This window comes from Molossus molossus, unplaced genomic scaffold (genome assembly GCF_014108415.1).
Source record: "Molossus molossus isolate mMolMol1 unplaced genomic scaffold, mMolMol1.p scaffold_m16_p_2, whole genome shotgun sequence".
Taxonomy (NCBI): Eukaryota; Metazoa; Chordata; class Mammalia; order Chiroptera; family Molossidae; genus Molossus; species Molossus molossus.
The window spans coordinates 1,767,102-1,828,585 of NW_023425355.1; the positions used below are offsets into that span (position 1 = coordinate 1,767,102).

Sequence of the window (61,484 nt, forward strand, 5' to 3'; positions counted from 1 at the left end):
GGAAGTAAACAGTCAGATAGAAACCATCCACCTGACGGTTCCGAACCCTTACATGCTTCTGAGCCTGATCCCTCCTAACTGTGTTTACTATACTGTCTTGGACCTCAAGGACACCTTCTTTTCAATTCCCTTATTGCCTCTCAGCCAACCCATCTTCGCCTTCGAATGGGTTGATCCAGAAGGGGGATTCTCAGGAAAACTGACCTGTACCCGACTGCCTCAAGGATTCAAGAACTCTTCCCACTATCTTCGATGAGGCCTTAAGCAAGGACCTCCAACTGATCAGGGAAAGGTACTCCTCTTAGACACCTCCCAAATACAGTTCCTGAAGACATCTGCCCTCAACCTGGCCACCCTGCTGCCTGACGATAACCCTCAGGCTCCCGTTCATTCTAGCTCATTCTTGAAACTCCAACTAACCTGAGGTCTGACCTAAATGACAACCCTCTCCCAACTCCAGACCATGCTCTCTATACAAATGGAAGCAGATCCATCCAGGAAGGAGTCCGATATGCGGGAGCAGAGGTAGTCACACAGGACAAGGTCATCTGGGCCCTCTCGCAACAACAGAGCTTACTTTATACTGATGGGAACAGCTCCAGCCAGAAAGAAGTTCGATATGCCGGAGCGGCGGTAGTCACACAAGATAAGGTCATCTGGGACCTCTGCAAACACCACAGCATGCTCTATACAGATAGGAGCAGCTCAATCCGGGAAGGTGTCCAATATGCGGGAGCAGCGGTAGTCACACAAGAGAAGGTCATCTGGGCCTTCTCCCAACTCCAGAGCATGCTCTCTACACAGGAGGAGCTCCATCAGGAAAGGAGTCCGATACGCAGGAGCTGCGGTAGTCACGCAGGACAAGGATATATGGACCCTCTCCCAACTTTAGAACATGCTCTATACAGATGGGAGCAGCTCCATTCGAGAAGGCGTCCGATATGTGGGAGCGGCGGTAGTCACACAAGAGAAGGTCATCTGGGCCTTCTTCCAACTCCAGAGCATGCTCTCTACACAGATGGGAGCAGCTCCATCCAGTATGAGTCTAACATGCGGGAGCGGCAGTAGTCACGCAGGACAGGGACATCTGGGCCCTCTCCCAACGTTAGTGCATGCTCTATACAGATGAAAGCAGCTCCATCAGGGAAGGGGTCTGATATGCAGGAGTGGCGGTAATCGCACAACAGAAGGTCATCAGGGCCCTCTCCCAACTCCAGAGGATGCTCTATACAGATGGGAGAAGCTGCATCCGGGAAGGGGTCCAATATGCATAAGGGGCGGTAGACACACAGGATAAGGTCATCTGGGCCCCGTCCCAACTCCAGAGCAACGTCTCTGTACAGATGGGAGCACCTTCATCAGGGAAGGGGTCTGATATGTGGGGGTGGTGGTAATAACGCAGGACAAGGTGATCTGGGGCCTCTCCCAACTCCAGACGATGCTCTATACAGATGGGAGCAGCTCCATCCGGGAAAAGGTCCGATATGCGGGAACGGTGGTAGTCACACAGGACAAGGTCATCCGGAAAGGGGTCAGATATGCGGGAGTGGCGGAAGTCACGCAGGACAAGGTCATCTGGGCCCTCTCCCAACTTTAGAGCATGCTCTATACAGATGAAAGCAGCTCTATCCGGGAAGGGGTCTGATATGCGGGAGAGGCGATAGTCACACATGAGAAGGTCATTGGGCTCTCTGCCAACTCCAGAGCATGCTCTATACAGATGGGAGCTGTTTCATGCTGGAAGAGGTCCGATATGCAGGAGGGGCGGTAGTCACACAGAATAAGGTAATCTGGGCCCTCTCACAACTCCAGTGCATTCTCTCTACACAGATGGGAGCAGCTCCATCCAGGTAGGAGTCCGATTGTGGGACCAGCGGTAGTCAGGCAGGAAAAGGACATCTGGACCCTCTCCCAACTCCAGAGGATGCTCTATACAGATGGGAGCAGCTCCAGTCTGGAAGGGGTCCGATATGCGAAAACGGCGGTAGTCATACAGGACAACGTCATCTGGGCCCTCTCCCAACCCCAGAGCATGCTCTCTACACAGATGGGAGCAGCTCCATCGGGGAAGGGGTCCGATATTCGGGAGTGGTGGTAGTCACGCAGGACAAGGTCATCTGGGCCCTCTCCCAACTCCAGAGCATGTTCACTGTTCAGGGGGGAGCAGCTTCATCGGGAAAGGGGTCCGATATGCGGGAGCGGCAGTAGTCATACAGGACAACGTCATCTAGGTTCTCTCCCAACTCCAGAGCATGCTCACTTTACAGATGGAAGCAGCTTCATCGGGGAAGGGGTCCGACATGCAGGAGCGGCGGTGGTCACGCAGGACAAGGACATCTGGGCCCTCTCCCAACTTTAGAGCATGCTCACTTTACAGATGGAGCAGGTGTATCCAAGAAGGGGTCCGATATGCGGGAGTGGCGGTAGTCACCCAGTACAAGGTCATCTGGGCCCTCTCCCAACTCCAGAGCATACTCTCTACAGATGGGATCAGTTCCAACCAATAAGGGGTCCGACATGTGGGAGCGGCGGTAGTCACACAGGACAAGGTCATCTGGGATCTCTCCCAACTCCAGACCATGCTCTGTGTACAGATGGGAGCAGTTCCATCCGGTAAGGGGTCCGATATGCGAGAGCAGGGGTAATCACACAAGATAAGGTCATCTGGGATCTCTCCCAACTCCAGAGCATGCTCTCTACACAGATGGGAGAAGCTCCATCCGGGTAGGAGTCCGATATGCGGGAGCAGCGGTAGTCACGCAGGACAAGGACATCTGGGCTCTCTCCCAACTTTAGAGCATGCTCTATAAAGATGGGAGCAGGTCCATCTGGGAAGGGGTCTGATATGCATGAGTGTGGGTAGTCACACAAGAGAAGGTCATCTGGGCCCTCTCCCAACTCCAGAGTCTGCTCTCTACGCAGATGGGAGCAGCTCCATGCAGGAAGGAGTCCCATATGAGGGAGCTGCAGTAGTCACACAGGACAAGGTCATCTGGGGCCTCTCCCAACTCCAGAGCATGCTGTATACACATGGGAGCAGCTCCATCCGGGAAGGGGTCCGATATGCGGGAGTGGCAGAAGTTACGCAAGACAAGGTCATCTGGGCCTTCTCCCAACTCCAGAGGATGCTCTATACAGATGGGAGCAGCTCCATCAAGGAAGAGGCCCGATATGTGGCAGCAGCAGTAGTCACACAAGATAAGGTCATCTGGGCCCTCTCCCAACTCCACAGCATACTCTATACAGATGGGAGCAGCTGCATCCGGGAAGGGGTCTGACATTCGGCAGCGGCGATAATAACACAGGACAAGGTCATCTGAGCCCTCTCCCAACTCCAGAGCATGTTCTCTATACAGATGGGAGCAGCTCCATCCGGGAAGGGGTCCGATATGCGAAAATGGCGGTAGTCATACAGGACAACGTCATCTGGGCCCTCTCCCAACCCCAGAGCATGCTCTCTACACAGATGGGAGCAGCTCCATCGGGGAAGGGGTCCGATATTCGGGAGTGGTGGTAGTCACGCAGGACAAGGTCATCTGGGCCCTCTCCCAACTCCAGAGCATGCTCACTGTACAGGGGGTAGCAGCTTCATCGGGAAAGGGGTCCGATATGCGGGAGTAGCGGTAGTCACGCAGGACATGGACATCTGGGCCCTCTCCCAACTTTAGAGAATGCTCTATAAACATGGGAGCAGGTCCATCCGGGAAGGGGTCTGATATGCGTGAGTGCGGGTAGTCACACAAGAGAAGGTCATCTGGGCCCTTTCCCAACTCCAGAGGATGCTCTATGCAGAGGGGAGCAGCTTCATCCAAGAAGGGGTCCGATATGCGGGAGGGGCGGTAGGTACACCGGACAAGGTCATCTGGGCCATCACCCAATTCCAGAGCATGCTCTCTTTACAGGTGGGAGCATCTTCATCCGGGAAGGGGTCCGATATGCAGGAGTGACGGTAGTCACGCAGGACAAGGACATCTGGGCCCTCTCCCAACTCCAGAGGATGCTCTATACACATGGGTCAGCTCCAAGCGGGAAGCAGTATAGTATGCGGGAGCAGCGGAAGTCATACAAGAGAAGGTCATCTGGGCCCTCTCCCAACTCCAGAGCATGCTCTCTGCACAGATGGGAGCAGCTTAATTCGGGAAGGTGTCCGATTTGTGGGAGCGGCGGTAGTCGCATAAGACAAGGTCATCTCGGCCATCTCACAACTTCAGGGGTCTGATATGTGGGAGCGGCGGTAGTCACACAACACAAGGTCATCTGAGCCCTCTCCCAACTCCAAAGCATGCTCCATACAGATGGGAGCGGCTTCATCCGGGAAGGGGTCCGATATGCGGAAGCGGGACAGTCACGCAGGCCAAGGTCATGTGGGCCCTCTCCCAACTCCAGAGCATGCTCTATACAGATCGGAGCAGCTTTATCCTGGAAGGTGTCCAATATGCTGGAACGGCGGTAGTCACAGAAGACAAGGTCATCTGGGCCCTCTCCCAACTCCAGAGCATGCTCCATACGGATGTGAAAGGCTCCATCCAAGAAGGGGTCCGATATGCAGGAGCGGCGGTAGTTACAGAGGACAAGGTCAATTGGGCCCACTCCCAAATCCAGAGCATGCTCTCTACACAGATGGGAGCAGCTCCATCAGGGAAGTGGTCCGATATGTGGGAACTGCGGTAGTCACACAAGATAAGGTCATCTGGGCCCTCTCCCAACTCAGAGCATGCTCACTTTACAGATGGGAGCAGCTCCATCCGGGAAGGAGTCCGATATGCGGGAGCGGCGGTAGTCACACAGGACAAGGTTATCTGTGCCCTTTCCCAACTTGAGAGTGTGCTCTATACAGATGGAAGCAGCTCCATCCGGGAAGGGGTCCGATTCGCCGGAGCAGCGGTTGTCACTCAAGACAAGGTCATCTGGGCCCAGGCACTAGGGCACAGGACTTCAGCTCAGAGGGCTGAACTAATTCCTTTCACTCAGGCTTTATGATGGGCGAAAGCTAAGTCAGTAAACATCTGCACTGACAGCCGCTATGCCTTCGCCACAGCCCATGTCCACGGGGCCCTCTACCAAGAAAGGGGACTCCTAACCTCAGGAGGGAAACAAATTAAAAATAAAGAAGAAATTCTTGCCCTCCTAGAGGCCATTTGGCTACCAACAAAAGTGGCCATTATCCACTGCTGGGGCCCCCAGAACTCCAACACCCCTGACGCTAAAGGGAATGCTTTCGCCGATCAGACAGCCAAGGAGGCTGCCCTAAGACCAGTGGGGCCACTAGAGATCCTTCCTGTCCTTCTGGGGTAAGCCTCGCCAAGGAGCCCTCCTATACCCAAGAGGAGGAAGAACTCGGACAGAGGCTCACCTGCAACCAGACGCTGCGCAGCTGGAGGCTTCTCCCCATGAGAGGATCCTCTTGCCTGCGGCCCTAGGCCGAGAGCTGATCTCTCAGCTCCATCAGGGCACCCACCTTGGCTAAACTCTCTAGTCTCATAGCCCGGGACTTTTATGTTCCAAACCTCAACAGATGGATAGAATCTGAAATTAGGAGATGCCCTGCCTGTGCCCAAGTCAACTCTCACCCTCGGGAAACAACAGACCTCGGGGACCGAGAACGAGGCACAGCTCCTGGTGACCACTGAGAAGTTGACTTTACTGAGGTCACCCCTGGTCAATACAGCTATAAATATCTGCTTGTTTTCATAGATACCTACGCCGGCTGGACTGAGGCTTTTCCTACCAAGACTGAAACTGCAACCACGGTAGCCTGGTTACTGCTCTCTGAGATAGTCCCCCGATTTGGCCTCCCTCTAGCTCTGGGGTCCGACAATGGCCCGGCATTCATTGCTCAAACCACAAAATTGTTAGCTAAAGCTTTAGGGAGCACTTGGAAATTGCATTGTGTCTACAGGACTCAGACTTCAGGACAGGTAGAGAGAATGAATAGGACATTAAAGGAAACTTTAACTAAGCTCCACCTTGAGACGGGTGACAACTGGGTAAGGCTCCTTCCTTTTGCCCTCCTTCATGTGTGTTGTACCCCTTATCTTAAGGGTTTCATCCCATTTGAAATCATGTTTGGGCGACCTCCCCCTATTCTACCCAAAATCGGGGATGAGGTCTTAGCCAACCTGGGTAACCATAACCTCCTCAGCTCTTTGCAGGCAATCCAGAGGCTGAGAGAACAGACCCGACAGCTAATCAAGGACACCAGACCCCAACCGGGGACACCCCAGATACCACCACACGACTTCAGCCCTGGTGACTGGGTCTGGGTCAAGAAACATCAGCCTCCTTCCCTCAAGCCTCGCTGGACTGGCCCTTTTCCTGTTATCCTGACTACGCCCACCGCTCTGAAGGTAGCAGGACAGAAATTTTGGATTCACCACACTCAGGTAAAGAAAGCACACCCTGAGCAAATACCTGAGTAATGGGCCTCAGAGTGGACCAAGGATCCTGAAGATAAAGCTCTCCAGGGTTTCCTCCTAATCTCTTTCCTGACCCTGATCACGGGTAAGGCACCTACCCAATTTAGAGGGACTCTTATCCACACCACAGATGGAACTCTCATTGCTACTAATATAACTTATGCTGCACCCTCATTCACCTTTGATTTTTGCTCCCTCTTCGGGCCTAAGCCCCCAGGAGGTTGCTCAATATACGGGTGTTATGGATGCGGGAAGCCATCCTATGAGAAAGGCCTCCGGCACACCCAGCGCTATATATGCCCAGACCGAGGAAACCCTCACTGCGGTTCCCTTTCTGATGACTACTGTGCCCACTGGGGGTGCGAAACCTCAGCTCTCTGGGACGGACATCCTGGGGCTGACCCACACATCTCCTTCCACAGGCTTACCACTCCCGGCCCCCAGGCCTGTAACAGGACCACCGTCGGCTCCTGTAACCTGGCTCACAGGAAGAACATGGGGACTCCGGCTCTATGTCACTGGGCCAGACCCAGGGACCGCCTTTACTATCCAAAAATCTGCATTTAGAACACTCAGCTTATCTATGGGTCCGAACGTAATTCTCAACCATCTGTTACTTAAGCCCACTCTTTCCCCTAGTGGCACCCCAGATGGGATGTCTCCCACTTCCTCCCCAGAGGGCATCACTTACCCCCGGGCTAGACGCACCCAAAAGCCCAGGATTGAAAATCCCCTCCTGACCACCCTTGATGCAGTTTCCTCCTTTGCCAACGCAACTAACCCCAATCAAACTCAGCAGGACTGCTGGTTCTGCTTAAACCCTTCACCACCCTATTACGTAGGCATCGGTACTAATAGGGCTTTAGGAAACTCTCAACAGGACATCAGGAACCAATGCTTGCAAGGCGCACTCCAAGACGGCCACTGCCATCCCGGTCCGAACCCCCGCCTAACTCTCGGGGATCTACAAGGACAGGGGAAATGCTTCATCATCGGCAATTACGACCTGAGCTCCTCCCCTTAGAGAGATGCATGCGGGGATTTTACCACCCTTGCCCCATTAGACTCCTCTTCACTAAAGACTTGGGTTCTTGCCGCACCCTCTGGGAGTTGGTTTGCTTGTGCCTCAGGACTCACTACCTGCATTTTCCCCGAAGACTCCAAAGACTTATGTATTCTCACTTATATTATTCCACAGGTTTATTTCTTCTCAGGAGAAGCTGGGAGAGAACATCTCGAATCTACTAATCTTGGGCATCACCTTCTCAAGAGAGCCCGGATCCTAGTTCCTCTTTTAGTCGGACTAGGCATTGCAGGATCGACAGCAGTAGGAACAGTGGCCCTTTTACAGGGCCATTTAAGCCTAACCATTTAAGCCTGACCTGTCGGCTCAGGTCACCCGAGATCTTCAGGACCTCGAAGACCAGATATCTCACATAGCGAAAGCCCTTGACTCCCTTGCTGGGGTGGTCCTTCAGAACCGGCGAGGACTTGACCTACTATTTCTTAAACAAGGAGGTCTTTGTACAGCTTTGGGAGAAGCCTATTACTTTTATTCTAACCAATCTGGTATTATTAGAGAAAGCATAAAATTAGTTAGACGGCGACTAGATGAACGAGAACAGGCTCTATCCACCTCTAAGAACTGGTATGAGAACCTCTTCAATTGGTCCCCATGGTTCACTACTCTTATCACTGGCTTTACGGGCCCCTTAATCCTCCTCCTATTAATATTAACTTGCGGCCCAATCCCGATTAATTGCTTAATGCAATTTTTTAGAGAAAAAGTACAGGCTGTTAAGCTCATGGTCCTTAGCACTCCCTATCAGAGGCTAGCCACAATGGAAGAAATTGAAGAAACTTTAGAACCAAAGATTTGATTTAACCCTAAGACCAGTGGGGAATGTAAAGGACAAACACATGACCTTACCCCCTGGATTTTAAGGAAATGGCAAGAACTATCTGCTAATAGATAACCGCTGCATTGTATAGATAACCATTGCTTTGTGTACACAGAAACTAATTGTTCCCTCAGGCATAACAGCCAACTGCAAATATCTGCTTCTGTACATGCTTGCTTGCTCGCATACCCTTAACCCAAATTCCTTAACAGGGCTAAGACAACTATATAAGCAAACCACACCCTGAGCTCGGGGCTGCTCTCTTCTCTGTGTAGGATGGGACAGTTGCCGCTCGGCTAATAAAGTTCTCTTAATTTGAACTCAGTTCGAAGTCTGAGTCTGGTCTGTCTCGGTCTACAACACCACATCAAAACTACAACTAAACTACAGAACAGCTATCATTTCGAACCACCTGAAATCAAGGTGAATGGAAGCCCTACAACTACGAAATTAGAGAAGAAGCCACATGGAGACTGGTAGAAGGGGCGGAGGTGGATGGGCTGGTCCCACACCTACGTGTGGCATATAAAATCAGAAAAATCAGAAGGACACCTCAGCTGGGAATGTCATCCCTGAGGAGTGAGGGGTCCTCATCCCACACCAGGCTCCCAGCTCAGGACTCCAGCACCAGGAAGAGAAGTCTCCATAACTTCTGGCTGTAAAAACCGGTGGGAACTGAAACTCAGGGAGGCTGAGGCTGCAGGAGTCCCAGGCAGTTCCTCCTAAAGGGCCCAAGCATCGACTTACTCAGACAGGCGCCATATCTGGGACTCCAGCAACCTGACTCACACTGTTTGCCCCACCCTGGTGATTCCCAGAAGCCCCGCCCCACCCAACTTTTGGGCCCACCCAAGCTGTTTCCAGTGTCTTTACCATAGGATTTGACCTGTCTTGGATCCTGCTTCAGAGTTTCCTAAAATCTCTCAAACAAGCAGCATCTGGTCTGAGCAAGCCCCATACCTCTTGTTAAGTGGCCCCAGGCCTGGCACTAGAAGTAGCCAGCCTTGGTTCACAACTTGGCTTTTCCTGGGCACCTCCAAGCCCAGCACAAGAAGCAGTCATCTGCAGATCACTTTGTAGCTTATGCCGAGTGGCCCCAGATAGAACACAGGCAGTGGCTGACCTTGCCCCAGACCCAGCACACCCAGTGGACAGCTTGAGACCACATGGAAGCACCACCACCCAACCACCTCCTCAAGTGACTGACTCAATGAACAAACTCAGTGGGTACCAGAGCCCTGCTGAAGTAAGTCTTGATCTGTGTGATGGGCCCCGCTCAGCTGATCCTTCAAAGTAGTCAGAGGCCAGTGGGCAGTGGCACAGCCAGTCCGTGCAGCTGATCAGCCTGAGTAAATCCCTCCCATTGACATGCCAACAGCAATCAAGACTCAATTACAACAAAAGGGTGTACAGTCCACACAAGGGGTACACCTCGAGGGCCCAGCTGGGGTGATCAGGAAGGCTGTGCCTCTGGATCCTACAGGACACCTACAACAACAGATCACCCTACAAAGCCTAGGAGACATAGCAACTCTACCTAATACATAGAAACAATCACAGGGAAGCAGCCAAAATGAGGAGACAAAGAAACATGTCCCAAATGAAAGAAAATAACAAAACTCCAGGAAAAGAATGAAATAAAATGGAGATAAGCAATCAGATGCAGAGTTCAAAACACAGGTTATAAGGTTGCTCAAGGAACTTGTTGAGACATTCAAGGAACTTAAGGAGACCTCCAAGGAACTTAGTGAGAATGTCAACAACATCAAAAAGGACCCGTCAGAAATGAAGGATGCATTAATTGAAATAAAGAATAATTTACACGGAGTCAATAGTAGAATAGCTAAAGCCAAGAAGCAAACCATCAATTTGGAATATAAGGAAGCAAAAAACACTCAATCTAATCATCAAAAAGAAAAAAGAATCCAAAAAAATTAGGATAGTTTAAGGAGCCTCTGGGACAACTTCAAGCATGCCAACATTTGCATCATAGGGGTGCCAGAAGGAGAAGAGAGAGAACAACAAATTGAAAACCTATTTGAAACAATAATGACAGAAAACTTCCCTAACTTGGTGAAGGAAACAGACATACAAGTCTAGGAAGCACAGAGATTCCCAAACAAGATGAACCCAAAGAGGCCCACACCAAAACACATCATCATCAAAATGCAAAACGTTAAAGACAAAGATAGAATCTTAAAAGCAGCAAGAGAAAAATAGTCTGTTACCTACAAAGGAGCTCCCATAAGATTGTCAGCTGATTTCTCAAAAGAAACTTTGCATGCCAGAAAGGAGTGGCAAGAGATATTCAAGGTAATGAAAAGCAACAACCTACAACCAAGATTACTCTATCCTGCTAAGCTATCATTTAGACTCAATGGACATATCAAGAGCTTCCCAGACAATAAAAAGCTAAAGGAGTTCATCACCACCAAATCACTATTATATGAAATGTTGAAGGGTCTTCTTGAAGGAGAAGAACAAAAATATGAACAATAAAATGGCAATTAATACATATCTATCAACAACTAAATCTACAAACAAAATGAGCAAGCAGAACAAAAACAGACTCCTAGATACAGAGAACTTTTTGTTGCTTGCCAGATGGGCGGGGGCTGAAAGGATGGGTGAAAAAGATGAAGGAATTAAGAAGTACAAATTGGTTGTTAGACTGATAAACCTCAAAGGGAAGGGAGGAGGGAGGGCGGGATGAGAAAAATGAAAGAACTTCTATGCATATATGCATAACCAATGGACACCAACAATAGTATGGGGAAGGCAGGAGGGGGGCAGAATTGGGGAAGAGGGGGTCAATGGGGAAAAAAAGGAGGGACATCTGTAATACAATCAACAATAAAGATAAGTTAAAAAAGAAAAAAATATCCTTGGGGGAAAAAAAAAATATATATATATATGTATATATATATATATATATTCTTGGGGGACAATTAACAAAAAATAAATAAATAAATAAATAAATAAATAAATAAATAAATAAATAAATAAAAACATATCCTCAGTTGATGATTTAAAAATAAATAAATAAATAAAATGGTGATGAACATGTAATAATCAATAATCACTTTAAATATAAATGGATTAAATGTGCCCATCAAAAGACATGGGATAGCTGAATGGATAAGAAAACAAGACCCATATGTATGCTGTCTACAAGAGACCCACCTCAGAACAAAAGATGCAAACAGACTGAAAGTAAAGGGATGAAAAAAGATATTACATGCAAGTGGAAATGAAAACAAAAGGCTGAGGTAGCAATACTTAGACAAAATAGACTTTAAAACAAAGGCTATAATAGCAACAAAGAAGGACACTACATAATGAAAAAAGGAGCAATCCAACAAGAGGACATAACCATTATAAACATCTGTGTACCCAACATAGGAGCCCCTAAATATGTAAAGAAAATCTTAATAGACATACAGGAAGAAATTGGCCATAATACAATCATAGCAGGGGATTTAAACCCCATTAACTTCACTGTATAGATCTTTCAGACAGAAAATCAACAAGGAAACAGCAACCTTAAATGACACACTAGGCCAGATGGATGTAATTGATATTTTCAGAGCACTTCACCCCAAAGCAGCAGAAATACATTTTTTCAAGTTCACATGTAACATTTTCTAGGATAAACATTGCGTTAGGACACAGAACAAGTCTCAATAAATTTAAGAAGTTTGAAATCATATCAAGCATCTTCCCTGACCACAGTGGTATGAAACTAAATGAATTACAAAGAAAATGGGAAAACATACAAATACATGGAGGCTAAATGACACGTCACAAAACAATGACTGGGTTAACAATAAGATCAAGGGAGAAATCAAAAGTTACCTTGGGTCAAAAAAAAAAAAAAATGAAGACACAACAATCCCAAATCTATGGAATAGTGTAAGGAGCAATTCTAAGAGAGAAATTCATAATAATACAGGCCTACCTCAAGAAGCAAGAAGCATATTACATGATACTGTATGTAGAGAACCCTAAAGATTCCACAAAAAACTGCTAGAACTGATAACTGAATTCAGTAAAGTAGCAGGATACAAAATAAATATCCAGAAAGCAGTTGTATTTCTATGTACCAATAATGAACTCTAAGAAAGAAAAACAATCCTATTTAAACCTGCATCAAATATATATATATATATATGAATAAATTTAACCAAGGATGTAAAATATTTGTACTTGAAAAATATAAGACACTGAAGAAACAAACTGAAGAAAATACAAAGAAGCATATACCGTGTTCATGGATAAGAAGAATTAACATCATTCAAATGTCCATACTATCCATAGCAACCTACAGATTCAAGGCAATTCCTATCAAGATATCAATGGAGTATTTCACAGATCTAGAACAAATACTCCAAAAATTTATATGGAACCACAAAAGACCCCAAACAGTCACAACAATCTTGAGGAAGAAGAACAACATGGAAGGAATAACACTACCTGATATCAAACTATACTACAATGGCATAGTAATCAATACAACAGACATATAGATCAATGGAATAGACTAGATTGCTCAGAAATAAACCCATGCCTTTTATGGCCAGTTAATATTTGACAAAGGAGGCAAGAACATACGATGGGGTGAAGATAGTCTCTTCAATAAATGGTATTGGGAAAATTGGACAGATATACGCAAAAAAGTGAAACTAGACCACTTTCTTACACCAGATACAAGAATAACCTCAAAATCGATTAAAGACTTAATGTAAGATTGGAAACACTAATTCGAAAGAATATGTGTATTCCTGTGTTCATTGCAGCATTATTTACAATAGCCAACAGATGGAAGCAACACAACTGCCCATCAATGAAAGAATGAATGAATGAAGAAAATGTAGTTTATACATACAGTGGAACATTATTCAGCCTTATAAAAGAAGAAAATCTTGTTAAATGTACACCATGGATAAATTTGGGGGACATTATGCTAAGTTAAATAAGTCATTCACAAAAAGACCAATGCTGTATGATTTCACTTATACAAGGTATCTGCAGTAGTCAAGTTCATAGAAACAGAAAGTGGAATGGTGGCTATCAGAAGATGGGAGAAAAAGGAAAGGGAATTTGTTGTTTAATGGCTATCAAGTTCCAGATTTGCAAGATGAAAGTTTCTGGGGATCTGTTTCACAACAGCGTGAATTTGCCATCTGTTGCACTTAATTGAATTTTGCACTTATAAATTATTAGGATGGCAAATTTTGTTTCATGCTATGTATTTTTTACCATGATTAAAAAATAACCTAAAAAGAAAAATCACTGACTGCAGTATAGTGCCTGACTTGAATTGGGGCACAGACTAGAGACAGGGAATCCAGTGACAGAGCTGTGACAATTGTCCAGAGGAGAGATGCTAAGGGCTTGAAACAGGACAAACTGAATGGAATTGAGAAAAGGTGGGGTTTTCAAGAGATGGTTAGGAAGTAGCACTGCCAGTTATTTTACAGAAGGCAGGAAAAGCCAGAGTGGCTGAGGTTTTGAACCTGGGTGACTGACATAATTATACCATTAACAAAAATAGGTAATTCAGGGAAAGGAAGTGATTTGAGGGGGAATACATTTTGTTTTGAACACACTGAATTTGAGGAGTGCATGGGATAGCAAAGCACAGATGTCCGATAGGCAATTAGAAGCACAAGTGTGGAACTCAGCAAACTTTCCTCCAAAGAGATGGGAGCTGGAGGTGTCAATTCGTAGTTTTCACGTTGAAAGCAGGGGTCAACTGCAGCCCACAGACCAACTCAAACCCACAAGGCTTTTGTATAGCTTGTGAGTTTTTCCATTTTTAATGTTTATATAAGTACCCACATAATTGCCTTGATTTTGCCTCTTGGCCCACAAAGCCAAAAATATTTATTCTCTAACCTTTAAGAAAAAGTGTGCCAACTCTTGCCCAGCAGGTATGGCTCGATGGTTGAGTGTCAACCCATACACTAAGAGGTCACCGGTTCGATTCCCAGTCAGGGCACATGCCCAGGTTGTGGGCTGATCCCCAGTGTGGGGCATATGGGAGGTGGCCAGTTGATGCTGTCTCTCATCGATGTTTCTATCTCTCTCTCCCTCTCCCTTCCTCTCTCTCTAAAATCAATAAGGAAAAAGAAAAAGTGTGCCAACTCTCGATTGAAACCATGGGAGTAGAGGTGCTCAACAAGTGAGTGGTGTCAACAGAAGAGCATCATGGGTAAGGAAGAGAATAGATAGAGGAAAACCCATAATGAAGCAACAGTAGAGATCAAGGAAGGAGAGTGCTTCAAAAAAGATAACTAGGACGAAGAGCCAAGTGCTATATGGAGGATGACAACTGCCATCTAAGTTTGGCAGCCAGGACACCTTCAGGGGTTGTTAGGTTGACAACCAAACAGAATGGTGAAAGCAGGAATTTTTGTAAGGAATGAATAAGTGAGTAGGAGATGAGCAGGTGAGGAACATGTGTAGAATATTCTTTGAAGAAGCTTAATGTTGGCATGCATTGGCTTAGGGTGGTATCTGAGTGGAAGGCCAAGAAAGTGGTGTTAGAATGGGGGAGGTCTGAGTTTGTTATACACTGAGGAGGAGATGTAGAGAGACCGACTGAAGAGGCAAACGACAGAGGAGAAAGGCCTCGGGGGCGGGGGGGCTCTATGCAGGGGACAATTCTTCCTCAGTCAGAGCAAGAAGTTGGCAGGGAGAGACCAACAGACCTTCCAGTGAAGAAGGTACTCCCGTAGCATAGGAGAAAACGACTTTTTCTGCTGCAGACTGGGACATTTGGAAGCTAAAAGAGTAAGCAGAGAGTTATCCTGGCCTGGAGGTCATCCAGAGAAAGGGAGTGTGGAAACGCAGGGTGCTGGTGAGAACATGGGTCCTAGCTTGTCAGAGAGGTGCCAGAAACCATCATCATTCAGAATGAGGAGGGCTCAAGGGGCTAGAAACCAAGCTGAAGACAAGTGACTGGTAGAAGGAAGAAAGCTGAAAGAACCAGAGGTTATACTCAGAAAACGGGATTTCCAAGTTTAAAGTCTTGAAAATGAAACTTTGGCTGTGTGAAGATGACATCCTAGGTGTGATCAAACGTGTGGGAGGCTGAAGAGGTGCAGAGATGGAGATTACTGAAATCGAAAGGAACAGTTGCGTGGCCTTGTTTCTCCATCGCTGATCTAGGAACTAGGAGATGAAGAAACAGGCACTGGGAGGTTATGTGGCCAGTCCAAGGTCATACAGCTAGGAAATGGCAGGCTTGACATTTGAGCCCAGATCTGTGACTCTGACGTCCAGTTGACTGCATTATGGAAGAGACCTGGTGCTCTTCTGTCACTGGGCATGGAAAGAGGAGGACAACGTCCTGCAGGTGAAGGCAGAATTAAACCCAAAGTGAGTTTGAACAGTGGGAAAGTAATAAAGAGGGTTTCACCTGTAGGACCAATTTCCTAAATTAGGGGCTTAATTTTTTTATGTCTCTTGTTCTAGGCCACTTTTAACTGCAGTGCTTCTATGGACGTTATTATCAGTGTGTAGCACATGGCAGTGTGTAGAGCACTTTCACTTCCCTCTTTACCTTCATGACAGTCTCTGAGGGTAGCGATTATTATTATGCTCATTTTACTGAGAAGAAACAGAAGCTTGAAGACTGTGATTTGTCCATGATTGCACAGGAAGTCACAGATATAGGCGTGTAGTCCCATATTGTGTTCTTTTGTTGAACCACCTAAGTGAAAGTAGGATTTACTGCTCCCCACCATCCCTCGTTGTTGAAGAAAACTCCAGCTCCAGCACCTTCAGGCCGAGGTGACTGAGACCAGGAGGAGGTGGTCTCAAAGAATGAGGAGTCCTGTGTGCCTGAAACCATATCCTTGGAGAGAACCACTGACAATTGTACAGTATGGCAGAAATAATGAGATAACAGGCATAACCTGCACCTTCAAAGAACTCATCAGTGGAGGAGAAAGAATTCTTTTTCAAATTACACTCCAGTATACTCATTTCCATTCCATTCTGGCGCACACTGATCTGAGAGAGCCGAAGGAGAGGCAGTGTAGGGGCAACTTTTGAAAGGAACAGCTTACTGATGGATAAGGGCCACTGAGATAGGGCCGAGTGGAGGGCAGCGACAGGCACACAGGCACAGAGAAGAGCCTGAGCCATACGGAGAATGAACTTTTCAGCATGCTTGGGAAGTGGGGTGATTGGTAAGAAGCAGTCAACGGCCCTGGCCGGTTTTGCTCAGTGGTTAGAGCGTCTGCCCGTGGTCCAGAGAGACCCAGGTTTGGTTCCCGCTAAGGGCATGTACCTCGGTTGCAGTTTGTCCCCCACCCTGGTTGAGTCGGCGGGTGGCAGCCACTCGATGTGTCCCTTTCATGTCGATGTTTCTCTCTCTCTCTCTCTCAAAAAAAAAAAAAAAAAAAAAAAGAAGCAGTCAACGGTGTGTTGTGTGGCCAGCTCAGAGCATCAAACTATATACAGGGGTGGGCAAAAGTAGGTCTACAGTTGCATCATGACATTCCTTTGAGTTAATAAAGTTATTGTAATAATCATAACCTACATGTGTCTTTTTGAATACCAACAACTGTAAACCTACTCTTGCCCACCCCTGTACAGAGGCCAGTAGAGAAGAGCTTTATAGTTCTGAACAGGGAGGTAATCCATTCAGGTATTCTGAGCAGTCTTTCTATAGAGTGGCAAGACTGGACACAGGAAAATCAGTTAGGAGGCTGTCACAGTGGGCCAGGTAACAGATGCCAGCTTGAACTGGGAGGAAATGCTAAAGAGAAGGAAAGCTGTGTGAAAACACCCTGGTATGTATGTGTTTGAACACTTGTGCTGTTGGGGTTGCTGAAGCATAGGTCTGCTTTTTTAGTAGACACTGCCCAACTGCTCTCCCAAAAGGCTGGCCCATTTATGTATGCAATGTTCTTTAGAGTACCCCAACTATTTTTCATTCTGTCTCCCTATAATGGCCTTTCATAGTAACTGCTCCATAGAGGAGACTGTATTCTTTGGTTGTGGACAAAGAAGGGCAAAAGCTTCATTTTCGGCATACGATTTTCCATGCAACCACGTGGCTCCCTTCTGCCTCCTCTCCCACTGTGCCCAAGCTCCTCGCCAGATTGAAAGTTGTGGATCTTTTTTGTTAGCAGTCACAGACAATAATCTAGGTATGCAAGAAATATTGAGTCTGTACTGTTTTTCAAAATCAACACAATTTCAGTTCTGTACCCCATCTTGGCAGATTTGGGAAATTCTGCCTGAGTCATTCTTGCACTTCTTGCCTCCCTGAGATCAAGACTAGGTCTTGGGACCTGGCAGGTTTGGCTCAGTGGTTAGAACGTCAGCGAGCAGACCAGTGATTTGTGGGTTTGATTCCAGTCAAGGGCATGTACCTCGGTTGCGGTTCATCCCCGGCCCTGATCGGGGTTGTGCAGGAGTCAACCAGTCAGTGTGTCCCTCTCATGTCGATTTTCTCTTTCTCTCCCTCTCTCTCCCTCCCTCCCACTTTATCTGAAAATAAATAGAAAAATATGCTCAGGTGAGGATTAAAAATAGCCCTGGCCAGTTTGGCTCAGCAGTTAGAGCGTCGGCCTGCGGTCTGGAGAGACCAGGGTTCGGTTCCTGCTAAGGGCGCATACCTCAGTTGCAGTTTGTCCCCGGCCCTGATTGGGTCGTGTGGGTGGCAGCCACTCGATGTGTCCCTTTCATGTCGATGTTTCTCTCTCTCTCTCTCTCCCACTCTATCTGAACAAAATATCGAAAAAATTCCTCGGGTGAGGACAAAAAAAAAAAGGATTAAAAATAAATAAACTGGTTTCTTTAGGAAAAAAACTAGGTCTTGGAAACTTCAACAGTCCCAAACACCTAGGCATCGACTGTCTGGAGTATGTAAGTTGCCACTCAGCCATTCATCGTCCCCTGTCCATTGCTGCTTCTGTGGAAAGCTGAGGAAATCTGTCGGACCGCTGGGAGTGCTGGTGTTTCTGGATGAACCTGGGAGGGGCGGGCACTCCACTTTGGAGAATTACCAGCTCCTCAGACCACTACTAGGAACCAGGGTCAAGAAACTCATTGTCCTCTCTCTGTTCCCTTTACCAGGATGGTGGAGGGTGAGATTAAAACAGATGGCCCACCTCTGGCCCTGGCCACACGAGCTCTTAGAAACCAGTGTCCTTTCCTTGCTCTCCAATCCATCCAAAAGCCATGTCTTGAGTAGAGAGAAGTTCTGACAGCTGCAGGACCTACCAACAGGTCCTCCTTGCAGGCACATGGCAGGGCTGCACTTCCTGTCACCACTGAAGTTTGGAGTGGCCATGTGTCTTGCCTTGGCCAATGAAGCATTAGGAGATGGTGTCCAATTCATCTTGTTCTCCTCCCACCGCTGCAGTGACCATGAGAGCGTGAACCAAGAGAGGGCCACCAGCAACCTGGGTTCTTGAGTGACTACAGTGAGCCAAGCTCTCACTAACTGCTATTGAACATCTAATGTCAGTGGAAAATAAAGTTCTGTTTGGTTAGCCCTCTAGACTGGGGAGTTTTTTATGCTCACAGCGTAGCTTTATTTGCCTACACTGAGAGACTTGGGTGTTATCCGAGCTGTCTCCTAGCCAGTCTGAGCTCTTCACTTCAGCACAACCTTGTGCCACATGACTCTGGCCCCAGCCTCATGCCCTTGGCTTCATTTGACTCCAACTGAACTTTGATTTCCCCTGGTCTACTCTGGGACACTATATCCATGAGGATACCTTGGGCTTTGAATAATACAAGTAAGTGATAAGGATTCTTACTCTCTCGCTTCATAGATCCAGAGTGGTCCCAGGGTTTATTCAGGAGCACAGAGACTGCAGGATTTTTCTGTCTTTCAAGTTTGCTAAGCGTGTTCACGCTTAGTCTCAGGTTTGTCACATCATAGCTGTAAGATGACTGCTTCATACAGCCCTGTTCAAAGACAAGAAGCTGGGGGTGGAGGGGGACACTTCTCATCAAGTTCTCTTAAAGCAGGAAACCCTTTCCCTGAAACCATCCAGCCAATTTCCCCCTTTGTGCATCATGGTCCAGAACTCAGCCACCGTGCATGGCTACTCCTACCTGCAAAGGAGGCTGGGAAAATGAGGGCCTAGTATTTCCAAGCTCTGTTATGGGACAAAGGCTCTCCCAGTGAGAAAGAAGGGGGGGGGGAGCATGGATGTCAGGCAGACAAGCAACAGGCTTCCAGAACCACCATCTGCCCAAGTTCCTGCACACGAGCATCTTCAACTGGGCATCTTACTCCCTCCCACACCAAAGTGACCCCTTGATCCACTCTGAGTTGTGGCTTTGCTTCTGCTCTTCCCCACACTGCTGGTGAGACCTGGGTTATGTCGCACCTGAAACACACAAATGAGTGTGCCTGGTAGCTGAGACACCACTTGAAGGTTTAATGGCAGTCCTTAGAGAATTTTGATTCCTCTAACTTTTGTGATTGTTGGAGGGGCTGGCATTTCTTGGAGGCAGGCAAGAAAGATAGGGTTACTTTTAGGAGGTTTCCCATGCGCTTAGATGCAAAAGTGCTTTCAAAGGTGCCATGCAATGCTTTGGTGAGATACTTGCTTCTTACCTGTCTGGTAGTAGTAGTGTGGATGGAAGAAGTGAGGGCCATACCTCTTGTAAGAAACTTGCTTCTCAGACTCAGCCTGGATAGAAAATTCAAGGCAGGAACTTACTTCCCTCTTTCTCCCTCCAGCTCCTCCTGAGGGCCATAGTAGTAATGTTCAAGAAGAAACATGTCCTATTGGAGACCAGGGTGTCAAGAAGCCTTAGGAAGCAGGACACAGGTGAGGAGAGGAGAGAGACCCCAACATCTTCCTTTTGGTCAGAAACAGGCATAAATGTCACCCAATCAGAGGAGCTCAGCCATCTGACTCCGGGGGTTTGTGCAAGGTAAAGAGAAAGCTTTTTCTATGGCCATCTTAACTAGTGGGCCCAGTCCAAGCTCCCGAGGGTGTGAATGGCCAGCACGCAGCACAGCTAGGGCTGTCGAGGTGGAAGGGTGGGGAGCAGGGCAACTGTTTCTTTGGAGGCCGCCTAGCCCAGCCAGTGAGTCGGATTTTTGTCAAGGCAGAATTTGAATCCTGGCCCCGCCACTGATTTCTTGTAAGATCCTTTCTGAACTTTACTTTTCTCTCCCGCAAAATAATCACCACTGTTACAGCAACATTTTTCACAATAGCCAAAATGTAGAAGCAACCCAAATGTCCACTGATGGATAAACAGATATCTAAAGTGTAGTATACAAGAAAATACTATTCAGTCTTTAAAAGGAAGGAAATTGTATCACATACTACCACATGAAGAACCTTGAGGACATTATGCTCTGTGAAGTAAACCAGTCACATAGGGCAAATATAGTGTGAGTCCACTTATCTGAGGTCCCTAAGGTAGTCAAATGCGTAGAGACAGAAAGCGGAATAGTGGTTGCCAGGGCCCGGGGAAATGGAATGGGAATTAGTGCTGAATGGGTGCAGAGGAAGATGAACAGAGTTCTGGAGATGGATGGTGGTGGTATTTGCACAGACTTGTGAATACACTTAATGCCACTGAACTGTACATGTAAAAATGGTTACGATGTGAAAATTTAAGTTATGTATATTTTGCCACAATTTTAAAAATTGTATGCCAGTTGCCCTGGCCAGTCTGGCCTGTGGACCAAAGAGTCTCTGGTTTGATTCTGGTCAAGGGCACGTATCTCGGTTGTGGTTCGATCCCTGGCCCTGGTCGGGTTGTGCGGGAAGCAATCAGTCACATCGATGTTTCTCTCTCTCTCTCTTCCTCTCTTCTTTCCTCCCACTCTATCTGAAAATCAATGGAAAAATATCTTCAAGTGAGGATTTAAACAAAATTGTATGCCAGCTACCAAAGTAAAAGCACTTACAGCAAAATAATAAGTGTCTAAATAAAATAACTCAAAACAAAGAGTCTGATTCCATGTTCCCATACATTTCTTACTCCACCCATACTCGTGGGGAAGAAAGCTAAAGTCAGGCCTGCAATATAATAAATAGTGTATTCTTCCTGATATTTATAATTTTTCTAAATAATCTAGAACTTTAAAGTTTACAAAAAGCAGCTTCAAAGACATAGCACAGGTTGTCCTTTCAATGTACTGAAATGATTTGGGATTCTGAGGTTAATGTGATGTTCTACATGTGAAGACCCCATCGCCTATCATAAACATGTATCTATGGGTCCTTGCCCCAAAAGTGGGTAAAATGGTAAGCTTTATGTTATGTATATTTGCCACAATGTTTTAAATGAGAAAAAAATAACAATCATGCCTGCCTGGCTTAACTCCCAAGGGAGCTGGGTGGCTTCGGGAGACCCCATAGAGAAAGGGAGGAGGATTCCTTTTTGGAAGCTCCAACCTACAAAAGGTTTAATTCACCCTTTGCAAAGTCTCATACGAGTTAGCTTGAAACGTGTACATGTAAGACTCTGGCACCAAAAATATTTGGCCCATCCTAAAGGCCAACTTCTCTGTCCATCAGAGAGTCAGCAGAATTGCCAAAGACAAATCCACCTCTGGCCATGCTCTGGCCCCACCCTGCTGGGCCAGAAGGGAGTAGATGCCACTGACTGACCCATGGGCCAACACCAAGGGCTTTTCCCTTTTTTAGTCAATAAACAACACTTTCCCTTCCTTGCTGGCAACTTTCAGGAGCTCTCTGCTGGTTCCTTGTGCCCCCCAACCCTAGCCCTGTAGTCTCCATCTGGGGGTGGAGCACCTCCCCTCCCCTAGTGGTCAATAGGGTTAATTGTTGATGTCAATATTATGAACTTTATTACTACTCTTTTTTTTTATACTCACCCGAGGACATTTTTCCATTTTTGTTCAGATAGAGTGGGAGGGAGACAGAGGGAGAGAGAGAGAGAAACATCAATGTGAGAAGAACACATTGAGTGGCTGCCTCCCATACAACCCCAACCAGGGCTGGGGACAAATCGCAACCAAGGTACATGCCCTTGACTGGAATCGAACCTGCGACTCGTTGGTCCACAGACCGATGCTCTTTCTAACTGTTGAGCCAAATCGGCCAAGGCTTTCTTAACTACTCTTAAAGATAATGTTCATCACCAGCTGTATTTTGAACCTCTCACTGACTCAATGCCATTGTCTAGTGGGTTTCCAATGTTGCTACGCATTCCAATTACCTGGAGAGCTCTTGAAAACCATCTATACCCAGACACCCTCTGTGGCCTAATTAAATGAGAAGCACACTGCAGTCATTACTCTCCCTCAAACGTAATTAATTACCTCTCCATGTCTTTGTAACAGTGGGGCCCAGTCCTTGACACACAAAAAGAATTAGCAGGAGAGTTTAGTCAATATTCATCCCATCCCTCCCATCCTGAGGAGGGCTTGACAGTTGCAGTACCTTTCACATTTTCAAGAAGCTATTTCTTTCTGTACTCTACTCTGATCCCCACCCTCAGTCTTTCTCCAAGCTCATTTTTCTCAAATCACCATTTCTCAAAGTATACTCTGTAGTGATAGTAGAGGGTTGTGGAAAATCAGGCAGTTACTGACTGTGGTTGGCTGATAATGGCTCCCAAAGATCTAGGCAGTCCTAGACCCCAGAACCTGAGAATATGATCTTATTTGGAGCAAGGTCTTTACAGATGTGATTAACATAAAGGTCTTAAGGTGAGGAGACTACCCTGGATTATCTGGGTGAGCCCGAAATGCCATCACAAGTACCTTTGTAAGAGAGAGACAGAGGGAGATTGGACACACAAAAGCAGGGGAAGGTCCCATGAAGACGGAGGCAGAAATTGAAGTAACGTGACCACAAACCAAGGCATGCTGGCCAGCAGCTATCAGAAGCTAGGAGAGGCAAAGAATGGCTTCTCCCCTAGAGTTCTGGAGGGAGTGCGGCCCAGGCAATGCCTTTGGACTTCTGGCCTTCAGGACTGGGAGAGAATGAATTTCTGTTGTTTAAGCCATGCAGTATAGTAATTTGTTATGGCAGCCTTAGGAAGCTGATAGAGTGACCAAATGAGTTTGGTCACTGTTGTCTTCACAATAGAACTTCCCCAAACCTTTCTTATACTGATGGGCATTGTTTCCTAAACACAGGCCCTGGACAAGTGCTCTTGAGAACCCACCGGGTGCCAGGTCATGCCAGCCAGCAGCTATGACCCAAACTCACAGCATTGAAAGTTGTGCACATGCAAAACCTTTATGCCCGAGAGTTCCATATACAGAGTATCCCCCAAAAATGCCTACATGGTGTCTGTAGATTCTATTGCATTTTGAAAATGAAATATATTTTAATAAACATTGACTTTATAATTATACAAAGTTGTGTATTCATTTTTTTGGGATACCCTATATATGTCATGTATCTACCCCTTCAGAATGTACTATCATTCATTTAGGAACTTAGTAAATATTTATGAGCACCTACTATGTATCAGAAATTATTCAGGGCATTGGGTATATGGTGATTTAAAAATCAAAATCAGCCTTGGCCAGTTTGGCTCAGCGGTTAGAGTGTCAGCCTGCGGACCAAAAAGTCCTGGGTTCAATTACCGCTAGGGGCACCTACCTCAGTTACAGTTTGGTTCCCGGCTCCGGTTGGGGCTGTGAGGGTGGCAACCCGTCGATGTGTCTCTCTCACATTGATGTTTCTCTCTCTCTTCCTCCCTCTCTCCCTCCCAATCTATCTGAGGATAAATGCAAAAATGTCCTCGGGTGAGGATTAAAAAATAAAAACAACATATCCCTTGTGAAAAGTATACTCTAATGGAGTAGTCAATAAATAAGTAAGCGAATAAACAGCAGATGATGCTGAGCGCTCTGAAGAATATAAAGCCAGCTAAAGAGATAGAGAAGGGTAGAGGGTGGCTACGTTCAAGTGGTTGTCAGAGCCAAGCATCCGCACCAGGTGATTTACCGAAATTGATCTCATGTAATCCTTTCAACAACAATTTCATCCTTATCATATAAGGTCGGTATTATGACAAATGGGAAAACTGAGCCTCAGAGAATCAAAGTGATTTGCCCAAATTGGGTGGCTATTCAGTGGCTAACATAGGATTGAAACCCCAACAAAGCCCATTTACTACTACCATGCTACATGGCTCCTATACTCAGTTGGACTCCCACTGAGATCCCCCAGAGCATGCCTTGGCCTTTCTATACTTGTTCAATGATTCCCAGTGGAATAAATGGTTCAGAGAGTGAGAAGGTTGGAGGCAGGAGATGGTATGGTAAAAGATACTGGTAGGCAGAGACTTGCCCTGCAGAATTACTTCAACCTATTTCTGTGTTGGGGAGGTAGGCGGAGGGTACTGAAACTTTCTGCTTCCTCCTCTGGGTCTTCTCACATCTCCTTTCTGTCCTGCCCTATCACCTGGAACCCTCAGAGCAGAGCCGCAGGGTCCAATCAAGAGACTTTTTTGTCTTCATAGCTCTGAGCTGCACCTCTGAGTCCTGAAGGGTGTGTAGGACTCAGCCAGAGACCAGCAAGCAGTGGACACCTGGGGTATGCTTGCAACAGCATGTGGCGCGATTTGGCTGGAATATAACATTCACAAAGCAGAGTGGAGAGTCAGGCTGGGCAGGAGGTTGGGACCAGGGAAACAGCCTCCATCCTCTGGGCTGGTATTTGTGTCCTGCAAACATCTCATGCTTTGGAATAACAATTGCAGTAACAAGAAGGCAGGTTGTGTGAAAAGGTAAAGGCTCCTAGTCAGTAAGTTGGTGTTGAGGCCCTGGCCTGTGTGGCTCAGAGTTTGAATATCATCCCGTGCACTAAAAGGTCACCTGTTCGATTCCCGGTCAGGGCACATGGAGGGTTGTGGGCTTGATGCCCAGGGGTGTCATGCAGGAGGCAGCTGATCGCTGTTGATGTTTCTCATCCATATGTCTATCTCTCTCACTGTCTCCCTTCCTCTCTCTCTCAAATCAATAAAAATTATATTTAAAATAAAAACAATAAGGTGCAATTGAAAGAGGTCAAACAGATCCCTTTTATGCCAGACTTCCCAGACCTGGCATGAAGGCAGAGGGAGAGCCAGAGGCCACAGTGGATCCATCCTCACAGCGAAGATCAATGGAGACGCACTAGAGGCCGGGCTGGGGTAGGCCATCAGTGCTGTGCATTCCATCTCTAAATCATTTCTCTCTCCCCTTCCTGCCATCCTACCCACCTCCACTTCAGTAAACAATGTCCCTCCTTCTAATGTGTCTGCCTGCAACTATCTGCCCCCAAACTATCTCCCTTCTTCCAGCTCCTTCCCTAACCCCACCCCCTCCATCCTCCTGGACCCTCCCTTCCTGTGCCTTTTCTTATGCAAGCACTTCTCTAGCTACACTACAAGCTACAGTAATTTATCAATATTTTGGATAGTTATGTGAAAGACTACTATTCACTAGCAGTCATGCGAAAAAAAAAAATATATATATATATATATATATATATACACCATCTGAGTTCCACAGAGGGTTGTCCTAAGCCATCCTGCAAAACCTCTAGAATCTTTAAAAATACCATTTGGTTATTTTTTTAGACCCAGACAGGCTCAGATTTGAGCTTGACTGTGCTGTTGGTTTCCATGGTAACCATCCCTAGTTCCTGACTCCTGTCCTTCCTCTTCTGTCCTGACACCCAACTGTGGAATGCCTGAAGAGCTGCCTTGTTCCAGGAAGGGGCCCGGCCCCTGCACTGGGCTCAGCCCCTCTGAACCTTGCTTTGGGATTTGCATAATGAGCAGCACACCCAGGCCAGGCCCAGCGGTAGGGAGGGGGAGAAGGGGGAGGGCAACTTCAGGCTCCTCTGCTCCTCTTCAATTCACATGATCGCCTTTTCAAACCCAGACAGCAGACCAGGGTGGTTAAGAGTGTGGACTTGAAGCCAGACTGTTTGGTTTGAACCAGACTGTCACTTATTAGCTGTTTTACTGTGGGGGAGTTACTTAACCTATTTGAGTCTGTCGCCTCATCTAAATGGAACCCATCTGAAAGACTTGTTAGGAGTATGTGTGTGTGTTTCACATGGCAGCCGGCACGTAGTGAGTGCTACGTAAGCGTTACTGGTTAAGATGATTGTTGTTGTTCCAGGGCTCTGTCAGATCATCCACAGACATTTGGGCTGAGTCAGCAATGACTGTGGTATTCTGTGAGTGAGGAACTTGTGGGTATCACGGAGGAAAGCATCTTCTCTTTTTTTTAAATATTTTTATTGATTTTATTTTAGAGAGAGAGGGAAAGAGAAACATCAATACACACCCCAAATGAGGACGGAACCCACAACCTGGGCAGGTGCCCTGACCAGAATCAAACTGGTGAACTTTCAGTGCACAGGACAATGCTTAACCAACTGAGCCACACCAGCCAGGGTGGAAAGCATGCTTGCTTGCTTTCTCTCCTTCTTTCTCTCCTTCTTTCTTTCTTTCTTTCTTTCTTTCTTTCTTTCTTTCTTTCTTTCTTTCTTTCTTTCTCTCTCTCTCTCTCTCTCTCTCTCTCTTTCTCTCTTTCTTTCTTTCTTTCTTTCTTTCTTTCTCTTTCTCTCTCTCTCTTTCTTTTTTAATACGTTTTTATTGATTTTTTAGAGAGAGATAGAAACATCGATGTGAAAGAGATTCAAAGATCAGCCGCCTCCTGCACGCCCCCTACTGGGAATCAAGCCTGCAACCCGGGCATGTGCCCTGACCGGGAATCGAACCGGGACCTCTCAGTCCACAGGACGACACTCAATCCACTGAGCCACACTGGCCAGACGGAAAGCATGTTTTCAATTTGGAGTCTCCTCAAGGCCCTACTAAGTGCAGCTTCTAGGGCAGTCCCTTCTGCACCCGCAGCACAGAGTGCACAGCCCACCCAGCTGGGCTCGGCTTCTGGAAGGGACCTCCCACCTCGTTGCCTCCCAGGACTTGGGCACAGGACTCAGACTAGCATTTAGCCCCATAGCCAAAGGCGGTAGTGCTTTGACCAGTTCTGTGACTCAGCCAGGGCCCAGCTTAGGCTCTCACTGAGGTGTGCTACCTCAGGGCAAGTGAAACTGCCCTACAAGTGTGCCCAGTCTTGGGAGGACCTCAGCAGCCACAGGGAGGAGGGTAGCTAACAATTCATACAGAGCACTGACCACGTGCCAAGCATCATTCTGAGTGCCTTTACATATATGGCGCATGAACTCTTTTCATCCAGAGAGGGAAACCAAAGCACAGAGCGGTGACATCACCTGTGCATGGTGGCACAGCTAGTGACATTTCAGTGCCAGGAAGGCGATCGAAGAGCCTGCTTCAGAGTCCGAGTGCTCCTCTGCTCGGCCACACTGCCTTGCGTGGGGCCAGCTCAGCTCTAGCCAGACAAGCACCTCTGCCTGCGCCTGTGCAGTTGACTTAGTGCCTAGTTGGAGAAATGTGGGCTCCACACAAACAGGAGGCAGGGCTTGGCCACGACAGCCCTGTGTGGACGTGTGGACAGAGCCCCCAAGGCCAATACCACATGCTGGTGAGATTTCAGGAAATGCATTTGGCTGGCCGAGAAGTTTTCCAGGAGGCCAGAGAGTCCAGGAAGGTAGCTTGGAGTGAGGCCCAGCACCAAGGGGCCTCATGCAAAGCCCTGGCGAGGGCAGCTTAAAGCACAACTGGGTACCTCCTGAGGGAAGGACCCATACGGGGACACTCCTCAGCAGCGTCTGCTCAGCGGCGTGCGTATGGGGTGGGCACCGTGGTTTCCAGGGTGTGCCTTTTCTTCATGGCAGCTCAGCAGTAGCCAAGGGCCTCAGGGAGAGTGACCTTGGCAGGGGCCTCCCCCAGCTTTGCAGGCTCACCTCTGTTTGGAAAAAAGAACACCAGCTCCCAGCTGGTGACACCCTCTAAAGGACACAAGCCCCAGTCGGGGCCAAGGATGGGGTCTCCCTGAGTGCCTCAGGTACAACTTGTGTCCTCTGAGGGCTGCTGGGGCCTTCCGCCTGGTGAACAGGCAGCACTTCCCTTCCTGGTCCAAAGTCTGCAGGGAGTCAGGAGGCAGTCAAGGCTGAGAGGCTGGAGGTGGCGAGATGGTGGGAAAAGGGAATCAGCCCGGAGTCCAGAGGCAAAGTGAGTCTGCTGGGAGGAGAGGCGGGGACTGGGTTGTCCCCAGAGGCCTCTAAGCTGGTCCTGGGAATAGCATCTGACAACAAAACCATTGTGCATGAGAAATATTCTCTTAGTAACTTTTATTTCTATATAATTTCAAATGTGCGGAAAAGTTGTAAGAATAGCACAGAGAATTCCATGCTACCCTTTCCCCACATCACCAACTATGAGCAGGTTTCCCCATTTGTTTTATCCTCCACATTCTCTCTGCAGGTTTTCCAAGTCATGTGACAGTAAGTTGCCAATGGGATAGCCCTTTACCACTAAATACCTCAATGTGTATTTCCTACAAAGAAACACATTCTTTTATGTTGTCAAAATGAGCAAAATCAAGTGGATGTAGGGTTTTTGTCTAATCCTCGGGCTACATTCAAATTTCATCAATTGTCCCGGGTTTTTAATATGATTTTTAAAATTTATTTTAGACAGAGAGGATGGGGGGGGAGAGAGAGAAACATCAATGTGAGAGTGAAACATCAATCGGCTGCTTCCTGCACACCCCCCACCGGGGATCAAACCTGAAACCCAGGCATGTGTTCTGACCGGGAATTGAACCAGCAACCTTTCGGTACACAGGATGATGCCCAACCAACTTGGTCAGGGCTGAACCAATTTTTTGGCTTAATTTTAATTTCCTTTCTGATGGCTTTTTAATCACACAACTAATACATAAATACAGTCTCCATGTAAAACATTACAGATAAGGCCAAAATAGTCTTCTCTGAACACTACCCTCCATCCTGGTTCCTCTAACCTCAACAAGCATGACGTGTCCTGGGAAGAACATAAGGTCTCAGCCACTTGCTGGTTGTGTGGTTTTGAGTGAGTTCCTTAAACTTTCTGTGTTTCTGTCATCTGCAAAACAGGAACGAATGATAATAGTAACAAGTCATGGAATAGTGTCCAGCACATAGTTAAGTAATCAATAGACAGCAGCTCTTGCCCGGCTGGTGTGGCTCAGTGGTTGAGCATCGACCCATGCACCAGGAGGTCGCCGGTTGGATTCCCGGTCAGGGCACATGCCCAGGTTGTGGGCCCGATCTCCAGTAGGGGGCATGCAGGAGGCGGCTAATTGATGTTCTCGCTCATCAGTGTTTCTATTTCTCTCTCCCTCTCCCTCCCTCTCTCTCTAAAATCAATAAAGAAAAAACATTTTAAAAAGAAGAGACATCAGCTCTTATTATTATCCTGTTTCACTTCACTCCGTGCGGCAACCCAAGGGAAGGCAAGAAGCGGACATTGGGCCTGACGCTGACTTCATTTCAAGGGGTGGCCCAGCTGAGCAGTGCAGGGGCACAGCCTCCACCTGTTAACTGTGAGATCAACTGGGACTCGAATCCATCAAGGTCAGGCCTCCATGAGCAGATTTCTTCACATTGGCAAGTTGCCACCTGCCCCTCTGCAGAGTCTGACCAGGCCTGAGTCAAGGTGGGGTCCCGGGTACAGGACCGGATGGGAACAGATGCTCGCCCACCCCAGAAGGGGACGCGTTCCCCAGCCCGCCCTTCAGGAGCCGGCCTGTGATGGGCCGGGGGCATTACTAAAGGGCTCTGGCACTTGGCAGACTTTTGCTTGATCCTCCAGGCCCCTCATCCTGGAGATTCTGACTTTGTGTCTCCCTGGTAAGCGGGGAGAAGTGGGGCGAGAAGATCGGGGATGCGATGAGGTTTACCCAGCCTCCCCAATGTCATAATCCTGGGTAAGCACCTGCCATCACATGAGATGCCTGGTTGGGGCATTGTGGTGAGTCAGTACTGGTTTGTGGCTCCTGAAAGAAGCAGTCCTTGGGCCGCAGTACTTTTGCAGGGGGTGGGGCAGGGATCTCCAACCCCAATAGTCAGTGTAGTACATTAGAAAGCAGCCTGGATAGGCATTTTGCCAGCAATCCTACTGGCTGACTAGCCTGGGACAAGCCACTTCACCACTCTGAACCTCTACCTCCATTCTGCAAAATGTGTACAGTGACCTCTGCCTCCCCAGGTGGCCGAAGAGTTTCAGAGAGATCATGCGTAGGAAAGGCAGAGCTTGCTGAAGGGAAGCTTTTATTTTTATTACTGATTTCAGAGAGAGAGAGAAAGAAACCTTGATGTGAGACAGAAACATTGATCAGCTGCCTCCTGCATGCATCCCAACCGAGGATAGAACCTGCAACCTGGGCAGGTGCCCCAGCCAGGAATTGAACATGGGATGATGCTCAACCAACTGAGCCACGCTGGCTGGGCTGGAGGTTATTTTTTCTTTCACAGTTTCCCAGCACTTCTGGAGACAGAATGACAGGAAGGTTATCGTGCTTGGTGGCAGGCTTGGGGTCTTGAACTACTCTCCAAACCCCTTGACCCTCCTGCTTTCACATGTACCTTCTTCTCCAACAAGACTGACCACCACTGTGCCAACAAGTTGTTCCTCACCTCCTTGCCCAGACACCTGCTGGTCCCACAGCCTAAATTGCCTTGTCTCCCTTTGCCACCTGACAAATGGCAGCAACATCTTCCTTCCCTGGTCCCCAAAAGAACGAGTGCCCCATAGCTTTGGAACTCACCCTCACGGGCGGGGACTGGCCAGGCCCACCCCTTGGCCCCAGCACTTAGAAAGGACTCGTCTCCAGTAGGGCTCAGCGCTGCAAGAAGAGGGGCAGAGGAGGGGTGGTCCCCAGCCCCCCGGGCCTTCGATGACTTAAGCTCTCCTTCCCTTAGAAATTCAGGGCCGGCAGGAGGAGCCCCAGCGGCCCAGCAGAGACTGGGGAGACCCACGGGCCTTCCGGGGCTAGGACGCTGTTCATTTCACGAGAGAAAGGCTCCAATTCAGCCTAGGCCGCCGCCTGAGCCCCAGGAGCTTGGGCCTGGCTGAGCCTGCTCCCCTGACAGCCAGGGCTGGTGGCTGAGCTCAGGGACTTTGGGAGCAGGTTCCCAGAGGTACGCCAAGGGCCTGAGAGAGAGAGAGACAGAGAGAGGGGTGGCGAGGCAGACACTGAGAGGGAGGGGGAGGAAATGGCCCCTTCCCTGTCTGTTCTGATAGACAGCTGTGGAGGCCCTCCTTCCGGTGAGGGAGTGGGCCCAGGGCTCAGACCTCTGAGCCTCCCATCTCCCCAAACCACAGCCCAAAGGTGTGAAAGAAAGCAAACAACAGGGGGAGGGGTGGCGGAGAAGACACAGGTGCGCAGTTCACACCTTGACCACAGGCGGGGCCTGGAGCAGCCTCACTGACTAACTTCCTCCTCAGGCTTCCCGCTGGGCTGGGGACAGCAGAAGCAGGCTGCACCCCAGGGTTCGTCAGGGGTGTCTCCCCAGGGGCTGGGCCGGCCTTCGACTCAGCCTGGGGCTGCTCGGGACAAGAGAGGACCAAATTAGAGGGCCACCTAAGGGGAGGGGCAGAAGGTGGCCACACACCTGCCGTTTGAGGCCTTGGAGGGGAGGAAACCGCCCCGTGCCAGACACTTTGCACACATGTCACTTGTAGTCCACAGAGCAAGCCAATCGCACAGGTCGTATCTTCATCCCTTTCTTTCGGGTGAGGAAACTGCCCACCCCACGGGGTAGCACACGCCCTCCCAGGGCTCCCCCAGCGTGAAGGCTCCCAGTCAGGCGGGGTCTGTAACCACCCGCCCTCCCACTCAGCATTGTCAACAGGGCGTCTGCAAAGCACTGGGCCCGGTGCCAGGGGCCTTAGAGCCCTGGTTCCCTCCGTTTATCTCAGCTCAATCCTGCTGAGGAGTTAAGTCCTGTGTCCAAGGTCACACAGCCCGAACAGGGTGGAGTCGGGGTTGGAGCCACACAAGTTCGATGGTCTTCCCACTGCACAGAAGCAGGGACAGCGGTCCACCTCGCTCCCTAGGCTGGCCTCTGACGACGTGGCCCTGAAGCTCAGAAAGGAAAGCTCTTCCCAGTGGCCCGGGAAGGTGGGGATCACTGTCCCCATGTGACAAATGAGGAGATTGGAGCACGGGAAGAAGACCAGGGGTCCCTGGACTTTGAAATCCCACGTAGACCACAGTGGGTCGTCAACTTTGCCAACGGGCCTTACTTCCCAAACCATCAGCTACTTCCACCACCTCATGAAGAAAAAAGCCTTTTAATACCAAAAAGGTGCTGAAGGACAGACTCGCAGGATAGACCTTCCTTTCCGTTGAACAAGCAGAGCGTTCTGTTGTACTCGTTTCTCTCATTGTAGAAGCCCAGTGAACGGAAACTTTGTGCACCAGCATCAGGAAACTGTGGTCCTGGCTCTCATATCTCTTCTTCACCTGACAGGCAGAAACTGGCCAAGGCCATCCTAACTTCCATGGCTTCTGGAGCCCTCCCAGTGCCCTCCACTCACAGGGCTCTTGGCCTCCTCCAGGCCCCCAGTTCCTTCTGGCCTAGTCCCTGCAGGTGACAAGCTGCTCGGAGCAGGGATAGCCAGGTCTTCTGCCCGCAGAAGGCGGGGAAGGGCCTTGGGGCTTCGCAAGTGCGCATCTTGTCAATAAGGGAACTGAATCCGGGGCCCCAGACCAGAGGCTCTTGCAAAGCGCTGTGGCTGAAAACTGGACCCCAAAACCATGGGCCAGCCTTGCCTCTGTCTCCTTTTCATCTGTGGGAAGAAACTGCTTGGGGAAGGGAAGTTAGGGGCCACCTTTCCCTGCTGATTCTGAGGCTGATAGGGAGGGGACCGGAGGGGGGGACCTGGGAAAGCTGAGGGCAAGGTAGGGAGCGAAACTCCCCGCAGTGCGCAGCCAGAAAGGGACCGAGGGGCTCCACAAATGAACGGTGGTTACAGCTTTTCCTTAAAAGCGGGAGGTCCCCCGGCACCCTGCTCCAACCCTGTGCCCCTTCTTCTCCCAGGAGAAACTGCTCTCAGGAACTGCTGGTATCTCCGGTCGCTCTTTGGAACTTCTAGAGCAAATAGCTGTACTCAAAACAATACGGTGTTGGTTTTGTGTGTGTGGTTTTCAGAATTTGTGTAAGTGGTGGCCAACTATACACACTATTCTGTCACTCGCCTCTTCCACCGTGTGCTCGCTGGCTTTCGGGGTGCAGCCACGTGAGGATGAAGATGAATTAACGGCATGAATATGTCATAGTTTCTCAATTTTAAAAAACTGAAGGTGGTGTGGTGAGTGGTAAAAGGAGTCAGATAGTCCTGGGTCCAGTCTTAGCACCCACCCTGACTTGCTGTGTTGGCTGAAGACTTTTCTCCTTTCTGGGTTAGTCACAGGATAACCCCAGCTGCTGAGGGAGCTGTGCGGTTGGAGCGAGGAGGCGACAGAGAAAGCACCTACAGCAGCATCTGCCACATGGCAACTTCATTACTAGTGATTCCCTTTCCTGGCCTCAGTAAGGACTAGGTTTGGTGGAATCGATTTCTTTGAAACCTTTAGATTTTTAAAGAGGGTTCATCTCCTTTTACAGATTGAGCACATTTAGCGATGCAGTCCGCAACCGGTCTACAACCCACAGTCTACAATCGGGCAGACACTGACTGCAGCCAGGACAGAGCACGAGTTGTTCATTTGAGCCTTGGCTACACCAGCGCAAGAGAAGCAGTTCTTGCCCCTGCCTGCCGCCACTTGCCGGCTGCCCTGCTTCTCCTGCACACCTCTCCCGTCGGGGGGCCTGCCCTTGCCCTTCCCTAGGCTTCGGCCTTTCCGGCCCCAGGCTGGTGGTCAGCCCCCCACCGAAGCTCCCAGGCCAGGGGAATGGCGCTGGCTCCAGGGAGGTCGGGTGGAGATAACCCCATGGAAGAGGCGGCCGTCAAGAACCGCATGAAACCCTCACTTCCTCTGTGTAGTTCAGGCTCCCAACCACAAGCACCAAGGCAGCCAGGCAGGCAGCACGCGCCAGGCAGCCTGAGCACCAACCCAGCCATGCTCCAGGAGGTGAGTGCTGCTGCCCAGCCAGGCCAGACTGCTCTCCACGTGAAGAGCCCAGGACCCTAGGGGACCAGGGCTGGCCCCCGAGCCAGCACCTCCAGAGGGGTGGGTGAGTAGGTAGAAAATGCAGGGGTTGTGGAGAAGGGACACTGGACGGGGGATTGAGAACCCACCTTGGCCACTGACTTGTGCCAATGACCAGTGGTGACTCTCTTCCCCTCTCTGGCTGGTACCTCATCTGCAAAACGCAGGAGGTAGAGGCTCAGCCCTGACAGCCTGCAAGCCCCCTTCAGCTCTGACTTGGAACTCTGACTGGTCTATGCTGGGCTGAACTGGCCCTGGGGATGCCTGCAGCTCCGTGTGGTTTGTGTGAGAAGCGGGGAAGGACTATTTCTGCTACAGCTCAGTGGAGGAGCCCTCAGTGGGTGGCAGTCCTTGGTGTAAGGGAGGGAAAGAATGGCAAAAAAACATGCCTAGGGGGCACAGTGATTTGTAGAGGGGCGCTGTGGGGAGCAGGAAGTTTGGGGTTCCCAGACAAGGGCTGAGGAGTGAAAAGGCGAGCCGGGGACTGGGAGAGGGGACGGTAGGGTGGTGTGTGGGGAGGAAGGTGGTAGAATTAGGTGTGGCCGGGACACAGAACCTCAAGCCTTGGAGGGAGGGAGAGGAGAGAGAGGAGAGGGGCGCGGGGTGGGGGGGGCTCTTGGCACAGAGGCCAGCTTCCCCCAGCCCACAGTCCTGGGCTAAAGGGATGGCCCCAAAAGGTGGGTAAGAACTGACCTTTGAGAAGGAAAGTTACATCCCAGCCCAAGGCTGCACAGGGGCAGGGCAGGAGGCGTGACCTTGGAAGATAGGTGGGGACGATCGCTGGGTGTGGCCCAGGCCTCAAGGTCTGCCTTACAGTGGAGCTGCTGGGGCTAAATCCCCCAAGGAGTCTGTTCACAGGGTCTGTTCCTGCTTCCTTCCTTCTCTCCCCTCTCCACAGATCCGTGAACCCCTCGAGCTCCTAGGCTCGGAGACTATTTTCCTGGACAACTATAACTCTTCCTTTGACTACGGAGGAGAAAACGGGACTGATTTCTGCTGTGACGCCCCACCCTGCCCACAAGACATCAGCCTGAACTTTGACCGGGCCTTTCTGCCAGCCCTCTACGGCGTCCTCTTTGTGCTGGGGTTGCTGGGCAACGGCGCCGTGGCGGCCGTGCTGCTCAGCCAGCGGGCAGCCCTGAGCAGCACCGACACCTTCCTGCTCCACCTGGCCGTGGCGGACACCCTGCTGGTGCTCACCCTCCCGCTCTGGGCAGTGGATGCTGCAGTCCAGTGGGTTTTCGGCTCCGGGCTCTGCAAAGTGGCAGGTGCCCTCTTCAGCATCAACTTCTACGCAGGGGTCCTCCTGCTGGCCTGCATCAGCTTTGACCGGTACCTGAGCATCGTACATGCCACCCAGCTCTACCGTCGCGGGCCCCCGACCCGCGTGGCCCTCACTTGTGTCGTTGTCTGGGGGCTCTGTCTACTCTTTGCCCTCCCTGACTTCATTTTCCTGTCGGCCCACCGTGACGCACGCCTCAATGCCACTCACTGCCAGCACGACTTCCCACAGGTGGGCCGCACAGCTGTGCGTCTCCTGCAGCTGGTGGCTGGTTTCCTGCTGCCCCTGATGGTCATGGCCTACTGCTATGCCCGCATCCTGGCTGTGCTGCTGGTCTCCAGGGGCCAGCGGCGGCTGCGAGCCATGCGGCTGGTGGTGGTGGTAGTGGTGGCCTTCGCCCTCTGCTGGACCCCATATCACCTGGTGATGATGGTGGACATCCTCATGGACATGGAGGCCTTGGCCCGCAACTGCAGCCGAGAAGGCCATGTGGACGTGGCCAGGTCCGTGACCTCAGGCCTGGGCTATATGCACTGCTGCCTCAACCCGCTGCTCTACGCCTTCGTGGGGGTCAAGTTCCGAGAGCGCATGTGGACCCTGCTCCTGCGCCTGGGCTGCCCTGGCCGGAGTGGGCAGCAGCGGCCGCTGCCGTCGTCCCGCCGGGACTCGTCCTGGTCTGAGACTACAGAGGCCTCCTACTCAGGCTTGTGAGGCTGAGCTGAGGGCCACCCCCACATCCCAGGCTCCTCCCTCCCTCCCTGCCCCCTGGGAGTGGGCCTGGCTCCCCAGACGCACACTCCTGGGATTTCTTGGCGGCCCCAGCACCGCCATGTCTCCCAAGGAGCCACCCTCCTGGCTCTGGGGACTTCGCCATTGCTGCTCCTTAGTTGCCAAGCCCCCTCCTGCCAATTCAGAGTTGGCTGCCCTCAGGCCCTTCTTCTCTTGGCTGCCGGAGCCCTACCACTCTCTTCATTAACTAGACCTTGGCCTTCCCTATACGCAGAGCTGGAGGCAAACAGCACGGTGTAAGCTGCCCCTGTGGGGTCTTAGCCCAGGCCTCCAGCCCGCAGTGACTACCTACGGTCCCCAACACCTCCGTATTTGCTCAAATTTATGTCAAATTCTGCTTCAAACTTTTCAATAAACAAGATAATGAGGACCAAGATGTGGTGGTTGTGCGTACTCGGGGACAAATACGCCGATTCCATCCACAGCCCAGACTGGGAGCAGTCACAAGAGCCAGAGAGAAACCCAGATGGAGAACGCCCTTCCTGGCACATCCAGGAGCTTCGGGTGTCCAGGGGCCTGGACAAAAGACCCAAGGGCTTGCCCTGGCTGGCGTGGGTCAGTTTGCTGGGTGGCATCCTGTGCACCAAAAGGTGGACGGTTGATACCCCGTCAGGGCACATGCAGGAGGCGGCCAATCGATGTTTTGCTCTCACATCGATGTTTTCTCTGTCTCTCTCTCGCTCTCAGAATAATAATTTAAAAGAGACTCGAAGGCTTGTTTTATTCTCGGCACAGGTTGGCAATGAACAGACTTTGCTAACAAGTGAATTGCAAAAAACATTTTATTAACTTTTTTAATGTCATGAACAATTACATTGGTTCAAATGGCAAGAGAAATTAAACTCATAAAACATGTCTTCTATTTCTAGGCAGGTAGAACAGGTTACATCTGCCAGCAGCCATCGTTTGGAAAAGCTGCCTTTAAAACCACCACTCTCGAGAACGTATTTGGCTTTTGCGTTTCATTCTACACGTTACAACTCTGGGGTATAAGACACGAGGTGGGTCCAAAGGGCCTCCGAGTACAGTCAAGGGCACAACATGCTGGGCAACAGAAGCCTTGGTTAAAGAACAGTAACAATATAAAGCTTTATAAAAACGATTTAAAGTCTAACATTTATAACTTCAGAGAAACAAAGGTATTTGTCTGCAATCTTTTTTGCCAGTAGAGGGCTCAGCTCAGTCAGATAGCCTCTCAGTTACCTCCACTATTTTGATTTTGGTCTTGGTTTTGGTTTTGGTTTTGCTTTTGTTTACAGATAAAATAATCCTTGCTGAGGGTTCTCATCACATCCCCATGGTCGATGCCTGCGGTCTGCTGTCTAACCGGTCTGTAATGCTGCTGCACATACTTGGCAAATGGTCTCACATGGGGCTTTATGGGGGTGCCATCTTTCCGAGTTAATGGCAGCACCACCAACCGCCCCTTGCATTCGGCACACACATAGCGCTGGACATCCAAGGATCTGGTGTAGCGCCCAATCCTAAAGAGGAAAGACACCACATAGTACAGGGTTTATCACTGTAACTTGGCCTCTTCTCTGAACTGTGGGCCTTGGGCCTCAAACTAGATTTTCTGGGGGTACCAAGCAGCGCAGTGGGCAGGCTGGCTCAAGGTAGGAGAGATTGGAGAAAAGAGGAAATGGAAAGGAGTCGAAAGGTTTTACTCCTCAAGTTAGATAACCATGAACGTACTAATGTCATCACTAAAGAACCACTTGGAGGCCATAGTAAAAACATAACTGGAGTCTGGCTGGTGTGGCTCAGTGGTTGAGTGCACCAAGAGGTTGCCAGTTCGATTCCCGGTCAGGACACATGCCCAGGTTGTGGGCCCGATCCCCAGTGGGGGGCATGCAGGAGGTGGCCGATCGATGTTCTCTCTCATCGATGTTTCTGTCTCTCTCTCCCTCTCCCTCTCCCTTTTTCTCTCTTTAAAATCAATAAAGGAAAAGATTTTTTTAAAAAAACATAACTGGAGAAAGTCTGAGAAGAAGGGACTTACCTGGTTTTGCACCGAGAACACTCATAATAAATCTTGTAGTTGATCTTGTAGTTATGGCAACGGGTGACCAAGGGCAGCTCAGGGTGCACCATGTTACACAATCTGGCATAGTATTTCCATGCATCGCCATGAGAATCACGAATGCCATCCAGCAGCCAAGAGGCCGCGTGGCATACTTCATGGACCAAAGTATCCCGGATTCGGTCTTGGAAGAAGAATAAAAAGAAAATATGAGCACTTAAACTGACGACCTTCTGGTCACTACCCAACCAGCCCTGGACTCTCCACCCCACCACACAGAAAGCCACCTTACAGTATGAACATATGCCCGCGGGCATGAGTGTTATCCTCCCAGGATTCTGAAAGTGCAATTTCTACCCACTTCAGTCCGACACGGTAAGCGGCAGAGAGCCTTGAGCGCGCGCGTCTTTTCAGAGCAGCTCTGACCTGCTCACCTTTATGTGGGCCACGGCCCGAACTCGAGCAAGCCCAGCCCTGGTTTCCGCCCCCTAGGAGCATGAGTGGACAGGGTAGGGAGCAATCAGCAGGGCCGTGGGATTTGGTCAGGAGAAGCACCATGGAGAAACTGGAATCTGAGCTGGGCCCTTACCAATGGACTGGATTTTCAAAATTAGAAAAAAGTCATTGTAGGTGTGAAAAATGTGAGCAAAGGCCGAGGCCAGGAAAGCACGTGGTCCACTCTGAGCGCCGGTGGGGAGCCAGCCGCACCAGAGCACAGGCTAGTGGTGCAGCAGGGAGCCCAGAGGCCGACAGGCGAGGGGCAGACTATGCGCCTTGAAAGTCGGGCTCCAGGCCGGCAAGCCCCGGGTTTCTTAGCAGGAAAGCAACACCGTGGTGTGCAGGGGACTGAACACAGCAGGGAGAAGAGTGAGGTGGCGAGAGCCCACACCTGGGCAGGGGCAAAGACAGAGAAGGAATGATAGGACAGTCGTGAAGATTTGGTAACCGGCTAGATACAGGGGAGCTTGAGCCTCTGTTCCCAGAAGAATGAGGAGGCTGCAGAGGGAAAGTTAGGCCTACTGGAAAGATAGACAACTGGGACTCTCAGGGACAGGGAGACATCCAATAATAATGTCCTCTAAGCAACACACAGTAGGCCTGTCCCCCAGGAATGACAGGTAGGGCTGTGACACAGGCTGGCAGAGAACACCAGATCCCCGGAGAAACTTAACAGGCGCTGGGGCAGAGAGCCCGGTGGGAGAGTGGCCACGTCCCTGCCGTGCGTCACCTGCAGAGTCGCAGACCTTTATGGAAATCTCAATCCTAGTGTAGCGCTCTTTCGGGTAATGATGTCTGCCGGAGCTGCACAGGCCAGCGGTTCTCAGCATCTTTTTATTCCAGCGGATGTCCAGTCTCTCGGGCAGCTGAGGACAAGCGGACAGTGACTCAGAAGGCAGCTCTAAGCAGACCAGAAGATGTTAGCTCAAGAGTTTTTGCAAATCTCGACACCCTAGGGGGCGTGGAAGGCAAGTGGAAGCTTAGGCAAAGGCAGTGGGCAGGCCACTGGCACTGAGGGAGACCGCTGAGAGCCTGGGGATGCGGACTTTGCGCGGCCTCGCATGGAGACCGGGTCAGGGGCAGCCAGGGTAGGTATGAATTGTGTGTGAGAGGGGCGAGGGGCAACTGAAAATGCAACTCACTTAAGGTTCCACTAATCAGTCATTGGATGTGACATCAGGAAAGGCACCAAAGAATGGGGAACCTTTAGAATGATAGAACTTTCCCTACAGAGACAATCAAGTCTGAAGAACCTAAGGAGCAATGGGTCTGTCTCTCTGCCTCCAGGTTCTCTCCAGTCTTAGTCCACACCCACTCCTGACAGATTCCTTTCTCTCAGCGGCCACTTCATATCACATCCCTACACAGTGCTGCGTACTGATTTCAATTTACTCTCCTCCAATCTGAGTTCCTAGTTCTACGCCATCAAAAAGAAAAAATAGCCCACATGTATTATTGATTATGCCCTAAGTCCTGTTCTAGGCACTTCAGGTATATTAACTTACCTAGGCCAAACAAAATTCCATGAAGTAGGAGGCACAGTCCTACACTGTCCCCATTTTACAGATGAGGAAACTGAGGAGGCAAAGGGGGCTCAAGTAACTTGCCCAAGGTCACATTATTCTTCACCGTGAACCCTCTTTCAGATAGTCAAGCCTCAACACATGCCCTCTCTCCCATCATTGTTTTTTAATCCTCCGCTTATCATCCTTCAAGAACCAGAAAAAGTCTCACTTCCTGCAGGCAATCCTATTTCCTGACTACTCGGGTCTCAATGATCTCCCCCTCTGCTGATCTCCCGTGGTAGTACCGGTTGTACCGTATATTATAATCCACACACATTTTCTACTTCTTTCACATAAGCATGTCTCATCTCCCCATTTAAACTGACACGTCTCAAGGACAGGAAATACACTGCGAGCACATCTTCACACCTCACAACACCCAAGAGTGCTGGGCATATAACAGGTACTCAGTAAGTGCTTCTTCATTGACACTACCTTGTTACCAAAGATAGTTTCATTAATCAGGGTATACAGTCTCTGAACCAGTTCATCCTTGTTTCTTTTGAAGTTCCTTCCAGAATACTGCTTTTGCTTTTCAATGTCACGAAAGAAACATCCAGGTATATTGCAATCAGTGTGTCTGCAAAAGAAAATCAACTGAGTCCTGTATCGCTGAACAAATAAATAGAAGAAATGCATACATACAGGTCAAGAGAGATGTGGAAAACTCGCTGGTCCCTCCAGGCTCTTTTTATTCTAATGTAACTCACAAACATACCTCCAGATTAATTTTCCTAGGCCAAGTTCCAATTATGTCCCACTGACTTCTTGGCCTGGCATTGAAGGCTCAGGTCAAGCTAGTCCTGATTTCTATTTCTTCTTCTTTTTTTTTAAGTGGTTGAGTTGGGAGTCTGGGCTCTCTCTACTACTTCACATTTTTTTAAAAAATTTCCTTTATTGACTTAAGAGAGAGAAGAAGGGAGAGGGAGAGAGAGATAGAAACATCAATGAGAGAGAACATCAACTGACCGCCTCCTGCATGCCTCCCACCTTGGCATGTGCCCTGACTAGGAATCCAACTGGTGACCTCTTGGTGCATGGGTGAGCCACACCAGCCAAGCTCTTTTTTGTTTTTAAGATTTTTAAAACTGATTTGAGAGAGAAGAAAGGAGGAGGAGGAGGAGGAGAAGGAGAAGGAGACAGAGGGAGGGAGGGTAAGATAGAGAGAGAGAATCATCTATAGGCTGCCTCCTGCACCCTCCCCCCCAAGAAGGGATCATACCTGAAACCTGGGCATGTGCCCTGACCAGGAATCAAACAAGCAACCTCTCAGTGCAAAGGACAATGCCCAACCAACTAAGCCACAGCAGCCAGGGCTCCTGACTTCTATTTCTAACTGTCATTTCCTCTCAGGCCAAAGTGGGCAACTTCAACATTCCCTGGATAGGAACTGTGCTTTCCCACAGCCCATGGCCGAGAATGGCCACATTTCCACTGAGAGCAACCTTCTGTGTAGCGCTTCTTAATTGCCAAGAACTTCCTTCTGCGTTATCATAGCCAATCCTCACAACCCGCCTCCACAGAAACTACAATCAGTCTTGTGATCTGCCCTTTGCAGATAAGGAAACTGAAGCTCAAAGGTTGTGACATACCCCAAGTTCACAGACATAGTGAATCTTCTGACTCAAATCTCATGACCACTCTTGTTGCCCCATCTTTCAAGGCCTAATTCAAAGGCACAAAGAATAGTGTTGAACACACAAAGGATTCGCACTTCTCATAACTATTTATTGAAATGAAAGCATTTTTATCTTGGCTAGAACAATCCACAAGTCCAAAGAGATGAGCCCACAAAGCTGGAAAGATAAAACAGGAGCAAACACAAGGAAGCGAGTTTCTGTCTTAACAGGACACTCATTAACCCTGAAGTCACAAAATTAACCCTATGGGAGGTGTCTGGCGTAAGGAGAGGCGGGAGAAGTACCAGACTAGGCAAACGCAGCTAAAGTAAAGTTCTTCATCCCAAAACCTGACATGACTAATATTTCCGCCTTGAATTACTTAGTCCTAAAAGCAAATTTGCATCCGAAAAGGTGGCAGATGAAGACCCAAACCATCTGCAGACCTCAGCAGAGAATGTGGCCCTTGCATGTGTTGGCACTCACGACAAGCAGGCCCCATGGCTGAGCACACCTTCCCCCCAACGCCTGTGCCACTGACTGCAGGAAGAGTCAACGAGACCCCAAATGGGCACATTAGACACCACGACCAGCAAGCAGCCTCCACAGGAACAGTGCTAAGCACAACAGGAAGCCTACAGACTGAAGCAGGAAGTACCAGGCAACAGTGCACAGTCCAAACAGGCTAGCCTCCTTTGCGTGAAGCAGAGGACAATGACAAAGGGGCAGCTTCTTTCTTCTGTCCCACTCCTCAGCCACGCAACCTGAGAGCGACCCAAAACACCCATTCCTATAGCAGAGCAGCTTCAATGTGCATCTAGGAATCCAGAGAAGGAGCTGGGCTGGAAGGGGGGCATCTCATAGAGAACAAGCCGAACGGCATCGGCTGCCTCATCCGCTGAGAAGCGCAGAAACAGCCTCTCTGCTGTGTTGCCCAATGCCTGGCACATCCTTCCCCCTCTCCCCTTAGGATGCACTTATTGGCCCAGAACACATGTTAAAAAATAAGCATACAGCTTTGGCCGGTTTGGCCCAGCAGTTAGAGTGTCGGCCTGCGGTCCAGAGAGACCCGGGTTTGGTTCCCACTAAGGGCATGTACCTCGGTTGCAGTTTGTCCCCGGCCCTGGTTGGGTTGTGCGGGTGGCAGTCACTCGATGTGTCCCTTTCACATCAATGTTTCTCTCTCTCTCTCTCTCTTCCTCTCTCTCCCTCCTACTCTGAACAAAAAATGGAAAAATGTCCTCGGGTGAGGATAAAAACAAACAAACAAACAAAATAAGCATACAGTCCTTCAAATGTATGCCTTCTCTTGTGAGATCATTCAGAGGCAGGTAGAAACAAGAAAAGAAAATTATACTTATTGCATCAGATTATTAAGGTAAAAAGTGAGAAGTTCCCGGAATCTAAATGAGCAACTGTATTCATTCTTTGCTTCCTCTAAGTATTAGCATGCCTTTGGTCTAAATGGCCTGTTGTTTTCAGTATCAATTATACATAGCACAATAAAAAACAGGAACTATAAGTAATCTATTTTACCCGAATGTTTAATAAAGCCTGAAAATTTTGCAAGAATATGTATATGTATATGTATATGTATATGTATATGTATATGTATATGTAGTGAAAGTAGCCAATTTCATTAAAAACCTGGAACACAGTCCTGACCGTCCCCCCTCCAACCCCAGGGGACTGGAACATCGTGTCAACTCTGCTTTCTCATCACTTCCACCGTGTGTTTTGGTTTAGAGCAAACTGGTGGCCATGAGGCTAGAAAAAGTGTACTGTTTGGTTACACACCATCCTTCTGAGCTAAAGAGCAGAGGAAACCTCAGAGGCCAGAGCTGTTGCAGGGGCAAGAGCTCCAGTTGCCCAGGAAACTGCAGGGGTCTTTGCAGAGCAGGTGCCCAGCTCTGCGGCCACAGCCTCCGCCTCCTGCTATGCCTTCCCAATTCAGGGATGGAAACTTTGTCCCCCTACCCCACCAGACGCCTTCGCCCCCTTGAGTCCCCCCACATGTGCCCAGTGGGCTGCCTAACATCTGACAATCATTCAGTCAACCCCTGGTTGGTTGAACAGGAGCAGTACGTACTTAGTCTCAAGCTTCTTAGCACACACTGCTCTGGGCTTCTTCTTTGAAGACTGAAGCTGCTTTCGTCCTTTAACAGCTGAAAAGATAACAGTACGTTTGTGCCTTGAAAATTGGTACCATCAAGCAACTGACAGAAGCCCAGGAGGAGCCCCCACAGCCAAGCCCAGAGCAACATCTCCAAGTGACAACTGTCTGTCTGAAGCCTGCATACTGCTCCGTCAGTCAGCATGAAATATTCTACAGATGTGACTTGGAGCTGCCCGCAGAGGAAGCTGGTAGGACTGTCACAGGCACTGAGACTTGTAACAAGGTCACAGGAGCATGTGCCCATGTTGGGCTGTGAGGGCACCTGAGGTGCGAGCAGTACAAGCAGCGGCAGCACCTCTGACTTGCTGAGGACGGTGACTGTCCTAGGAAGCACCGCCACTGTGTATGAAAGCTGAATCTCCCCACCATGGTCCAGCACCCATGCTGCCCGTGGCTGTAGCCGGAGACTTATGTATCAGGAGTGTCATCCACTCGTTTAAGGTCTTTATGAGGCATCTGTTACGTGCCAACTACCAGGCTAGACCCTGGGAGAGACCGGAAGATGAGGACGGTCCTCCAGTCAGCAGGCTCACCATCTACTGGGGGGGTGGGTTCAGATGTGAGTGCTTTGGGAGAGGCAGGGTCTAATAACCATGGGAACCCAGGAGGGAGGAGCCACTCTGACTGAGAGCTTCCCATGGGAAGTGACAACTGGACTGCGTCCTAAGAAAAATGAGACGCCTCAGGACAACAAGCTCAGGGAGAAAGCACTCCAGGCAGATAGAATGGTGAATACTAAGACTCCCCATTCCTTGAAATATGCTGTTCATTGGCCACTAGGCAGCCGCTGAAATGGCACAGGGTTGCCAGGCAGGAAAGGCCAACCTGACAAGACACATATCCAGGGGAAAGGGCAAGGAACACTGGGCAGGCTACGCACATTCAGGGGACCAGGGATACTTGGCTTGACAAACTTACCAGGTGTTGTACATATATTTTTGGTTTTACATTTTCTTTTCCTTGGTTGTTCCTCCACAGGTTCAAGCTCTGCATCCGATATATTTATATCTGAAAGCTCTACTTCAATCTCAGCCACATCTGGTGGTTGGGAGAGATTTTCACCAGTAACATCAGATGAATTATACTCGGAGAGAGCAAACTGCTCCATCTCCTTTTCGACTGAGAAAATGTGGCCCTCATCAGCTGTATCGTCTTCTATGATCACATCCATCTCCTTTTCGACTGAGAAAATGTGGCCCTCATCAGCTGTATCGTCTTCTATGATCACAGGGACCACCACATCACTACTATCATCATCATCATCATCATCATCATCATCACTGATGATTATTGGGAGCTCCTGGCCCGTAAACTTGTCAGTATCACATAACACTTCCAGAATCTCATCTGAAATTCAAGAGGCACATTCACAATATAAGCAGACTTTCTCCACCCCACCCCCGCCCCCGCCCCCGCCCCTCAACCTTAGATTACCGAGCAGAAATTAAACAAGCAGAAAACTGTGACATTATGAATCAGTTAAGAATCAGTTATTCCAGATTATTTTCCCTCTATTACTTTTTTCTTTACAGAAAGCCGTGACAGATAAAACAGCAGTCCAAGTCCAGAGGCAACTTTCAAATCACAATCTCTAAATAGCACGATGTAGGTGATCAGAGGTTCCCAAACACAGGTCTGCAGACGTATATTTTCACTGGTCCACAGAAAACTAAGAGACAGTAGAACAATACAGTGCATTTTTCCCCCATCAAGTTCAATTTCTATCATTTAAAGGACTGTCCTTTGAGATGATGTCCTCACTAAGCTTTCGGCACTTTACTTCATGAAATCATGGCAATAGTAGATAGCAGTTGGAGTGTATTTCTGTATTCCCATCATCAGGCAAATTAAAAACGGGCAATTCTACGCCAAAATTTAATTTTCTAACTAGTCCGTAAGTACGAAGCTTTCAGAACCACTGATGGGAGAGTGAGGAGTTAAGTTCTGATGTCAGCACTGAGAGGCCTTGGGGACATTCGGAACGTCACCGCCATCAGTTGAAGGTCCCTTTCACCTGAAAATGAGGGGTGGCATGTCTAATACCATCCGCTCTCTGGAGTCTGTTCAGAGCTCAGCTTCTAGATTTCTATGATTCTGGATGTAAACCAGAGCAGAGACAAGATGTGAGAACATATTCATGGCACCAAAACTCTTTATGGGAAAACTGCGGATTTGGGAGAACATATATTGAGACTCTCATCTACCATTTGAATTAATTATCAAAGAACTTCAGATACGCAGTAAGGAAAGAGAAAGGAGTGGGTGTTCGTATGGTAAGAAGTCATGCTTCCCAGAAAACTCAAAGGTTTCCCACCTGCAGTTGAAATTTTAAAAAACGAACAGTGGAGGTGCTCTGCTCACAATCCATAAAACATGACCCCGCCCACTGACAGAGGTTAGAAGTGAGGCTGGAAGTATGTGTTAAAGCTCCTCCCGCCTTTTCTTCTGTAAAATTACCAAAATTCGTGATAGTAGCAAAGGAAACGGCTTGTGGAGAACAGGGAAGAGACAGGCAAAGACAGTCCTTTGGAAACCTCTTCATCCCTCTGTGACGGAAAGGGGTGCCCACAGTGCCAGTCTACCGGTCAGAGAGGTAAGAGCAGCCTGAGTTGGAAGTTCACCCTCAAAAACTATGGGTCTTCTAATTCAAGGAGTCAGCAGCTGGTAGTCTATGGTGATGGACTGGTTTCTGGCTCTGTCATGCTCTACTCTACAGCTAGCTTCTGGGGATCCCTTTGCTTGACAGCGCCTGGACCCCTGTCCTGCTCAGGCAGATGTACTCACAGCTGGAGAAGAGGAAGGAGAAAAGAAAGTCAAGTGGACAGGTGGTGAAACAGGAGACTCGGGTTCTCGGCCACCTCTCCTTTCCCTGTGTCGTATCCCAGGTTAGCTAGGAAGTGCTAACCAACAGTAGCTCTGGGGTAGTTACCGAAGTAGTAACCAGTGCTTTAACTGGGCGCCTATGTATATGCCCTACACCTTGTACTGAGCAAACAAAGAGGAATAAAATACTACCCCAGATGCTTCAGGAGCTCCTAGTCTTCCTACGTTTCAACCCTCTGAGCTGGGAGTAAAGCTCCATGCCTCCCACAAGGTTCAAAGGACCTCTGAATCCAAAGACACAAGGGTCTGCTGTGGGAAACAGGCGGTGAGAAAAACAGGAATCTCTAGAAAATGTAAAGGGAGTAGCGACAGGCAAAGACAAACAGCCAGGTGGAGGAAGCACGGATTCCCCAGGAAGTCCCTGCCTGCTGGCCCACGATCATCGCCCACCCAGGTCTCCATCGGGCAGAGAGCAGCCCAGCCTCTCTCTCACGCCTCTTTCCTCCGCTCTGTCACTCCCCCAGGGAGAAAAAAGAAGGGCCACGGGGAGGAGCAGAGCAACCTTCATTCTTCTCAGTCCCTGTTCTTGACTGGCTTCCCTCTGCGCCCTCGACGCAGGTGAGAAGTCTACTGAGAGCAATGCCCAGGGTCGAAGGCAGCGGCAGGAAGTCTCCCGAGGGGCGCAGGGAATCCGGCCTCAGCCACACCCCGCACAGGAGGGAAGAAGTGGTGGCGCTCGTGCTGAGATGCAGAATAGAACTTGGCTGCCTTTTCCCGACAGGCCTGTGGATGAGCTGCAGAGCTCTGCTGCTTCTCTAGTCGGCGGGGTACTTGCCTTCGCTGCTGGTTTTGGAGATCTCACTTCCATCTTCCTCGGGGAAGTGTTCCTCATCGTCATCGGACACCAAGTCAATCACCACACAGCTGAGTGACGAGACAAGGGAACACCAAAGAGAACTGTGAGTGCCACCTTCTTTCCATGCGCTGTCTACCTCTCCTGCAATGGACAGGGACCTCTGACATGTCGTGGTGATGTGTTTCCTGCAGACACCGTACCCCTTCTTTGGAACTACTCAGTCATTATTCCTAACTTTCCATCTTTCTACTCAACCTTTCCATCTGTCTCAACCCTTTCCAAGGAGCTACCTGTCAAGGGTGAGAGTGAAATGAGCTGTCAGAGGGTAAGTGCTCAAACGGCTTGGGCAAGGGGTGGGGCAACTGTTTGGGAAGATGCCTAGGTAACTGCCAGGTGCCTAAGAAACCTCCTGCAGCCTTGGAGAGGGCGGCTCCCCGCCAGTGCCCTGAGCCAGCACCACTCCCTGACTGACAGGCTGCCATGGCAGGAGTCAACCTGCTGATGCTGAGCACCCCTCTGGGGCCCTCATTCTCCACTGGCCCTGGTCTTTGGGTCAGAGTTTCCAGGAGGTCGAAATTCACCATCTTTCTGTGTTTCCCAAGTAGTGTACGATAAGCCTGATATACCTGTAGGACAAGAACAGTTAGAGGATTTGAGTGCACCTGTTACAGATACAAACCCATTAACCCATTCCCACCGTATTCACCACGGGCTGCCGAGTTGCTGGGCCTTTGCTATCCCGTTGACCATTCCATCCTTAAACTTGTCTCTTTTCTTCATCTCCAGAATGTTCTGTTTCGGTCCTCTTCTCACCTTTCCATCCACTCCTTCTCACTCACTCCTCTCCCTCATCTCACTCCCGGAGGTGAGCCACAGTCCTTTTCTACGAATCCAATCAATTCCCTGGCACTGGGTAAGCATGACCTATCTGTCCGCCCAATCCTTTCTGTCCAGTCCAACTTTGCTTCTGACTTCCAGCTCCTCAATTCCAACTTCGTCCCTGAAGGTCCTGCACGTAGGGGCGATTTGTAGTTGGCATGCATAGGGTCAGCCCTCCCAGCTGCCGACTGACAGTGTCTGTTCCCAACACTCCGGCAACCATCTGGACTAATCCCTGTCTGTATTCTACTGAGCCTTAAATGTTTTGGATCTCAGCCCTGCCTACTGGCCCCTTAATTTCAACATGCCCCAAAATGAACTCCTCACTTTCCTCCCCCAAATCCACCCTTCCTACGGTATCCCACAGAGAGAAGCCACCTGAACCAAGATCCGGGGTCTCTCCTGGGAGGGCTCTTAAAACAGATTTTCTTTCCATATTTAGTCTAGGAGAGGCAGGAAAAAACCAATTTTTCTATTTAAAAATTGGATACTTTGAAACTTATTGAATAAGGACTTTATTATGTATAATATTGCAAAGCAGACGACATCTAAGGATCCATTATAAACCACTTAAAATGTCAATGGCAGTGATGGAAATATTCTGCATCTTTGACCATGGTGATGGTTATGCTACAGTATTTGAGTTTTGTCAAAATTCATCGAACTGCACATCTAAAAAGTGTGCATTCTGCTATATGTAAATCAACCCTCAAAAAACCTGACTTAAGTATAAATAATGAAACCAATCACTTCCAATAAATAGCTTTATACAATGCATTATTTACTTCCAGAATTTCAACTAACTGCAACTGCTGACTTTATATACTTGTCACACACTGGTGCAGGCTTGACGGCTCACATGTTTCACAATAATCAACAGAGAGAAAGCAGAGCTGGCCAGAGAAATTTTCCCCTTTAACAGCGCTACCTGGCTCCATGGTCGGGGAGGGGAGGCAGGGATGACCAATTCACATTTCTACAAAAATTCAAGGCGTCAATGTGGAAACCACAGTCATCTAGCACCGTATTTAGGATTTATTCCAGTAATTTTTTTTTTTTTATCCTCACCCGAGGACATTTTTTGCATTTACCTTCAGATAGAGTGGGAGGGAGGGAGGAAGGGAGGGAGAGAGAAAGAAACATCGATGTGAGAGAGACACATCGAGTGGTTGCCACCCACGACCCCAACGGGGGCCAGGGACAAACTGCAACCAAGATACGAGCCCATAGCGGGAACCGATCCCGGGACTCTCTGGTCCACGGGCCGATGCTCTAACTGTTGAGCCAAACAGGCCAGGGCTGTTCCAGTAATTATTTTAGCATCTCCTCTACTTTGGCACCTGCAGAGAGCTCATTAATGGGAATAGTAGAAGATGATGCTGAGAGATAGGAGGGGATCCGACCACAGAGGGCTTGAACAACCGGGCTGGACAGCTTGATTCTCCTATGACGAGTAATTGAAATAGGGGATCACTATGGCCAAAGCCAAGCCTCTGGAGATGAATCTGGAAGTGAGATGCAGACTGGATCAGAGGAAGAAGAGATCAAGGGGAGGAACCACTGAAAAAACACTCTTGCATTAACACAAGAGTGACTGAGCAGGGCCTGTGCAGTGGAGGGTGAAAGTTAGGAGATGGTTCATGGAGACGTTATGAAGAAGAATCTGATTACTTAGAAAATGGGCCAGAATTAAGGAACCTAGTATTTTGAACCTGGTTGTGAGATCAAGCACTCATTAAGATCATGAACATGGTGTTCACAGAGGAAAAGTGATGTCCATTCTCAAATCTTTTGACCCAAAACACTGTTCTTTAAAAAATGTTAAATTTGCCCTGGCCAGTGTGGCTCAGTTGTTGGAGCATTGTCCTGTACACCGGAAGGTTTCAGGGGTTCCATGCCCCGTCAGGGCACATACAGAGGCAACTAACTGACGTTCTCTTTCACATCAATGTTTCTCTCTTTCTTCCTCTCTCTCTCACCCCTCCCCTTCTCTCTAAAATCAATAATCATATCTTTAGGTGAAGATTTTTTAAAAAGTCAAATTTCACTAATTCTCCTACTTACTCCGAGTTCCCATTCTGAGTGTTCATTCTGGTCACACCTAAATCAGAGAGAGAAAGAGGCCATCAGAAAGCATCCGAATCGTGATGAAATCTGGCGACCCATGTTTTTAACCCCCTAAAACCAAAGTCCACAAATTGGAACTGGCTAAAATCGATGGTGGACTTTTAGATTTCCTGTGAGGGGCAGAGAGGAAATAAGAGTAAGGAGATCTAGAATGAACAAGGTAAAGGAAGCAAATGAGAAAAAGAGCTCCCTCTGCTCTTAACAGCAAGGACCTTCACTTTGTGTCCCCAATCTAGAGAGAGCCCTAAAAGAGACAAACCCGGGACCAGCTCACATCCAATGTCCCAAATCACATTTCAGTCTTTCAGTCATCTCTACAAAGACATGGTCAAAAACACTTTAAAGTGTAAATTACTGCTTTGAATAAACTGTACTTACAGGGCTCAAATTCTTCATCGCTGCTGGAGTCCACAGTAAGAATGCTACTACAAAAATAAAATACACACTAATTTAGATAAAAGAAGGCATAAGAAACCAAATATCAAAAATCTCAAATGAAGAGAACTCCCCCGCCCCATCAGAGTTTCTGAAATGCAAACGGTTTTAAAGGCTTATGACATTAGGATCACAACAGAAGAGAGTAGAAAAATTCGAAGCAACTCAGTCTGGACTGCAGAATCAAAGACAGGGGAAGAATGGTAGTGGAGTATCATTAGCTATCAGTGAGAAGCCTGTCTTCTGCCAAATGATTTCTTTCTATTTAAAGATATTAAAGTGAATTCTGAGAAAGGAGCCACAGGGGAAAGAACTTAAAGATGAAGAGAATACAGTTAAAAATGAAAAGGGGGGGGGACCAGCAAGGAGGACATCTCTTGAGCCTTGACTGCTTGAACAGAGCTGCTTATTGCGACCGCTGTCTAGGTAACAGACAAGTGCTGGAGTCTGTTTCCTGGGGAGCAAACGATGGGTGATTTCAAAGCTGCAGCTGAGCCATGATGTTAGTTAGGGCCTCTTGTTCTCCGCCTCACAATTTGCGGGGCCCTTGTGCTCATCTGCCCTGCCCTGTGGTGGCCTGAGGTGAGCACGTCCTGCCTTGATGAGCTATCGCATCCATTGTCAGCCACGCCCGGTACAGATCCACAATCCAGCATGGACAGGTCATGCTGCAATAGGCATCACTTCGGTGCTGAAACTGGCTACATCCCAGGATCTAACCACAGGTCATCTTACCATTAGTTATTGTGACAGGGCTCACAGAGGGGACCAAACGTGTGAAAGAAAGTGAACATAAAAGCAGATATTTATATGGTTTTACATAATAGTTACAAGGTTTTACATATAAAGATGTAGCCGTAACCACTTTTTTTTTTTTTTTTGGTACATGCCCCTAGTGGGAACCAAACCCGGGACTCTCTGGTCCACAGGCCAATGCTCTGACTGCTGAGCCAAACTGGCCAGGGTTTAACCACTTCTTGATGACTTTTATTTTAGCCTTGAGGTTGATCACCAGACTGACTGTATACTATTTCAGTCTTTCAAGATACATGCTGGCTAAAGAAGAAAGTACTGTCTGGCTGGTGTGGCTCAGTAGTTGAGCATCGACCCATGCGCCAAGAGGTCACCAGTTCAATTCCCAGTCAGGACACATGCCCAGGATGTGGGCCCAATCCCCAGTGGGGGGCACGCAGGAGGTGACCAATCGATGTTCTCTCTCATCAATGTTTCTATCTCTCTCTCCCTCCCTCTCTCTAAAAATCAATAAAAAAAGAAAAAAAAATTTAAAAAAGAGGGAAGTACTAATTAGGCTTTGACCAATTAAAACCAGTCCCCCAGCCTTTGCATTATGTACTTCATTAGTACTTCTGCTTTCAAACTGCCAGAACCCCTTCACTCCGTTAACAACCTTGTCTCACGAGTCACTGGGAAAATAGAAGCAGACAGGAATGCCCTCATCCTCCCACCAACAAATCTACCGTCCTCGCCTTAACTACACCCGACTCTGCCTTCTCTATCCTCCGCAAGAGAGTAGTGTCCCTACCAATATCTAAGGCCAGGTCCTCCCTTGTACTTTCAATCTCCTCCACCCTGGCCTTCTCAAGAAGTTTATTCCTGCAATTTTCTGTACTGCATTACTGTCTCTCTCTCTGGATCATTGGTACTACTATCCCTAGACCCCATGTCCCCCCAGTTTTATATTTCTAGTCTTGAACTCTGCACTGAACCCCAGCTATACGTGTACCATCTTGGGCATTACTAGGTATTTAGAACATAACATGGCCAAGACAGAACTCTTGATTTCCTCCCTCAGTCCTGTTCCTATACCAGTCTTACCCATCTCAGTCAATGGCACCACCATCCGTCCACCCAGTAACAGAGACCAAACACTTAGGAGTCATCTCCTTCTCTCACTTCCCACATCCAATCCATCAGCAAGACCTGCTGTCTCTACCTCCAGAGTCAACTGCATCTAATCTCAAACATCACTATATGTACCTCTAAGAAAGAAAAAAACACTACCAACTGATGACATGCTATCAACTATATAATGTATTCCAATTTCAGAAATGTTGAAATGTGAAAAAAATGTCTCAGAATGGATGTACTACAATATATCCGACATTCATCCAAATCTCTCCAGCTCCACTATTACCACCCTACTCTAAGCTACCGTCACTTCTCACCCAACTTCCGCGAATCCAGTTCTTGGGCCTCGGTTGTAAAAGAACTGTTTCTCTCATAGGGCTACTGTGCAAATGAAATAAGATAATGTCTGCCCTCCTATAGGACAGTGTATTTCTCCCCCATCACAGCACTGAATCACACTGTGATCGCCTGTTTCTATGTCTCTATCTTACATCGCAGAGGCTCAGCTGTTCCACTGTGTTACTGAATGAAGCTGTACATTCCTGGCCGCTAACAGAGATGTCAAACAGAGGAGTAACACACTGGGTAGGAGGCTGGGCTCCTACGATTCTAAGATCCTTTTTCATACTTCTCATTTTATAATGAAGTTATACACTCTACAGACTCTAAATAAAACAAATATGTCCTTTTTAAGAAAGTCGTTTTGCCAACAAACTAGGACTAAACTAAAAGAAAACAGCATTTTTCAAACCTCACCAATCATCATCATGAATGTTCAGCTGGCCGGCCTCTCCTTTGGACACGTCCTCACCTGTGGTCAAGACAAAGATATACTTTTTTAAGAAAACCAGAAACAAGAACACGTTTCTACATTGTGCAATCATCTCTCAGCAGTTTCTTCACCCTAATTTAAAAGCAAAACTTTGGCCCTGGTCGATTTGGCTCAGCAGTTGGAGCATTGGCCCGTGGACCAGAGAGACCCGGGTTCAGTTCCCACTAAGGGCACGTACCTTGGTTGTAGTTTGTCCCCAGCCCCGGGTGGGGCTGTGTGGGTGACAGCCAGTCCATGTGTCTATCACGTCAATGTTTCTCTCTTTCTCTTCCTCCTTCTCTCCCTTCTGCTCTACCTGAAGATAAATGCAAAAATGTCTTCGCATGAGGATAAAAAAAAAATTAAATAAATAAAAGCAAAACTTAGCTCTGTGAAATGAGAAGTATTTAAATGTCCTTGCTGCAGACTGCCTGGATGTAGAAAACTATAGACGAGGAGTAGGTACACACCCTTCTCCCACTTTGCCCCCATCAATCAGAAAGTCCAAGGCACCTCCTGTGAAATCACAACACCCATGTGCTATGGGGATGTGCAAGGACAAGCATTTGTTCATGAGCAACCAGAAAACTTTTCTCCATGTTGTAAGGTTTTAGCATGCATTACTCCTACTCAGTCTCCTGCCCAGTGCTCTCTTTCCCCGAATTTCCTACCCTCCAAACCTGCCCCTCCACTCCCCCACTGCCTTCACTCCCCTTACTCCCACCTCACACCTCAAGGAAGTCTACCTATCCAGCTTCAAACCCTCTATCCTCACCCATCTCTCCACCTCCCTACTCCTGCTCCCAGCTAGTCTTACACAGACCAGGCCACCACACACCTCACACATCTCTCTCCAACCACCTCTCTCCCAAGCCCCATCCAACCTCCTGCTGGTTTTATCCCAATCAGGCCACCATCCCTCCACACCTCCATCTTCCTACTCCTGCCATCTGCCCCAACCAGCCTTCACCACTCAGGCCTCAATTCACTGCTCACCTCGCCCATGACCCACACCCCCATGATCCTGGCCTTCTCCTGGCCTCTACTCCTCCACTCACCCACTTCTGTGCCCTCCCCACATTCCCCATCCCACCTCTTTTCCTGAGGATGTCTTACACCAGCAGGTTTATACCACCCTCCAACTCCAGCTTCCCACTGCCAGCCAAACAGGCCTTGACGACTCCTCTCAAACCCCTCCAAGTCCCCTTTCCTGCCTCCTCTCTTCAGGATGTCTTTCACCAATGGGACTTCACCCGTCCCCCACTCCTGCCTTAGGCCTGGACACCTCCTCTCACATCTGCTCCCCCACCATACTCCTGAGTCCCCCATCCACCTCTTCTCCTCAGGAGGACATATACCTGCAGGCCTAAACCCTCCCCCACTCCCACCAAACAGACCTCCACTCCTCCACTTACTATCCCCTGCCCCCCCTCTTCCCTCACTCCTGCTTCCCAGTTCCTGCCAAACTGGCCTCACTCCTCCACTAACCCCACTGTGCCCCCCCAACTCTTCTCCTCTGATGGTCTTATAGCTTCTTCTCAGGTCTTATACCTCCAGACCTAAATCCCTCTCCCACTTCTGCCTGCAGCCAATCAGGCATCAAGTCCTGCCATCAGCCCCTCACTCCGCCCCTCCTGATTCTGCTCTTCAGCTCTTACACTAACAGGCCTTACCCCTTTCCCACTCCCACCAATCAGATCTCCACTCCTTCACTCACCCACCCCTCCCAACTTTTCTCAGTAGTTCTTACATGGGATGACCTACACCGCTCCCACCCCCTTCCACTTCCGGCCTCCAGCCAATAAGGCTTCGACTCCTCCACTCTCCCCGCCCAAAACCCCTCCTAACTCCTCTCAATAGTTCTTACATGGGATGGCCTACACCCCATCCCCCACTTTAGTTCTCACCTCTGCCAATCAGGTCTCCACTCCTCCACTCACCCCGCCCCACACCCCTCCTACTCTTCTTCATAGTTCTTACGTGGGATGGCCTACACCCCATCCCCCACCTCTACTTCCCGCCGCTCGCCAACCAGGTCTCAACTCCTCCACTCTCCCCGCACTGCACCCCTCCTATCTCTTCTCCATAGTTCTTAACGTGGGATGGCCTACACCCCATCGCCCACTTCTACATCCCGCCCCCTCCACACCCCGCCAACCAGGTCTCGACTCCTCCGTTCTCCCTGCCCTGCACCCCTCCTATCTCTTCTCCATAGTTCTTACATGGGATGGCCTACACCCCATCCCCCACCTCTAGTTCCCGCCTCCCACCAACCAGGTCTCCACTCCTCCACTCACCCCACCCCGTACCCCTCCTAACTCTTCTCCGTAGTTCTTACATGGGAGGGCCAACACCCCATACCCCACTTATACTTTCCGCCACTCCCAACCAGGTCTCGACTCCTCCACTCACCTCGCTCTACACCCCTACTAACTCTTCTCCGTAGTTCTTACATGGGATGGCCTACACCCCATCCCACACTTCTACTTCCTGCCCTGCCCCCCCCAACAACCAGGTCTCGACTCCTCCATTCTTCCCGCCCAGCACCCCTCCTATCTCTTCTCCATAGTTCTTACATGAGATGGCCTACACCCCATCCCCCACCTCTAGTTCCCGCCTCCCGCCAACCAGGTCTACACTCACCCGCCCCTCGAAACTCTCCTCAGCTTTTACAGGGACAGGCCTACACCCCTCGCCCTCCTGCCAAACTGGCCTTTACTGCTCCCTTCACCCCGCCCTGCCCACCATGCCACCTTTTCTCCTCAGGTTTTACACCGGCAAGACTTCACCCCTCCCCACACTCCCGTTTCGTGCCCTGCGCCAAACCTGCGTGAACTCCTCCACTCATCCTGCCCAGCCCCCCGCCGCCTCTGCTCCTCAGGAGGTCCTACACTGGCAGGCCCACACTCCTTCCCCCACTCTCACCTCAGGCCTGGACGCCTTCATTCACACCCGCCCCCACACCCCGCCATACCTGTGTGCCCCGTTCCCACCTCTTCTCCTCTGGAGGACTTACCGCTTCTTCTCCTCAGGTCTTATACCTCCAGACCTAAATCCCGCCCACATTTCCACCGGCCCGCAGCCAATCAGGCCTCGAGTCCTCCACTCACCCCCTCCTCCCACTTCTATTTCCTGCCTCCAGCCAATCAGGCCTCGAGTCCTCCACTCACCTCCCCCTCCCACTTCTATTTCCCGCTTCCAGCCAATAAGGCTTCGAGTCCTCCACTCACCCCGCCCCATACCCCTCCCAACCTGTCTCAGCACTTCTTACATGGGCTGGCCTACACCCCATCCCCCACTTTTACTTCCTGCCTCCCACTACCCAGGTCTCCACTCCTCCACTCACGACTCACCCCTCCCAACTCTTCTGCGTAGTTCTTACATTGGCTGGCCTACACCCCATCCCCCACTTCAGTTCCCGCCTCCCGCCAACCACGTCTGGACTTCTCCACTCACCCCTCCCAACTCTTATGCGTAGTTCTTACATGGGAGGGCCTACACCCCATCCCCCACTTCTAGTTCCCGCCCCCGCCAACCAAGTCTCGACTCCTCCATTCTCCCCGCCCTGCACCCCTCCTATCTCTTCTCCATAGTTCTTACAAGGGATGACCTACACCCCATCCCCCACCTCTAGTTCCTGCCTCCCGCCAACCAGGTCTCCACTCACCCCGCCCCTCGAAACTCTCTTCAGGTTTTACAGGGGCAGGCCTACACCCCTCGCCCCAGTCCAGTTGTCCACCACCCGCCAAACTGGTCTCTACTGCTCCCTTCACCCCGCCCTGCCCCCCATGCCACCTCTTCTCCTCAGGTTTTACACCGGCAAGACTTCACCCCTCCCCACACTCCCGTTTCGTGCCCTGCGCCAAACCTGCGTGAACTCCTCCACTCATCCTGCCCAGCCCCCCGCCGCCTCTGCTCCTCAGGAGGTCCTACACTGGCAGGCCCACACTCCTTCCCCCACTCTCACCTCAGGCCTGGACGCCTTCACTCACACCCGCCCCCACACCCCGCCATACCTGTGCGCCCCGTTCCCACCTCTTCTCCTCTGGAGGACTTACCGCTTCTCCTCAGGTCTTATACCTCCAGACCTAAATCCCGCCCACATTTCCACCGGCCCGCAGCCAATCAGGCCTCGAGTCCTCCACTCACCCCTCCTCCCACTTCTATTTCCTGCCTCCAGCCAATCAGGCCTCGAGTCCTCCACTCACCCCGCCCCGCACCCCTCCCAACCCGTCTCAGCAGTTCTTACATGGGCTGGCCTACACCCCATCCCCCACTTCTACTTCCTGCCTCCCACTACCCAGGTCTCGACTCCTCCACTCACCCCTCCCAACTCTTCTGCGTAGTTCTTACATGGGAGGGCCTACACCGCATCCCCCACTTCTAGTTCCCGCCTCCCGCCAACTACATCTCGACTCCTCCACTCACCCCGCCCTGCACCCCTCCTAACTCTTCTCTGTAGTTCTTACATGGGAGGGCCTACACCCCATCCCCCACTTCTAGTTCCCGCCTCCCGCCAACTACATCTCGACTCCTCCACTCACCCCGCCCTGCACCCCTCCTAACTCTTCTCTGTAGTTCTTACATGGGAGGGCCTACACCGCATCCCCCACTTCTAGTTCCCGCCTCCCGCCAACTACATCTCGACTCCTCCACTCACCCCGCCCTGCACCCCTCCTAACTCTTCTCTGTAGTTCTTACATGGGAGGGCCTACACCGCATCCCCCACTTCTAGTTCCCGCCTCCCGCCAACTACATCTCGACTCCTCCACTCACCCCGCCCTGCACCCCTCCTAACTCTTCTCTGTAGTTCTTACATGGGAGGGCCTACACCGCATCCCCCACTTCTAGTTCCCGCCTCCCGCCAACTACATCTCGACTCCTCCACTCACCCCGCCCTGCACCCCTCCTAACTCTTCTCTGTAGTTCTTACATGGGAGGGCCTACACCCCATCCCCCACTTCTAGTTCCCGCCTCCCGCCAACTACATCTCGACTCCTCCACTCACCCCGCCCTGCACCCCTCCTAACTCTTCTCTGTAGTTCTTACATGGGAGGGCCTACACCCCATCCCCCACTTCTAGTTCCCCGCCTCCCGCCAACTACATCTCGACTCCTCCACTCACCCCGCCCTGCACCCCTCCTAACTCTTCTCTGTAGTTCTTACATGGGAGGGCCTACACCGCATCCCCCACTTCTAGTTCCCGCCTCCCGCCAACTACATCTCGACTCCTCCACTCACCCCGCCCTGCACCCCTCCTAACTCTTCTCTGTAGTTCTTACATGGGAGGGCCTACACCGCATCCCCCACTTCTAGTTCCCGCCTCCCGCCAACTACATCTCGACTCCTCCACTCACCCCGCCCTGCACCCCTCCTAACTCTTCTCTGTAGTTCTTACATGGGAGGGCCTACACCCCATCCCCCACTTCTAGTTCCCGCCTCCCGCCAACTACATCTCGACTCCTCCACTCCCCCCGCCCTGCACCCCCTCCTAACTCTTCTCTGTAGTTCTTACATGGGAGGGCCTACACCCCATCCCCCACTTCTAGTTCCCGCCTCCCGCCAACTACATCTCGACTCCTCCACTCACCCCGCCCTGCACCCCTCCTAACTCTTCTCTGTAGTTCTTACATGGGAGGGCCTACACCGCATCCCCCACTTCTAGTTCCCGCCTCCCGCCAACTACATCTCGACTCCTCCACTCACCCCGCCCTGCACCCCTCCTAACTCTTCTCTGTAGTTCTTACATGGGAGGGCCTACACCCCATCCCCCACTTCTAGTTCCCGCCTCCCGCCAACCAAGTCTCGACTCCTCCACTCACTCCACCCTGCACCCCTCCTACCTCTTCTCCATAGTTCTTACATGGGATGGCCTACACCCCATCCCCCACTTCTAATTCCCACCTCCCGCCAACCATGTCTCCACTCCTCCACTCACCCCGCCCCTCGAAATTCTCCTCAGGTTTTACAGGGGCAGGCCTACACCCCTCGCCCCAGTCCAGTTGTCCACCACCCGCCAAACTGGCCTCTACTGCTCCCTTCACCCCGCCCTGCCCCCCATGCCACCTCTTCTCCTCAGGTTTTACACCGGCAAGACTTCACCCCTCCCCACACTCCAGTTTCGTGCCCTGCGCCAAACCTGCGTGAACTCCTCCACTCACCCTGCCCAGCCCCCCGCCGCCTCTGCTCCTCAGGAGGTCCTACACTGGCAGGCCCACACTCCTTCCCCCACTTTCAGCTCAGGCCTGGACGCCTTCATTCACACCCGCCCCCACACCCCGCCAAACCTGTGTGCCCCGTTCCCACCTCTTCTCCTCTAGAGGACTTACCGCTTCTTCTCCTCAGGTCTTATACCTCCAGACCTAAATCCCGCCCACATTTCCACCGGCCCGCAGCCAATCAGGCCTCGAGTCCTCCACTCACCCCTCCTCCCACTTCTATTTCTCGCTTCCAGCCAATCAGGCCTCGAGTCTTCCACTCACCCCGCCCCGCACCCCTCCCAACCTGTCTCAGCAGTTCTTACATGGGCTGCCCTACACCCCATCCCCCACTTCTACTTCCCTGCCAACCAGGTCTCAACTCCTCCACTCACCCTGCCCAGCCCCCCGCCCGCTTCTGCTCCTCAGGAGGTCCTACACTGGCAGGCCCACACTCCTTCCCCCACTCTCACCTCAGGCCTGGACGCCTTCACTCACACCCGCCCCCACACCCCGCCATAACCCTGTGCCCCGTATCCCAACTCTTCTCCTCTGGAGGTCTTATACCTCCAGGCCTAAAACCCTCCCCCATTTTCGCCAAGCCAGCAGCCAATCAGGCCTTGATTCCTCCACTCACCCGCCCTTCCCCTCCTCCCCCTTTCAACTCTTTTCCAGATGTCATACACCAGACAGGTCTTCACCCCTCCCCCCACACCGCCCGCCCACCAAACAGGCCTCCATTTCTCCACTCAATCTGCCCTGCCCCCGCCTGCCCCCTCTGCTCCTTAGGAGGTCTTACACTGACAGGACTTCACCCCTTCCCCCATTCCCAGTTCCTGACACCCACTAAACCGGCCTTGACTCCTCCATTCATCCTGTGCAGCCCCCCTCCTTCCTCTTCTCAGCAGGTCTTACACCTGCAGGACTTCACCCCTTCCCCCACTCCCACCTCAGGCCTGGACGCCTACACTCACACCCAGACCCACACCCAGCCATATCCCTGTTCCCCCTCATCCCACCTCTTGTCCTCAGGAGGTCTTACCACTTCTCTTCAGGCGGTCTTATACCTCCAGGACTAAATCCCTCCCGCACTTCCACTCCCCGCCTACAGCCAATTAGGCCTCGAGTCTTCCACTCACCCTGCCCCTCCCGACTCTTCTCCTGAGGATGG

The 61,484-nt window shown here is 49.9% G+C and overlaps 2 protein-coding genes across 2 annotated transcripts; one reads left to right on the forward strand and one right to left on the reverse strand.

Moving 5' to 3' along the window:
• Nucleotides 1-34,106: 34,106 nt before the first annotated feature.
• On the forward strand, nucleotides 34,107-36,357 carry CXCR3 (C-X-C motif chemokine receptor 3). The gene is made up of 2 exons (XM_036271609.1): nucleotides 34,107-34,286; nucleotides 35,263-36,357. The coding sequence occupies exons 1-2, from the start codon at nucleotides 34,107-34,109 to the stop codon at nucleotides 36,355-36,357; spliced, it is 1,275 nt and encodes a 424-aa protein (XP_036127502.1).
• Nucleotides 36,358-37,630: 1,273 nt separating this feature from the next.
• Nucleotides 37,631-57,356, reverse strand: GCNA (germ cell nuclear acidic peptidase). Its single transcript, XM_036271110.1, has 12 exons — nucleotides 57,287-57,356; nucleotides 54,062-54,116; nucleotides 51,380-51,423; nucleotides 50,939-50,975; nucleotides 48,002-48,063; nucleotides 45,554-45,663; nucleotides 45,235-45,490; nucleotides 44,230-44,305; nucleotides 40,957-41,101; nucleotides 39,687-39,822; nucleotides 38,438-38,642; nucleotides 37,631-37,919 (listed from the first exon to the last, which is right to left on the reverse strand). The coding sequence occupies exons 1-12, from the start codon at nucleotides 57,354-57,356 to the stop codon at nucleotides 37,631-37,633; spliced, it is 1,485 nt and encodes a 494-aa protein (XP_036127003.1).
• Nucleotides 57,357-61,484: the final 4,128 nt, after the last annotated feature.

Coding starts and splice junctions, on each gene's coding strand:
- GCNA (XM_036271110.1), bottom strand. CDS start 57,356: ATGGGGCGGGGTGAGTGGAGGACTCGAAGCCTTATTGGCTGGAAGCGG. Junction 45,664..48,001: donor CTTCCCCGAGGAAGATGGAA/GTGAGATCTCCA, acceptor CTTGAATTTCAG/ATGAGATTCTGGAAGTGTTA. Junction 44,306..45,234: donor AAATATATGTACAACACCTG/GTAAGTTTGTCA, acceptor TTATCTTTTCAG/CTGTTAAAGGACGAAAGCAG.
- CXCR3 (XM_036271609.1), top strand. CDS start 34,107: ATGGCGCTGGCTCCAGGGAGGTCGGGTGGAGATAACCCCATGGAAGAG. Junction 34,287..35,262: donor ACCCAGCCATGCTCCAGGAG/GTGAGTGCTGCT, acceptor CCCTCTCCACAG/ATCCGTGAACCCCTCGAGCT.